The sequence below is a fragment of the Sorex araneus genome, chromosome 1 (genome assembly GCF_027595985.1).
Source record: "Sorex araneus isolate mSorAra2 chromosome 1, mSorAra2.pri, whole genome shotgun sequence".
NCBI classification, from domain to species: domain Eukaryota; kingdom Metazoa; phylum Chordata; class Mammalia; order Eulipotyphla; family Soricidae; genus Sorex; species Sorex araneus.
Window position 1 is genome coordinate 3349518 of NC_073302.1, and position 60948 is coordinate 3410465.

General features: G+C 63.9%; 2 protein-coding genes across 2 annotated transcripts in view; both read right to left on the reverse strand.

Annotated features, from left to right (window-relative positions):
* The window catches only part of HMCN2 (hemicentin 2), an 88708-nt gene extending 86456 nt beyond the window's left edge, over positions 1 to 2252 (reverse strand). The window contains 2 exon segments of the mRNA XM_055124142.1: positions 1662 to 1784; positions 2055 to 2252. Coding sequence (XP_054980117.1) covers positions 1662 to 1784; positions 2055 to 2252 — 321 coding nt within the window.
* A 31081-nt stretch (positions 2253 to 33333) lies between these two features.
* NCS1 (neuronal calcium sensor 1) lies at positions 33334 to 60507 on the reverse strand. The gene is made up of 8 exons (XM_055131241.1): positions 60374 to 60507; positions 44830 to 44854; positions 42738 to 42876; positions 41911 to 41989; positions 41074 to 41162; positions 40896 to 40973; positions 38679 to 38795; positions 33334 to 35739 (listed from the first exon to the last, which is right to left on the reverse strand). The coding sequence occupies exons 1-7, from the start codon at positions 60435 to 60437 to the stop codon at positions 38697 to 38699; spliced, it is 573 nt and encodes a 190-aa protein (XP_054987216.1). The 5' UTR covers positions 60438 to 60507; the 3' UTR covers positions 33334 to 35739; positions 38679 to 38696.
* Between the last annotated feature and the right edge of the window lie 441 nt (positions 60508 to 60948).

Consider the following 60948-nt stretch of genomic DNA (forward strand, 5'->3'; position numbering starts at 1 on the left):
CAGAGCCCCAGGCCTGCTGGGGGGGGGGGCTGGTGAGTGCACGGCCCCCCGGGCGAGCGCCGTGTTTGTTTGGCCCCTCGAGGGCTTCCAGATGCGCCAGGCCCGCAGGACGGCTGTGTCTGTGGCGGCCGGCGGGGAAGGAATGACCCAATCTGGCAGCTCTGTCCAGCCAGATGGCGGCGGCCCGGCCGGTCACGGCCCGATACATCATCCCCCGCGGCTCCCCCCACCGAGACACTTGACGGTCAGGGTGGCTGAGGGGGCCCAGGAGCACCGAGCAGGGAGCAGGAGCCCGCCCTGCCCACTGGGCTTCCTGAGGACCCTGAACTCCCCGGACGGCGGGTGGGGGGCTCCCCTGGGTGACCCGGCTCCAGCGTGGCCCAGAGCTGTCAACTGCAGCGGGGGGTGGGCTGGGGGTGCAGTCAGCGCCCGGCCGGCCCGCCTGGGGTGAGGTCATCCTGGGGCCTGTGCCCACGGGTCCGTGGGAACTGCCCGCCCCGACTCCCCCCCTCCCCGAGCCAAGGTCCCCACGCCTGACGGATGCTCTGGGCACCGCTGGGGGGTCGTGGGGCAGGGAGGGGGTGGGGGCTGCCCAGCCCCTTGGACACTGCGTGGAGCGGGCTGTGAGGGGGACCCAGCAAAGTCCTGGTGAGAAACGGGCACCCGAGAGGGACAGGCGCTGGGCCCCGGCCACCTCTGAGCAGACTGGGACCCCCCGAGGCCAGCCGGAAACGGCCGGTGCCCCCGAGCCCCAGGACTCAGCTCATTGGTGGGACCCGACACAGGTGCTGAGACCCGACACAGGTGCTGAGACCCAGCAGGGGGCGGGGGAGGCAACGGGGGCAGAGCTGGGAGGAGCCCCCCTCCCGGGGACCCCTCAGCTCGGGCAAAGGGCCGGGCTGGGCGTCTGGGACCATCTAAAGGGGCTTCGGGCTGTGGGGGGGAGGGGCGGGGCCCTGCTGGGGAGCCCGGCCAGGGGGTCCCCCTGCATCAGGCACGCACGGACCCCCAGGCCCCCTGGCAGGAAGGGGCACCCTGGGCAGTGGGGGTGCGGCCCCAGGTTCCTGCCTCTGGGGACCTCATCCCCGCCTGCGCCTGCCCTGCCTCCTGGCTTGGCGCCCGCCCTGACAGTTGCTCCGAGCCGGGACCAAGCACCGTCGGCTCCCACCGGCCGCCCCCGAGACCGAGCAGAAACACGACCCCGAGAAGCACAAATGTCACCTGTCCAGGGCCTGGGGCTGGCTGGGCCCCACCCTGGGGCTGACCTCGGCGTGGGGGCCGCACAGCACCCACTGGCCTCTCAACCGTGACACCCGGGCTCCCGGAGCCCACAGCCCTTCGGTGGTAAACTGAGGCACCGAGGTGGAAACAGGAGCGGGGGTGAGAGCAGGTGCCACTCGGGCGGGGGTGTGGGCAGGGGCCCTGTGGCTGGGCACGGACACTGCGAGCGCAGGTGGGGGGCGGGCAGGGCTGCCGGGGGGGGGGCACAGGCCATGCAGCGGTGGAGCACGGGGGGGACCCCAGGCCGGCAGCTCCCTTCAGCCCCCAGGTCTGAGCCATCCCCCTCCAGCCCTGCCTGGCCTGGACAGCGGCAGGAGCAGGGCTCGCCCCACAGTGCTCGCAGCCACCCCAGCAGCACGGCGGGCGGGACGGACGCTCACCTCTGACACCTGCTGCTTGTCCAGGTGGAACACCTGCCCCGAGCTGGTGGCGGCGATGTCCTGGTAGGCCAGGTAGCCGGGGTGCGTGCGGTCCCCGCAGTCACCGGTCAGCACGAACACCACCTGCGGGCACCGGCAGCTCGGCCACGCGCCCCGCACGGGACACGCGCCTGCACGGACGCGTCGGGGAGACCAGCCCGAAGGACCCCCCACCCCGCACCGGCCCAGGGCAGGAGGAAGCGCGTGGACACGGCCAGCTCCTCGCCCCCACGGCCGCAGGGAACCGCGGGGGCGAGCAGAGACGGGCGGAAAGAGGGGCCCGGCCCGGGGTCTGCGCCAGGACGGGCCTCGCCGCGGGGGCCCGGGGAGCCCCCCACCCGGCCGGGGCCTCACCTGCGACTGTTTGCGCTGCAGCAGCTGCAGCAGCTCCCCCGTGCGCTGGTGGTCCTTGGCGCGCGCGTCCGAGAAGACGTAGATGAAGGAGCCAGGGCTGGCCACGCGCACGGCGGCCAGGATGGCGCCCACGCTCATCTCCGGGCAGTCGCCGCCTCCCTGGGGACGGGCCGAGCCTGGAGCTGCCGCGGACCCCATGCCCCCTCCCGCCACGGCCGCAACCCCGCGCGAGGTCCCTCTCGGACCCAGAGCCTCAGCCCGCACTAGGACGGTTTCCGGGGTGGGGCGGCTACCCCCAGCGTGCTCAGGGGTCTCCTGGCAGTGCTCAGGGGCCACACGCAGGCCCCGAGCCTCGTGCAGGGCAGGTGCCTGAAGCCTACTCTGCCCGCCCAGCCCCTCTCACCAGCGCTGCGGCGGGGGCGTCTCACGGGCCCCCCACGAGCGTGCAAAGGCCCTGCTCCTCCCCACGGCCCCTCCCACCCCCGGGGAGCACCTGTGCAGGGCACAGAACGGGCAGGTGGGATCTCGGCTGCAGGAGTCAGACCCGTAACCCGTCCCCTGCCTTCGGGAAGCTGTGGTGGTTTCGGGGTACAGGGGGGTCCGTGTGGAGGCGGGGAGCGGGGAAATCTGACCCAGACCAAGCTTTGGGGCCCACCCGGCGGTCTGAGCTGACCCGTGGCATTCCCCGGAGACCATCCCCGCCACCCTGCCCACCCTCCCCCACGCACCCCTGCACAGGTTTCTCGATTACCCGAGAAAACCACTACAGCGTTGCAGGCTTGGGGGCTCCGGGGGTCCTGAACCAAGCCAGACCCCCACCCGAGCGGGGGTGTCGCTCGGCGGGGAAGGGGGGCTGCGACCCCGCTCACCTGCACGGAGAGCTCCCGCAGGGCGCGCTGGAACACCTCAGGGTCCGCCGTGAGCGTCACGGGGCCGATGTCTGCGGGAGAGAGGAGGGGGCTCTGTCGGGGGGCCCTGGAGCGCGGGGGCCCACGCCGGCCGGGCAGGGGCCTCTGCAAAATGGGGAGCAGCGGTGAGGCAGCCCGGGAGGCCCCCAGGGCCGGAGCACCCAGCCCCCGCCCGCTCCCCACCTAACCCCAGCCCGGCACACAGAAGCCGGTGTGGGGGAGGGGCAGGGACCACCCCCAGCTCAGCTCCTCCCGGGAACCACAGTGTCCCCGCTCTCGCTCTCGTGACAGGGCTCTCGGGGGACCCTCCTCTCCCGCCGCACGCCCCTGCCAATGGGAACAGATCTCTGGACGCCCAAGAGTCAGAGACGCCAACAGCTTATCTGGGACCACACAGCAACAGGAGCAAAACCGCCCGGCAAGTCCGTCCCCGGCTAAGCTCAGGGCGTGAGGACAGTGAAGCGGCAACGCTGGCGAGGGCGGGCCTGGACCGTCCACCCAGGGCCAGTGGCCAGTGCTCCCCTTTTGAAGATAGCAGAAGCTTCTAGAAGGCTACGATGGTGCTCTCCGCTCCTCAGCGCTTGCCCGAGAAAGCCACACCCACGCCCAGGCGCCCCCGTTCCCTCCAGACGGACCCCGAGTCTCCCAGGTCCAGGAGACCGGCCGGATGTCCGTCTCGGAGATGGGCGACTCTGGTATTTCCTACAGTCAAAGGCCGCTCGGCAGGGGAGCAGGCGGGTCCCGAGCACAGGGACTCAGGGACGGGTCTGGGGGCAGCTGCGGGGGCCAGGCGCGGGCGGGCGCACACGCTCCACAGCCGTGCTGCGTGTCAGCACCCGCCAAGCACACAGGCCTGTGCATTCCCAGGGGTGTAGATTCCCTCACCTTAGTGGGGGGAAACACTACTAGCACTGAGTGGAGGCCCACGAGGGGTGGGTGGCAGTCTAGACGGGAAGAATAGAATTCTTGGGGCCGGAGCCATAGCACAGTGGGGAGGGCGTTTGCCTTGCACTCGGCTGACCTGGGTTCGATTCCCAGCATCCCATATGGTCCCCCGAGCACCGCCAGGGGTGATTCCTGAGTGCAGAGCCAGGAGTGACCCCTGTGCATCGCCGGGTGTGACCCAAAAAGAAAGAAAGAAAAAGAATAGAATTCTCTAGGAGATCTGGGGGTGCCAGGGGCCGGGGAGACGGGGTTCACCGTGGGAGTCGGCTCCTCGCTTGGTGTATCTCTGAAATGCCGCAGAGAACACAGCGGTCAGGATGGACGGGGCGTCCGGAGCCGCAGTTCCAGCCCGCAGTGTAGACAGAGCCCCGGGGCCACAGTCCAAGCCGAGCCATGGCGAGCACTTGGGGGGCCGCCGGGGGCTCAGGAATCTAAACTCCCGTCACCCTTGAACATCTCAAAAACTCTCAGACTCAGGCCCGGAGCAGCAGGGCAGCGGGGAGGGCGCTTGCCTTGCACGCGGCCCACCTGGGTTCCATCCCCGGCAGCCCACCGGGTCCCTGGAGCAACACCAGGACTGACCTCTGAGCAGAGCCACCGGACATATCACCAGCTGTGGCCCCAAGACAAAACAAAACAATTAATACATGTATTTTTTTTTAAATTCTCAGACTTGGCACGAGGCAGCAGCCCTGGCCCGATGCTGACGGGGCCTGGGGTTTCTCTGAGCCGCACCCCTGCCCAGCCTCAGTTTCCCCCCTCACCATTGCTCTGAGCGGGGAGCTGGCACCGAGAACTCTGAGCAGCCCGGAGGGTACAGGGCCCCTTCCCGCACGGAGCTCCCCCCCGCCCTGTCTGTGCTCGGCTCCGGGACAGGACACACCCAGGAGCCCCACAGCAAGGCCAGAATGGCCCCCCGAGGGCCGCCGTGCATTGCACTCCGCCCGGCTGTTTCACCATCAGACTGTGTGTGGCCAGAAACTGGGGCCAGGGAGACAGGACAGCGGGGACGTCCTGCACAGCCCGGCTCTCGCCCAGCCTGGGCCCCCAACCTCACCCCGGGGGCTCTGGGTGCCGAACTGGCCGGGTGAAGGGCGAGGAGGGTGAGCACAGCAGAAGCCACTGGAGCAACCCCAAGGGAGCACTCCCATGGGCGCAGCGCCCCGGGGGCATGACTATGGGAGCACGGGCACAGGAGCACCGTCGCGGGAGCACTGCCAGGTAGACTTGCCTTGCACGCATCTGACCCAGGCTCGGTCCCCAGCATCCCAGAGGGTCCCCTGAGCACCTCGAGGAGTGATCCTTGAGTGCAGAGCCTGGAGTAAGCCTGAGCATCACAGGGTGTGGTCCCCAAAACATACATACAGACATGCATACATACATAAATAAGTAAATAAAGAAATAAAAGGCGTCCAGTGATACTGGCATTTGCTGAGCTTCTCTTGCAGGTCTTTTTGTTTTTCTTTTTGGGTCACACCTGGCGATGCTCAGGGGTCACTCCTGGCTCATGCACTCAGGAATCACCCCTGGCGGTACTCAGGGGACCCTATGGGATGCTGGGAATTGAACCCGGGTCAGCCGCGTGCAAGGCAAACGCCCTCCCAGCTGTGCTATTACTCCAGCCCCCTCTCTTGCAGGTCTTGGGGGCTTCCCCGGAAGTGGACGCCCAGAGCCCTTCCCGGCCCTGCAGGCTGAGGGTCTTATCTGCCTTTACAGAGAAGAGAAAAGGAGCAGAAGAGAGGGCAAGTCACGGGCCCGAAGACACGCGGCCAGGGAGTGGCCCTGCGGCCAGCGCCCGTGTGAGCGCTGACCAGCTGCTTCCCGGGCTGTGTGCACAGAAACCGCTGACACAGGGGAAAAAGAGGAAATGCTTCCCCCCGGAGTCATCTCTATTTCTGCATTCGACCTTCACAACGCTTGTGCCGATTCGTACGCGCACAAATACATCCCACATCCAGGCAGCCTGTTTCCAGGCGGCTTTCTACTGAAGGGAAACGGCTATTTTTAACCCGCCCTCCGCGCCGAGACTCTGAGCATCTTTCCAGAAGGGCGGCTGCTCCGTCCAAGAGCTCGACGGCTGCGAAGCATCTTGTGGCCTTCGTGTGAGTCTCAGAGCAGCCCCCCCGCCCCCCACCTGGCCTGCAGCTCTCCGAGCGCCGCTGCTGTAGGGGCACCCCGGCACACAGGCGCTGAGGGGAGGCCGCTTCCCCGGGGCCACGGCCGAGGGCCGGGGGTCAGCTCACAGGGACGCATCTGCCGAGCACGTGTGAGGCCCTGAGTCTCACCCTCCAATGCCACATGCCCCCCCAGTGCCCTGGGGGTCCCTGGACACAGCACAGCTGGGCCTCCCCCATCCTGATCCCTTGGGGGTGCTCCACTGCACCCCAGTGGCTCCGGGCGCTGAACTGGCCGGGGAAGGGTGAGGAGAAGAGTGTTCCCTGGGAAGGTTCTCCATCGGTGGCCACTGGAGCACCCCCAGGGGAGCACTCCCATAGGAGCAGCGCCCTGGGAGCATGACTGCAGGAGCACAGGCACAGAAACACCACCATGGGAGCACTCCCATGTGATTACCACCATGGGATAACTGTCACAGAAGCACTGTCACAAGAGCATGGCCGTGGGAACACTGCAGTGGGAGCACTCCCGTGGGAGCACTTACGCAGGAGTATCACCAAGACGTAGGTCCCACCAGTTCACAGTTGGTAAGATACAAGTTTGGGCTTTGGTCCACCTGGATCAGTTCCCTCTGGTTTTCTCTCTTTTTCTTTTAGTTTGTACTTTCTTTTGTTTTCTTTTCAAAACAGTTTTACCAGATTGATTTGCCGGTGCAACGGTACAGTGGGGAGAGCTTCTACCTTGCACTCAGCCGACACGGGCTTGACCCCCGGCATCCCATACAGTCCCCTGGGCCCCACCAGGAGTGATTCCTGAGTGCAGAGCTGCCAGTCACCCTTGAGCATTGCTGAGGGGGGCCCCCAAACAGAAGCAATCTTACCAGACTGAAGCCCCCTCAGTGGAGAAGAGGGGACGGGTCGGTGTCCTTGGACTCTGCTGCCCACCACCAAGGCTGGGCGGGGGTCCCTGCTGTCTGGGGGATCAGCTGCCCCCTCCCGACTCCCTCACCCGCCCTCAGCAGCAGCCTCAACACGGCAGGCTTGGGACCGTCCTGTGAACAGAACATTCCGGAACATTCCAGGAGCCAGCGGGCGCCCCCTGCACTGAGGAACCCTGGCAGGGACTAGACAGCGGCCCCCTCTGTCCACTGCACAAACCGCCAGGGACTGGGGAGAGGCGAGGGGGTGGGGGCTGCACCCTCGCCCTGCCAGCCCGGCAGAGCAGCGCCGACCCCCCGCCCTCCGCCCCAGCTCCCGCCTCTGAGACACAGGGATCACAACAGCCCCCAACGCCCCCGCCCCCCGCCACTGCCTGCAGGGGCCTCCACTCGGGTCTGAGCTCACAGGCTCTGTGGGCAGGGGGGGGCGGGGGGGAGGGGCCTGCCCTTCTGGCACCACCATCCTGTCCCCGGCACGAAGGGACCTGCCAGTGCAGCTGCCAATGACGGTTGGCAAACGGGGGTGCCCGACGTCCCCACACACAGGAGGAAGGACCTGAGCCCCCCCTCACGGATGAGACACGTGGGGACAGCGTCCCCTCTAGGGCCAGGCACGAGCGCCCACTGACCCCGGGGACACGGCACGTCCCAGCTCCCATTTGATGGAGGCTCAGACCACAGGGGCCGCAGACACCGCCGTGGGCGTGTCTGTGAGCTGCCCCCGCACCGCACCGCCCGCAGCCAGCAGGCCTGGCACCACCGACAGCCAAGCCTGGCCCGGCCAAGACCCTCCAGAAAGGGGTCCAGAACGGGCAGAAGACCCTCAGGGCCAGGGCGCCCTACAGAGGGCGTGGCCAGATGGACACGCGTGTGAATGTGCCGGGGCAGCAGGGACGATGGAGGAAGAGCGCCTGGGATGCAGCCCGAGTCCGCATGCACCCACAACCACAAGCACGCACAAACATGCACACACGCATGCAGTTGTGCACACACATAGGCACATGCGTGATCATCCAAGCAAGGGAGCACACATGCATGCATGTTCATATGTGTTTGCTTGCATCTGTATGACATGCATGTACATGTGTGATCACACGTAACACATACACTTGTGCTTGTGTGCAAGCACATGCATGCACACTTGTGCATGACCACATACATGCACACAACCATGCACACATGTCTAATTTCTTCCTTTCCTTTCTCTCTCCCTCTCTGCCTCCCCTTTCTTTCTCTCTCTCCCTTTCTCTCCCTTTCTCTCTCTCTCTCTCTCTCTCTCTCTCTCTCTCGGTTTTGGGGCCACACCCAGCAATGCTCAGGGGTCATTCCTGGCGGTGCTTGGGAGACCCTGTGGGATATTGGGGATCGAACCCGGGTGGGCTGCATGCAGGCAGGTTCCTCCCCGCTGTGCCGTGGCTGTGCCCCGACTCCTTCCTTCCCTAACAGATCACCCACGTCAGCTCTGAGCCTCAGACGCTACTGACCAGTTCCGTGCTTGGGCAGGATCGGCCCCCACATTGTCGGCCAGAACTTGGGGTGTGGCGTCTTGTTCCCGCCACCCGCTCCCGCCCGCCACGGCCCCGCAGAGCCCGGGAAGGTGAGACCAGAGCCTGTCCCGCCATCCCGTTATCCCACCACAAAGCTTCCCAGCACGAGGGCGCGCTCATGACCCACCATGTGTGGGACAGGCAGGACACTGGGGGCTGCACAAGTCTCCCCATGGAGAGGGGTGCCTCAGACCCTCCCCGGATCCCGCCTCGACCCTGCCAGGCAGGCTGGCCCGGGCTAAAAGCCCCAGCCCTGCTGTCCCGCCAAGGAGCTGACTGTTCTAAGCCCAAGTAAGTCCAGGGGATGCCCTGAAGACAGCCCAAAGCCCAGACCTGGGGTTCCAGAATCAAACAGGCAAGGGGCCTTTCTACAGAGTCACCGCAGGGCGGCGAAGGCCACTCAAAGGTGACACAAGAACATCCTTTGTGTGCAGGAGCCTGAGGCTTCGAGAAGAGCACTGAGTTGGGAGTAGCAAGGAGAGCACTGGCCTTGGAGTAGCGAGAAGAGTACTAATCTGGGAGTAGCGAGAAGAGCACTAAACTGGGAGTACCCCGCACTGCCAGAAGGAAACAAAGGTCGTGCTGGGAGAAGCTTCTACTGGCACAGCCTGATTCTGCATCTTAGAAGAGTGAAGCCCAGGGCCGCCTTTGGGAGGAAGAACGGGTTCCCCACCCCGATCAGTGACGGGAGCACGGGTGTGAACAGCCCCTCTGGGGGGACCCAGCTGCCCCCCAAAGAAGGATTCATGTCCAGAGTAGAGACGGGATCATCGGTGGACACCCAGGAGCAAGACTCGACACACAGGTCAACCCAGGCCAGACAGCCCCTGGCCGAGGGGTCAGCGCCGGCGCTCTGGAATCTTCTTCTGTCCCAGAGGATCCTGCCCTTAGTAAATCAGGAATGAACGCCTCCTCCTCAGGCTGCAGAGACCCTCACACTAGGCGCCAGCATCCCATTAGCGAGCTCTCTCCGGAAAGTTCTAGGCGGTAAATCCCAGCAAACGGGACACTGCCAACAAGTGTTCTGTTTCAGAGGAGAGAGGCTTGTCTTCTGATCTGGACGGGATGACTGTCACTCTAGAAGACTTAATCCCCTCAATTGGTAGTTCAAAAAAAAATAAACATATAAAACAACTCAGTGAGCAAGTTGGAAACCAGATAAATGTATGAAAATGTCCTGCTTTCCCCCAGACACGCAATACTCATTTGCAAAAAATGTGATGGGAATTAAAAAACAATCGCCTGGTCAAAATAGCAACAAAAAACAAAATATTTAGAAAAGAATCTTATAGGGTGGGTTCCGTAAGGAAAAACAACCTATAAATCTTTCCCCAAAGAATCACATCTGTAAATCACAGTGGGAACCAGGCAGGACTCCCAGGGACAAAACCACTTGAATATTCGAATGTGAATCTTCCCCAAGTCAAAACTTAACAGTATTTCAAGACAAGTCACTGTAGGAATTAATTTCTTTTGGAGGGGGAGGTGAGTGACTAAGTTTCCTAGATTTCCAAAAGCTATAAATAATCAAGAATATTTTGAAACAAGGGCCAGAGAGATAATCCAGTTGGCAGAGCTCCGCCTTGCACTCTTCAGATCTGAGTATGCTACGGACCCGATTTGATCCCCGGAAGCACATATGGTTCCCCGAAGCCAGCAGGAGTGATCCCTGAGCACAGAAACAGGAGTAAACACCGTGCTCCCCCCGCCATCAAAAAAACCCTTTGTGTTTGGGTCACGCCCAGTGATGCTCAGGGGCTCCTGCTGGCTCCGAACTCAGGAATCCCTCCTGACAGTGCTTAGGGAGTGTGTGGGATGCCGGGGATCGAACCCAGGCCAGCTCCATGCAAGGCGAGCGCCCTCGTGCTGTCCTGTCTCTCCAGCAACCCAGACTGCCGTTCTTTTGCCTTTAGTCCTACACTCACTTCCAAAGTTACTTAAGCCAGCACTTACTGTTTTCACTCCTTTGGAGACATTCGTTTGGGGCCAGAGAGATAGTCCGGCAGGTAGGGCACTGGCCTTGCTTGTGGCCGGCCCAGGTTTGGTCCCCGGAATCCCACCTGGCTTCTCTGAGAAGTGACGAGAAAGGCATGAGGCTTTGCCGCGCCCCCACCCCCAGCACTGCCCAACCTAACGCTGCCCAGCCAAGCTGCGGGCATCGCAGCCCCACGGGAGCGGACGGGACGGCAGAGGCACCTTCATTAGCCAGGAGAACCAAGGGGACGTGACAAGGCAGCATCATGCCCACTGAGAGGCCAGGGACATTCTGTTTGGGGTCTTTAGTTCGTTGGTGGTGGTAGTTTTTTTTTTTTTTGCCTTTGGGGTCACACCCGGCGATGCTCAGGGGTCACGCCTGTCTCTACACTCAGGAGTCACTCCTGGCAGTGCTCAGGGACCCTATGGGATGCTGAGGATCGAACCCGGGTCAGCCACGTGCAAGTCGAACGCCCTCCCTGCTGGACTATCGCTCTGGCCCTGGTGTTTTTGTTTTATTTTGTTGTTTGTTTTGGAGCCACAACCCGAGGTGCTCAGGGCTCTGTGCTCGGGGGTCACTGCTGGCGATGCTCGGGGGCCTATTTGGGGTGGCAGGGACGGACCCCACGTCAGCTGCCGGCAAGTCAAGTGCCCTCCCTACTGGACTCTCTCTAGACTCTGGTCTTCCGGGGGTCCTGGGAGGAGGCTCACCCAGCAGTGCTCATGGTTTACTCCTGGCTGTGTGCAGGATCACACCTGGTGATCTTCTGGGGACCCTCTGGTGGTGCCGGGGACAGAACCTGGGTGGGCTGCGTGTAAGGCAAGTGCCCGTCTGCTGTGCTGTGTGTGGCCCTGTGAAAGTCATTCCCAGAGCACGGCCCGCCCTCCCGGGGCCCAGAGGCTGGGGGGCCGCTCCCGCGAGAGCTCGAGTAGCATCCGCAGGAGCACCCCACACAACATGAGTTTACTTAACTGTACAGAAAGGCGAGCTGCCACAACAAAGAAACCGTAAGTGTTCTCACCACACGCACAAAATAAAAAGTAGCAACAGAGCTTCCATTTGCTACATTCAAAGGTACGAGCTCAATGCCCAGCCCTTAGCCTGCTGCTATTATGTGTCTTCTGATCCCAGTAAGGCTGGGGGGACATTTTGTCTGTGTGGGAATCAAGCCCAGGTCTTCACACATGTAAGACGCTGGCCTGGTGGACCCCCACCCCCCTAACTGGGGAAGTTTTTAAAGAAAATAGCATGAGAAAAGGGGTTCCCTCTTAGTACACGTTATCAGCCCAACGATGAATAGAGTGTGCTCCAGTATCAGAATTGTCTTTTACAAAAATAATTTCAAAAGAATTGTCTTTAGGGCTGGAGCGACAGCACAGCAGGGAGGGCGTTTGCCTTGCACGCGGCCGACCCGAGTTCGATTCCCAGCATCCCATAGGGTCCCCTGAGCACCGCCAGGAGTCATTCCTGAGTGCAGAGCCAGGAGGAACCCCTGAGCTTTGCGGAGTGTGACCCCAAAAAGCAAAAAAAAAAAAAAGTCTCTAAATGAAGCAAAATGGAAAGTCTAGATTTGTTGTTGTTGTTTGGGGGCCACACCCAGCAGTGCTCGGGGCTCTCCCGGCTCTGCACTCAGGGATCACTCCAGGTGGTGTTCAGGGGACCACATGGGGTCCAGAGGGTTGGAGCTGGGTTGCCCACGCAAGGCAAACACCCTATTCTCTGTACTATCTCTGCACATATATCTGATTTGGGGGCCACACCCCGCAAGAGCTCAGGGCTTACTCCTGGCTGTGCTCAGGGTTTGGGGAACATACGGGGTGCCAGGGATCAAACCCAGGTCAGCCACATTCAAGGAAGGTACCTCACCCACTGTACTATCTCTCCTCCCCCCCCCCCAGTATATTCTTCATAACTTAATCTGACAAAAAGAATCAAAATAAAATTTTTAAAAAAACAATTTTATCATCAACCACCCAGTTCTAGCAGAATTATGCAAAGTGAGTGGTAAACTATGCACCAATTCTTGTTAAATCCTGAGTTAAAGAATTACAGATAAAGTGAAAGAGGAAATGAGTGTAAATACTTAGATGCCTAATTTGGGGATAGAAAATGAAAAACAGCCAGAAAGTGAAAAAATGCAAAGAGGAAAAATCAACAGATATCCAGTAAAAGAGCATTTAACATCTCGGAACATCAGAAAACATAAACAGGGGGCTGGAGCGATAGCACAGCGGGGAGGGCGTTTGCCTTGCACGCGGCCAACCCGGGTTCGATTCCCAGCATCCCATATGGTCCCCTGAGCACTGCCAGGAGTAATTCCTGAGTGCAGAGCCAGGAGTAACTCCTGTGCATCACCGGGTGTGACCCAAAAAGCAAAAAAAAAAAAAAAAAAAAAAGAAAAAGAAAACATGAACAGTACAGAAAGGCGCACTACCATGAGAAATACTAACACAGTCAGTTAGTAACATCCCCATAAAGTCCTCCTATGCCTGACAGAAAACCACTCAAGTCCAGGGTAGGGGTTTTCCTTCGCAGTGCTGAACCAGGGTATCCTTGGCATACCCATATGTTCCCCCAAGACCACCAGGAGAAAAAAAAGAAAGAAAGAATGAGAGAAGAGGGGTTGGAGCGACAGTACAGTGGGTAGGGTGTTTGCCTTCCATGTGGCTGACCTGGGTTCGATCCCCAGCATCCCATATGGTCCCCTGAGCACTACCAGGAGTAATTCCTGAGTGCAGAGCCAGGAGGAACCCCAGTGCATCACCAGATGTGACCCAAAAAGGAGAAAAAAAGAAAGAAAAGAAAAAAAAAGAAAAGAAAGAATGAGAGAAGAAAAGAAGGAAAGAAGGAAGGGAGAGACAGAAAGACAGGAAGGAAGGGAGAAAGAAAGAAAGAAAGAAAGAAAGAAAGAAAGAAAGAAAGAAAGAAAGAAAGAAAGAAAGAAAGAAAGGAAGGAAGGAAGGAAGGAAGGAAGGAAGGAAGGAAGGGAATAAGGAAGGAAGGAAGGAAGGAAGGAAGGAAGGAAGGAAGGAAGGAAGGAAGGAAGAAGGGAGGGAGGGAGGGAGGGAGTGAAACATCGGAAAGATCAGCAAAGGAACCATTTTCCTTTCCTTTTTTTTCTCTTTTGGTTTTGGGGCCACACCCAGCAGTGCTCGGGGCTCAGTTCTGGCCCTGTCCTCAGGGATCCCCCGGGCTCCGGGACCATGTGGGGGGCCGGGAGTGGAGCCCCGCCCACGTGTCAAGGCAAGCGTGTTCCCCACCTCCCGCCCCATCTCCAGTGCTCTCTGAGGGCCGCGTCCCCCACCGCCTGTAGCAGGACGTGACGATTCTCACCCTCGGATCAAGCCAAGCACCGTTTCCCGGTTCCTGGATCAGAGTGGCAAAACGCTTCCCTTCTCCTAACTCCCGGCAGGGACAGAGCCCCCGAAGGCTTCTGCAAGAAGCAGAAACCCGAGGAACATGAGCACTGCAGGAGGGCATGGCCCGCGCACCCAGCAGGGCTGTTACACGCCCGACAACCAACTCATCAGCAGGGCCCCGCTCAGAGGCACCGGGACTTTCGGGATTTACTCCTCACATTTTAGCTGCAGAAACATGGAATGTACTGACATTTGCACCGAAGTGAAGCCATGAGTAACTGTGAAGTTCCTCCTGTGGGAACAACGCCATGCTCTCCATTAAAGAGAAAGAAGGAAACGTTCCAAAGCACACGGTCTTACTTCTCTTCCTCTCCAGTTTCCTCCAGAAGCCTCTCTCCAGTGGTTCCTCCCACCCTACCCCAATTATAATCCCAGCTTTTTTGGGGGGGTGTGAAGTTTGGGGACCACACCAGCAGAGCTTAGGGCTTCCTCCTGGCTCTGAGCTCAGGGGTCCCTCCTGACAGGGCCCGGGGGAGCGTGTGTGGTGCTGGGGACTGAACCAGAGTCGTCCACGGGGCCAGAGAGATGGCACGTCGGGGAGGCACTTGCCTTGCACATGGCTGACCCGGGTTTGATCCCCAGCATCCCATAGGGCCCCCCCCCAAACACCACCAGGACTGATTTCTTTCTTTCTTTCTTTCTTTCTTTCTTTCTTTCTTTCTTTCTTTCTTTCTTTCTTTCTTTCTTTCTTTCTTTTTGTTCCTTCCTTTCTCTCTTTCTTTCTCCTTTCTTTCTCTCTCTCTTTTTCTTTCTTTCTTTCTTTCTTCCTTTCTCTCTCTTTCCTTTCTTTCTTTTTTTCTTTCTTTCTTTCTTTCTTTCTTTCTTTCTTTTCTTTCTTTCTTTCTTTTTCTTTCCCTTTCTCTCTCTTTCTTTCCTCCCTTTCTCTCTCTTTCTTTCCTCCCTTTCTTCTCTTCTTTCTTTCTTTCTTTCTTTCTTTCTTTCTTTCTTTCTTTCTTTCTTTCTTTCTTTCTTTCTTTCCTTCTTTCTTTCTTCCTTTCTGTTTTAGTTTTTCGGGTCACACCCAGCAATCCTCAGGGCTTGCTCTCAGGAATCACTCCTGGTGGTGCTGGGGGACCCTAAGGGATGCCGGAGATTGAACCCAGGTCGACTGCGTGCAAGGCAAACGCCCTCATTGCTGGACTATTGCTCTGACCCCCGGGAGCGATTTCCAAGCGCAGAGCAGAGAATAACCCTTGAGTATCCCGCCAGGTGTGACCCCCCAAAGCATAAATGGAAGAGTCTGGGTGCAAGGCAAATGCCTTCCCTGCTGTGCCGTATCTCGAGGCCGACACTCGCTGCTTCTCCAACGCCTCTTCCACGAAGCACATTCCATGGGCTGCGTCCAAAGACAGAGGCAAATCTAAACCACACTGCGGGCTGCCGCGAGCCAGCGACACTCCGGCCCTTAGAAGGCAACGGGCAGGGGCTGGAGCGATAGCGCGGCGGGGAGGGCGTCGGCCTCGCATGCACCGACGGGGGTTCGATTCCGGGCATCCCATAGGGTCCCCTGAGCACCGCCAGGAGTAATTCCCGAGTGCAGAGTCAGGAGGAAGCCCTGAGCAACATGGGTGTGACCCCAAAGCAAAAAAATAGAGAAGGAAATGGGTTGAAGGCAGTGCGGGGCCCAGAGCCCCCCGCCCCCCGCTGACCCTCCAGTCAGCCCCAAACTGCCCCCCTCCAGCCCGGGGTACCCGCCACCTGCCCGGCGCTGCCTTCAAAACCCACCCCAAGTCCTTGTGTCCGAGGCTGCTGTGTGCTGGGAGAGATTCCCGTGCCCGCGCCACAGCGGGCACCGGCCTGGGACACAGTCTCCCCTCCACCTGGCGGGGCCCCAGCAGGGGTGGGGGCCCCCTGGACACTGCGTCTCGCTGCCTCCTGGCCCTGCCTCAGCGGCCAAGCACGCCGGAGACAAATCCAGGATGAATCAGAAATGACGTCAAACTGGCCTCGAGGACGCGGCGGGGATGGGGGCGGGGGGCTCGGAGCCTCAGTTTCTCCAGTTGCGAGAGAAGGGGGTGGATTTTGCACCCGCAAAGCTCCATGGGTAGCCCCCCACCCCCACCCCGAGACCCAGGCATGGAGAGGAGAGCTGGAGGAGAGGGGACTTCGGAAACCCCCCACACGCCCTCACACCCCACTTTTTCTTTTCTTTGTGTTCTTGGGCTACACCCGGCGATGCTCAGGGGGTCCTCCTGGCTCTGCACTCAGGGATCACTCCTAGCTGGGCTGCGGGGACCCTATGGGATGGCGGGGATCGAACCCAGGTCGGCCACATGTACGGCAAGCGCCCTCCCGGCTGTGTTCGCTTCAGCCCCGACCCTACGCCTTCACCCAAGCCCGAGGGAGCACCGACTCTCAGCTGCCTGGAGTGAGGCTGTGAGTGAGGAAGACATTTTTTTCTAAGAGCTTACGAGGTCACGCAACTCTGGGTCATCGTGAGCTTCTGAACTTTCCAGAAGGACCGGGCAAAATCTCTGCCATTTTTTTTTCTTTTTGTGGGGGGAGAGAGAGTGTGCGGGTGGGCCACACCCAGCGGTGCTCAGGGGCTTCTCCTGGCTCTGCACTCAGGGATCATTCAGGGGACCATAGGGGGTGCCAGGATCGAACCCGGGTCTACTGTGTGCGAGTTAAGCCCCTTAGCCTCTGTCCTGTCTCTGGCCCTTGTTTTATTTTTTGACTTAATAAAACTCTCCGTCTAGATCGAGATGGAGGGGAAAGAGATACACCCAACAGAGCCCTAAATTCGGACCGAGGATCTGGGGGGAGGGGAGGAACTGGGGGATTCTCTGTGCTTTTCCTCTTGCTTTGGGGCGAGCCCCTTTTCACTTAAATCTGTTGGGAAAGGAAAGAATATTCCCGATACCCCAAAATGAGGAAGCTGCTGCTGGCTGAAACATACCCTCTCATGGACCCCCCAGCCCCGCGCCTTAGGGAAGGGTGGGGGCGGGGGACTGGGAGGCGAGGGGTAAAGTGGGGGCTCCCTAAGATGCTGGTTTCTCGAGGGAGGGACAAGAGGTGCGGACAAGGGCCTTTGGGGCGCCCTGGCCTGGGAACCCCGCGCCGGGAGCGAATTCTAGGAATTTACAAACAGCCAGAGCTGCAGCGCGGCTCGGCCCAGGGTCCGGCCAGTTTCCCAGGCCCATCCCCCCCTTCGGCAGCCGGGAAGCGCGAGGCGGCCCGGGCGCGGCGGGGGCGCGGGGCGCTACCTGGGTCGTGGAAGGGCACCAGCGCGTAGTTGGCGACGGCGCGGCCGCGGGCGCGCAGCGTGCGCTCCAGGATGCCCGACGCGCCGTCGATCACCTGCCGCAGGTCGTCCCACATAGAGCCGGTGACGTCGAAGACGAAGGCCAGGGTGGCGCCCCCCGTGGGGGGCGGCGGCGCGGCGGTGGGCGCGCGGGCCAGCGCGGCGGCCACCGCCACGAGCAGCGGCAGGAGCGCCATGGCCCGGGCGCGGTGCGGGAGCGCGGGCGCCTGCAGCCGGTGCGCGCGGGACGGGGGCTCGCCGCGGGGTCCCCCTGCCGGGAGCCCGAGGCGGGGCCTGGCGCGCCCCCCCGCAGGGTCACGGGCCCGCCCCCTCCGCTCCCCCCGCCGTGACTCAAACTTTCCCGGCCCCGCCGCTCAGACCCGAGGTTAGGGGAGGACGCGGCGCGGACGGCAGGAGGAGCGGGAGCCGCGGCCAAGGCGGCGAGGGACGAGGATGGGGACGGGATCCGCGCGCCGCCGGCACCTGCGCCTCCGCCCGCCCGACGGGCACGCCCGCTGCGGGGGCGGGGAGGGTGGGGGCCACGCGCCGGCGCTCGGGGCCGCCTCCACCCAGCCCGCTAAAACACACGCGCGGACACGCCCACGCACACCCACGCACAGCGTGCACGCGCATGCACACGCACGCACTCGCGCCCTGCACCATGCACACGCACACGCACGCACGCCATGCATGCATGCACACGCACACACTCACGCCATGCACGCATACACATGCACACGCATACATCATGCACACGCACACACACCATGCACAGATGCACACGCACGCACTCAAGTCATGCACGCATACAGCATGCACATGCACACACACCCTGCACACATGCACACACGCACACACTCAAGCCATGCACGCATGCGCATGCACACACATACAACATGCCAGGCACGCAGGCTATGCACACATGCACACGCACGCACACACGCCATGCACACGCACACACTCACGCCATGCATGCACGCACATGTGCGCATCCACACCATGTACACACCATGCACGCATGCGCAGTCACTCAAGCACATTCACAAGCACATGCACGCAGGAAGCTGAGTTTCCACTAATAGTGATTGTCATTGCCATAATCCAGCGCCTACCCTGGGCTTTGGACGTAGTTATTAATTCGCTCTGCGTGGGCTGGACCCGAGAGGGCGGAGCAAGCAGTAAGCCCATCTCACAGATGAGCACACTGAGGTCCCCAGAAGGTCTCCTTTGCCCAGAGCCACTCAGCTCTCAAGTGGTGGGGACAGGGTCTTGGGCTAGACCCAGAATAGCCCCTCTGTGCCTTGCCACCCACTGCGCCCCCTCGCCCCCCGTGTTTAAAGAACACCCGAAGTGACTTGGGAGGGGCGGGGGTGGGAGACGTTCTCTGCACAACTCCGGCTCTCTTTAGTGGTCCCCTTGGTAACCTCTCACCTCCTCTGACCCCACCTATGGGCCCTCGGTCCCCTGTCACCCCTGCCCTGTCCCCGCCCTTTCCAAACTCAGTCAATGTACCTGACCACTGAGGTCCAGCTTCTGTAGGTGCACGTGGTCTGGGGAGCCACGAGAGTGAAGGCGCCCGAACCCACCCTCTGAGCAGACCGCACTCCCAGGCCGGGGTGGGCGGCCCCAACCCAACACGAGGGGGCTCAGGGTCTGTGCTGGGGGAGGGGCCTTCCTCTCTCCACCCGCGGAGGCTGAGTCGGCCTCCCTGGCCTTGAGCCCAGGGCTCCTTCCTCTCACTCCGTCTCCCGAGTCCCTGGAGCGTGGCCTCCCACCGGACTGAGCCCGGAAGCCGGGTGGGGTGACCTCCAGGGAGCCGAGGTCCCGGGTGTCCGGCCCCGCTAAACCCCCTGCGCGTCTGGGTTTGACCTTCGTGGCGGGTGCTGGGGACTGAGCCCAGGTCCCGGGCCTGCGGGCGAGGCCTGGCCCCTGCACCTCATCTTCCACCTGCGCTGCTGCTCGCCCCGTCTTTAAATCTCCTCGGGGCTGCGACTGAGGCCAGCGGGGCCCGGCCAGCCTGGAGGAGCAGCGGCCGCTGCAGCTGTGCAGAAGCAACGGCCGGGAGCCAGGCCCTGCTCGCGGAGGGCAGCCGCGGCAGGCAGGCACGAGGGACGTGGCGGAGGCCCCCCGGGCCCTGTCGGCCCCGGCTGCACACGCAGCACGCCGGGCAGGGGGCCGGCTCGCGGCTAGGCACCGTGGCCAGCGTGTGCCGCGCCAGGCCTGTGCTCGCCGCCCTGGGGAGTCCAGAGACGTAAACAATCATTCTAACTCAATGAGATAAGCGCTAACGGAGGAGCCACCACGAGTTCAGGGAGCTCAGAGGAAGGAGTGGAGCAGCCTGAGGGGTCAGGGGAGGCCACGGGGCCTCCGCAGCCGGAGGGGAAGGGCATGGCGGAGCAGGAACAGCGTTTGCAAAGTCGGGGCGCACAGAGGCGGTGCCTGTGTGTGGGAGTGAGTGTGTGTGCATGCATGGTATGCATGCTTGTGTGTGCACACACGCATAGCATGCATGTGTGTGTGCATACATACATGGCATGCGTGCATGTGTGTATGTGCATGGTATGCATGTGTGCGCGTACATGCATGTGTGCATGTGTGTGAGTGCATGTATGTGTGCGCATGTGTGCAAGAGCATGCATGTTGTATGCGTGTGTGTATGTGTGTGTGTGGCAAGCACTACACTTCCCAGAGGCGCTGGCAAGAGAGAGTGATGAGGGCCTGGAAGAGCCTTCGTTGTCTCCTCGAGATGGGGGCGAGCAGGGGTGGCGGTGGTCCGGCAGCCCTGGGGGACGGCAGCCAGGGTTGGCCCTGAAACGTGCATTTCCAGGAAGGGGCCGTCGGCCACCGCTGTTCAGGGGGTGGTCACACGAGGAGCAGGGCGGGGCTCCAGGCGAGGAGACTCATGACCGGGGGCCTGACGTAGCCTCTACCTTGAAGGAGACCCTCCTGCTCTCTGCTCCTCGGCTCCCCAGCTTAGGCTGAGGCTGAGGGGGGCTACCAAGATGTCTCCGGTGATCCTTGGGGTCTCGTCCTACTGGAATCACCCCCAGAAGCTAGCGCCTGCCCCCTCGGCCGTGGGAAGGAGCCGGAGCAGCATCCTGCATCCTCCAGAGGGTGCGGCCCGGGCCGGGTATCCCAAGAATAACAGAATCATGGTTGCCGGGGCAACAGGGGCCCAGATGAGCCTCGTGGCCGCATCAGCCAGTGTCCACCCCCCCTCCCAGCTTGCCTCTCCAGGCCGCCTGGGAGCCTGCATTTTTGAGCTCGCGATAATGCACACTTCCCCCCCGTTTCCAGAAGCCTCAGTCTCGGCGGAATTCTATTTCCTAACAGTGCACACACAGGCTGGCCGCGCACGGCGCCTGCGGCGGGGGGGGGGGGGAAGGGAGCCGCTGCGTGGGGGTCTTCTCTCCGCCCTGACGTGGGAATCCAGCCCGTGCAGGCGCAGGGGGTCCGAGAGCAGCTGAGGGGCGAGGGCACACCCCAAGGCGCCGGACACTTGGCCTGTGTGAAGTGAGCCCAAATAAAGGCCACGGCCTCTGTCCCCCTCCCTGCGCTGAGTGAGGGAACCCAGGCTAGGGGGGCCAGCCTGGGCCGGCCTTTCCCCGGCTCCGGGGCCCGGGCTTTCTTGGACACACTGAGGCAGTTTGCACAGGCTTCCCGGCCCGCAGAACCTCGGGAACAACCGTGCAGCTCCGGTGACGGTGAGGAGTCGTCTCCTGCCCACACACTGCAGCCGACTCGGGGCCGGAGTGAAATCCAGGCGGCGAGGCAGGTGGAAATTGAGGGGTCACAGCCCCCCCGGAGCCTGGCCTCTGTCCTCCGGTCCCCCCCGGGGGCCAGCCCTAACAGGGAGCTGAAGAGTCTGACAAACACGCGGGGCAGATGGAGCTACTGAGGGCTGAAGGCGGGGCCGTTCCCAGGCCAGGCACTTGAATGATTTACGGCCGGTCCCGCCGGGTCCCGAGCCAGCCTCCGGATCACGTGGGCCGTCAGGAATGGCCTGAGACCATCCCAAGAAATACTTCAGCCGCTCCAGGGACACGGATGGTTGCCCATCCTCATGTTTTCAAGAACAAACAAGCGGATGACCTAAACCCCGTCAACAGCTCGGGCTGAGCCGTGCCCCACCCCCGCCCCCCCTGACGGGGCCCCTGAGCACGGAACCCTCCGACTCTGGGGTGGAGGGGAGCCTGCCTCATCAGCCGGGGGCCTTGCGCACTGTTCCCGTTTGTCCCGTGTCGGCCTGATATCATCTTCATCTCGTTCGTCATCGGTGGCCAGAGAAACGCCCAGGATGAGCGGAGGTTGACGGTCGCTTCCTTTCGCTCTCTCGCCCGCTCTCTCACCATCAAGATTTCTCTCCATGGCCTCGTGTGGCCAGGAACCTCTCGGCCCCCGTGGCCAGGAACCCCGGCTTCCCCCCGACACTCGGGTTCAGGTGAAAACTCCCATCCAAGGAGAAGAAGCAAGTCGGCCAGCCATGGTGTGTGTGTGTGTGTGTGTGTGTGTGTGTGTGTGTGTGAACAGGATTGTGCAGTCATTTGATACAGTTCTGGTCATTGGGAAGCCAAGGAAGGTGTGTTGAAGTGTCCCCAGGAAAGGTACAAATAAAGAAGAAGGTCACAGAACTGACACTTCCTGAAGTGGCCATAGAGAGGAATGTCACAGGAGGGCCGAGGGACAGGCCACCAGGGCTAGGCAGAGCAAGGAGAAAGAGAAACGGTGGGCCAGAGTGACCACACAGCGGGAAGACGCTTGCCTCGCATGCAGCCAACCCGGCTTCAGCCCCCGGCATCCTCTCGGGTGTCCCCAGCCTGCCAGGAGTGACCCCTGGGTGCAGTCAGGAGTCAGCCCTCAGCGCCTGGTGGTAGCTGCCCCCAAACCCAAACTGAACCCCGAAGGTGCTGACTTTCTCCGGGGCAGAGTGGCGAAAGGAAGGTCTCTGGGGAGGTCCAGGGGACAACAGTGAACGTGGATCCCTGCCCCGGGCTGGCCACCGAATCTAACCAGAGGGTTCACTGGTGAAAGGACGAGCATGATCAATATTCTAGAAACAGGTGCTCCGGGGTGGAAGCTCCCCCCCCCCCCGCACACACACGGGGGGGGTGTCCACGCAGGCCCCGCAACCCTGCAGCTCAGGACGCCTCTGAAGCTAGCCCTGGGCAACACTGCGTTTTCTTCCCTCTTACGCCAACTGTGGCGCCTTCTCTGCTCGGGGTCCAAAGCGCTTTCTGAGATGGACGGCACCACGCCGGGAGCCGCTGACCAGCCCCCCCAGCTCACCCTGAGTCCCCGGAGGCTGATTCTAGGGGTGGTGGAAGTCACACCTGGTGGTGCTCAGGGGCACTCCTGGCTCTGTGCTCAGGGATCAAGCGTCGTGGCGCTGAGGGCCCTGTGCGGTGCTGGGGAACAAACTGGGTGGGCCACGTGTACCGGAAGCTCCCGTCTCACCCTCGGCATCTCTCCAGCCCCCTTTGGGAATATTTGGCCTTTTTTTTTTTTTTAACTACAGCTTCACTTATGTCTCAGGTCCTCTCCTAGCTGTCCCCACCCCTTTGGTGGGTAATGTAGAGTCAACTCTGTGTGTGTGTGTGTGTGTGTGTGTGTGTGTGTGTGTGTGTGTGTAGATGGGGATTCTCGGGCCACACCCAGTGATTCTCAGGGCTTACTCCTGACTCTGCCCCAGGAGTCCGTCCTAGAGGCACTCAGGGGCCATGTGTGGTGCCAGGGATCAAACCCAGGTCGCTGGCACGCAAAACGAGGGCCACCCCTGCCCTGTTATCACTGGCCCATCAATCCTTGTGTGTGTGTTTTCACATTTTATTAATTTTTTTTATTGAGTGACCGTGAGATAGTTACAAATCTGTTCATGATCTGATTTCAGTCATACAAAGTTCCGACACCTGTCCCCCCACCAGTGTCCATTTCCCCCTTCTAAAGACCCCAGTTTTCCTCCTGCCCTTTCCCCCCCACTCTGGGCACTATGGCTTGCAATACAGACACTGAGAGGTCCTCATGTTGGTTCCTTTACCTCCTCTCAGCACGCAGTTCTTATCTGGAGTGGTCATTTCCAACTCTCATTGCCATAGTGGTCCCTCCTCTATCCCAGCTGCCCTCCCCCCAGCACCTGAGGCAGCTCCCAACCATGGACCAACCCTCCGGGCCCTGTTTCACTCTCCTTGGGTGTTGGTCTCATTCTATGTTTGCTTGTTTGTTTGTTTGTTTTTTGCTTTTTGGGTCACACCCAGCAATGCTCAGGGGTTACTCCTGGCTCTGCACTCAGGAATTACCCCTGGCAGTGCTCAGGGGACCATATGGGATGCTGGGAATTGAACCTGGATCGACTGCATGCAAGGTAAACACCCTACCCGCTGTGCTATCGCTCCAGCCCCTTTTTATTTTTATTTATATCCCACAAATGAGTGCTATTCTTCTCTGTCTTCTCTCTCCTTCTGACTCATTTCACTCAGCATGATACTCTCCATGTCCATCCATTTAAGAATTGATAAAAAAAAATTCTTTAAAAAAATTTTAATTGAGGGCACTGGAGTGATAGCATGGCAGGGAAGGCATTTGCCTTGCATGCGGCCGACTCGGGTTCGATTCACAGCATCCCATATGGTCCCCTGAGCACCGCCAAGGGTAATTCCTGAATGCAGAGCTAGGAGTAACCCCTGTGCATCACCAGGTGTGACCAAAAAAAATTTTAATTGGGGCTGGAGCTATAGTACAGTGGGTAGGGCATTTCATGAGGACGACCTGGGTTCAATTCCCAGCATCCCATATGGTTCCTTGAGCACCGCCAGGAGTAATTCCTGAGTGCAGAGCCAGGAGTAAGCCCTGTGCATCGCCGGGTGTGACCCAAAAAGGAAAAAAATCTAAATTAAGAATTGATTGAAAAATGAAGTTGTGAGATTCACTTATAAATCAATTCTTAATTTTTTTGAGAAGCGTCTATCCCATCACAGAGGCTGAACCAGATGAGACTGCCACCAGCAGTGGAAAAGGCTTCCTTTCCCTCACACTCCCCGGACTGGGCTGTTTGTGTGTGTCATTGAAAGTGCGATCTACAAGGCCCCCCCGCCTGTCCCACTCTGCTCCCCGCCTGGGGCCTTCACACCCCCCATTTGCACCACTTCCTGTGTTGAGTGGTCCAATGAAGGGACTTGGCCGAGAGACGGCGCTTGGCTGGGACACCGCGTCCTTTATCCTTTCCCGCCAGGATGTGAGCGTGAGCTGTTTGACAGCCTGGTTCTCGTCTTCCAGAAGACTCTGGACGCCTGTCTCGGAGGGGATGGCAGAGAGGAGCCTCGCCAAGAACAATGGCTGCAGAGCACTTGAAGAAAGATTCCTGGTCAGGAAGAGCCATCAGGGACAGGGATGCTGGCCATGGTCAGGTTTGGAACCCCAGAGCCGCAGAAGCTGGTGGCAGTGGGTGGCAGAGGTAACAAGACTGCCAGGTTCTCTGCCTCGGGTCCAGAGACTCAGAGACTCGCGGTCCTATTTATCTCTGGTGAGCGACTGGCGTGACCCAGCTCGCTGTGAGCACCCGGCAGCGCAGCTTGGATCGGCAAATGTGAGCTTCCATCACTTTTTTTGCTTTTTGCCTTTTGGGTCACACCCGGCGATGCACAGGGGTTACTCCTGGCTCTGCACTCAGGAATCACTCCCGGCGGTGCTCCGGGGACCGTATGGGATGCTGGGAATCGAACCTGGGTCGGCCGCGTGCAAGGCAAACGCCCTCCCCGTTGTACTATGCCTCCAGCCCCGCTTCCATTACATTTAAACTACGATTAAAAAGGCCGTTGCCTCCCTGGGAATGAATTCCAGCATCCACACGGGCACACGTCACGTGGCCATGGAGTCCCTCCCTCTAGCTACGGTGATTGGTCGAGAAGCAGACATGTGATCCACGGAGAGCCAATCAACGGCCTTCCCTGGGATAGTTCTACCGGAGCGTGCGACTTGGGTACCACGGCCTCCTCTTGGCCTGTCCCCGTCTCCCGGGAGGGAGAAGGCTGCTGCACGGACAGGCGAGGGAGCGGGGAAAAGAGGAAAGCCAGACATCCGTGCTCCCCACAGACTCTATGTGAGCTGACAAGTTCCCTTGTCTTGTACCGGTTCATCTGGGTCAGGTTTCTGCCATTTGTAACAAAGTTTCTAAATATTGAAAGTGGGAAAATGTGGTTTGAGTCAGCGGCTGCACCTAGGAGCCTGTCTTTCTCTTCACTTCGGCAGTTAATTGACTTATGGGGAATATCCCGGAGCACTGGGAAGCCGCTGGCAGAATAAGCCACTCTGCCCTGTATTGGCTACATGAGCTGATCTGGCATCCAGCAGCACCCCCGGGGGCTGGTATAACAAGAGAATGTTCTCCTGGGCGGTGGGAGCCCCTTCCTTCCCTCTTACAGCTAAGGGGATTGGAGGAACCGAGGGGAAGGACATATGGTCCCTGAAGCAACACCAGGGGTCGCTCCTGAGCACTGAGCCAGGAGTAGCCCCTGAGAACCCCCAGGTATGACCTACCCCAACCCACCCCCCAGAAAAAGAATTGAAAAATATAAGGGGGGGCGGTGACTGCTCCTGTCTCTGCTTGGGGTCCATACAGCGTGGGGACTGAGCCCTGGGTCTCAGGAAAGGATCGGCAGTATACAATCCCAGAACTTCAGCTCAGAGTGTTCTCGAGCATTCTTGGAAATTCCCCATGGGCCATTGGGAGCACTGGTGCCTCCGGGAACAGGAATAAGGAAACTTCCCTTCAGCCCCTAGTGGGAAGCCCAAGCCAGGGCACCGAACATCACTGCTGGGTCTTTTCTTTTGTCCGGCTTGTTTTTGTTTGGGGGCAACACCCAGGAGTGCTCAGGGGTGACTCCTGGTGGTGCTGGGGATCAAACCCAGGTCGGCTGAGGACAAGGCAAACGCCCTACCTGCTGTCCTATCACTCTAGCCCTGAGAGCTGGGTCTTTGCCAGGCTTTCATGCCCAGCCCTGGAAGATGTAAGAGACATAAGAAACAGGAGATGGGGTGGGGGTGCGGGGGTGGGAAAGTGTCTGCCATAGAGGCAGGCTGCGGGGGGTGGAGCCACGGGAAAGGAGACATTGGTGGCAGGAAATGCACGCTGGTGAAGGAACAGGTGTCAGACATTATATGACTGAAACAATCATGAACAACTTTGTAAATGTGTATCTCACAGTGATTTAATAAAAATAAAATAAAATAGGGGCTGGAGAGATAGTACAGCAGGGAGGGTGCTTGCCTTGCATGCGGCCAAGCGGGCTTTGATTCCCAGCTTCCAGATGGTCCCCAAACACCGCCAGGAGTGGTCCTTGAACACGGAGCCAGGACTAAGCCCTGAGCATCACCAGCTGTGGCTCCAAAAACAAAAAGAAATGAAATAACAAGAAGGAAACAGGGGCTTGAGTACAGCCAGGTGTTGCCCCTCCCAAACAAACAAACAAACAAAAATACCACTGGCTGAGATTTCTTGTGAACAAAGATGCAAAAATCCTCAACAGGATGCTGGCAAGTCCGTATCTCTGTATCAGGACTGGAGCAAGATCCAGCAGGCAGGACACGGCCTTGCATGCAGCTAACCTGGGCTCAATCCCCCGGCACTCCATAGGGTCCCCCAGTCCCTACCAGGAGTGATCCCTGAGCACTGAGCCAGGAGTAATTCCTATATATCACTGGGTGTGGCCCCAAACCAAAATAAGTATATAAACAGAATAGTATACCAAGACTGCGTATGAATTTTCCCAGAAATGCCAGACCAGGTCAGTGTTCATGAAACCACCACATAGAGAGACAAGAGGGAAAATCTGGGCTGGGGAGAAGGGTCAAAGGCCGATTGCACATGCTTTGCATGCAGGGGCCCTGGGTTCCATCCCTGGCACCGCGGGACCCCCACACCCCAGCCAGGACCAGCCCAAAGCACCCCGCTGAGAAAAGGAAAAAGAACAGGAGAGATAGTGTAGTGAGGAGGGTGTTTGCCTTGCACACAGCCAACCTGGGTTCAATCCCCGGCACCCCACATGGCCTACCCAAGCCCATCAGAAGTGATCCCTGAGCACAAAGCCCTGAGCACAGCCAGGTGTGGCCCAATAACTCCCCCCACCCCAAAAAAGAACCTCATCTTATTATTGAAGTAGTTAAGACAGAAAAAAAAGACTCTAAAATAGCCATTCAGGAAAAAAAGAAAACTCTCAGAATGAGGGGGAATTGGTTTCACCTGACAAGGGCGTCTACAGGGCCAGAGAGATTGCTCAGTGGGTAGGGCCTTGCCTAGCACGGGGCTGACCCAGCTTCGATCCCTGGCATCCCTTGTGGCTCCCGCCCCCACGCCTGAGCTCACCAGAGTGATTCCTAAGTCCAGAACAAGGAGGAAGCCCTGGGCACCGCTGGTATGACCCAGAAACAAAAACAAAACCCAGAAAAAGGGCATCTACAAAGAATAACAGCAGCATCATGCTTAGGGGGGGACAGAATTCTCCTCTCCTAAGACTGAGGTCAAGGACTGAGGCCCCACACTTTCTGTTGGATGTCCTTTTTGAAATTTTTGGTTTGGGGGCCCCACTGGCTGTGCTCAAGGATCACTCCTGACAGTGCCTGGGGGACCGTACGGGGGGCCATGCACCGACCCCGAGTCAGCCACGTGCAAGGTAAGTGCCTTACTCACTGGACTATTCCTCAGCCCCTGGGAGTCCCTTTTCTCTGCCGGGAGGGGGGTGTTGAGCTACCCCTAAAGGTGCCCTGGGGCTCTTCCGGGCTCTGGATCACTCCTGGCCATGTTCGGGGGATCCTCTTTGGGGCCTGGAATGGAAGGACATTAACCCCCGTGGTCTCTCTCCAGCCCCGACATCCCATTCAGTGCAGTAGGGCAAAAAGTGAAAGCGAAGAAATAAAGCCGTCCCTGCTTTCAGATGACACGGCAACACAGAGGAGGTCAAAGAACCTCCACCCCCAAATCTCAGCACTAATACGTGAGCCTCCGAGGAGCAGAGCCAATTTTATACATTAATTCATCTGATGTATAAAATCCATCCTTTTCCTCGGCTCCAGGCAAGAGGACCACTAAGGAACAATACCGCTTTCCAACAGCGCCCCCACACGGGCCAGCTGGGTATAGCACCAACAGAACATCCGCGAGGCTCATGCCAAAAGCAGGGAGCAGCTGCCGAAAGGAGCCTGAGTGGGAAGGCGCGCCGTGTTTATGGAGGGAGAGGCGCAGACCTGTAAAGATGTCAGCTCCCCGCCCGCGTCTGAGGGGCCCCAGCGAGCCCAGGACAAGCCCCAGCTGGCCTTCAGACATGAGCAAACCCACGCTAAATGCATAGTGACTGGGGGCTGAGCCAGAGCACAGCCGGGAGGGCACTCACCTTGCATGCAGCTGACCGAATTTGATCCTCGGCATCCCATAGGGTCCCCCGAGCCCCACCGGGAGTGATCCCTGAGTGCAGAGCCAGGAGTCAGCCCTGAGCATCGCCAGGTAGGGCCCAAAATTTAAAATAATAATAATAATAATAATATGTACAGTGAGAAGCCAAGGAATTGGAAAAAGCAGATAATTTTGAGAAAGGAGAGGGAGGGATAGGGCTGGAGCGAAAGCACAGTGGGTAGGGTGTTTTGCCTTGCATGCAGTTGACCCGGGTTCGATTCCCAGAATCCCATATGGTCCCCTGAGCCAGGGGTAATTCCTGAGTGCATGAGCCAGGAGTGACCCCTGTGCATAGCCAAGTGTGATCCAACAAGCAAAAAAATAAAAAAAGAAAGAGACGGAGGGAAGAATCTCACTGTTTAGCTTTTTTAAAGTGCCTGAGCTAGGGCCAGAGCAATAGCACAGCAGGGAGGGCGCTTGCCTTGCACATGGCTGACCTGAGTTCGATCCCTGGCATTCCATAGGGTCCCTTGAGCACTGCCAGGAGTGGTTCCTGAATGCAAAGGCAGGAGTTACCCCTGAGTATTGCCAGATGTGACACCCCCCTCCAAAAAAAAGCGTGCTGTGGAGCTAGCACAGTGTTTAAGGTGCTTATACTGCAAGCTGCCAACCTGGCACCCCATAAGAGATTACTCCCCGGGGCTTGCTCTGGCGTGATCTCTGAGCACACAGCCTGGGGTCAGCCCCGAGCACAGCTGGGTGTGGCCCCAGAACCAAAAAATCGATTAATTAAATATAGGAGATATTCATGACCTGGCGGCAGACCGTGCATTCTCAGGCAACCCCCAAAAAACCCACTCCCTAAGACCACCCACCCACAAATTGCAGTTAAAATGCAAGAGGAGAAAAGAGACAGAGCCTGGGAGCCAGTGCGGCCACTAGGGGGCGCGCTTCACGGCGCCCCGCGGGGGTCCAGGCCCAGCGTCCCGCGGAGCCCCCGCGGCACTGTCGGGTGCATCCCTGGGGCAACGCAGGGCGGAGCAGCAGGCGCTGGATGCCGGCGGGTGGGCACGGCTCGGGGCACCCCCTCAAAAGCTAACGAGAGAGAAAGAAAAAGACGATACAGACAAGACTCAGGCGGAGTGTGAGAAGCTGGGGGGAGTCCCGCAGCCCGCGACGGACCCGCACCCAGAGCGTCCCCGGGAGTCTCCAGGGGCGGCCGGAGAGGGCCCCGCGCCCAGGGTACCCGGAGGACCCCGCGCTCGGGAGGGGCTCGCTGCAGGGGACAGAGGCCTCCTTGCAGGCTGCTGCTAAACTCTCGCGCGGCGGGAGCGCTAGTGGCCGGCCGGGGTTCGACCCCCCAGCACCCTGCAGGGTCCCCTGACCCTCCGGGGGTGATCCCTGAGCACCGCCACGCATGACCCCCACTCGCCCCCCAAATTCATGAGTGGAATAAAAACAAGATATGCTGACTGTGGGAAACGCAAAAGACAAAACAGAGACAGGAGGGAAACGGGAAATATCTTCCCTGTGGGGGCGGCAGCGGGGGAGGGCGGGGCGGGGCTGCAGACCCCCGCCAGCTGAGCCTGGGGCTCCCCGCCAAGGGGCCCCCAGCACCCTGGCCTCCCCATGGGGCGGCCCCCCGGGCGACAGCTCCCTCACGCGGGAGCTCAGCTCTCCACCCATGAGCCCGAGGGGGGCCGCATTCATTCCAAGCCCCTTGCGCGGAGCAGGCGTGACGTCAGCCTGGGACTGGAGCTCTGGCATCTGTTTGTTCAAGTCCCTTCATGTGAGTAACCTGCTGTCACCTGCTGTCACACGGCACCCCGTGCCCTAGGGGGAGCCCCAAAGGTGATTGTCTGCAGCCCTGCTCACAGAGTCTGCGGGGTGAGGAACCCTGGCCTCAAGTCCCTGCTCTCCCCCCGCACGAGCTGTGTGACCTCAGGCAAGTCACCAAACCTCTCTGGGCCTGATTTCTGCTTCTGAAGACTGGGGTGAAGTCAGCAACTCCCTCGTAGGGGTCAGAAAGCAGCTCACGGGGATACGGGTGCAGAGTCGAAAATGAGGAGCTGTGAGGGCAGGGACACCCCCTGGGCCAGCCAGTGCTCCTGAGTCTCAGGCCTTTGCAAGGTGAGGCCCACAGTGGGCCCCTCGTCCCGCCCTGCACCAGACACCCCCCCCGCCAGCCCCCCATTTCCATACAGCCACCGCCCTCATTCCACCTCACCCTCCAGTCCCAGCCCCCGGCTGCCCCCAGCCTGCCCACGCCCTCCCTCGGGACAGCCCCAGCACCCCTCCCATCCCAGCTGGGCAGGGTGTGCCCCGGAACCCTCAGCTCCCCGCGCCCCAGGCATCTGGGGGTGTCCAGGGCTGCTGGCCTCTGCCTGGACCTTGATCTAACAGAAGCCCTGGCCAAGGACAGTTAGACCAGGGCATGCGTGTGAACCCTGCCTTGGGGGGGGCACTGCTGACACACAGGCGGTCATGTGTGAGCCCTACCTCCAGGGGGCGCTGCTGACACGCGGGCGCTCATGTGTGAACCTGCCTCCAGGGGACGCTGCTGACACACGGGCGGTCATGTGTGAACCCTACCTCCAGGGGGCGCTGCTGACATGCGGGCGGTCATGTGTGAGCCCTACCTCCAGGGGGCGCTGCTGACAACGTGGACGCTCATGTGTGAACCTGCCTCCAGGGGGCGCTGCTGACAACGTGGACGCCCATGTGTGATCCTGCCTGCAGGGGCCGCTCTGACACGCGGGCGCTCATGTGTGAACCTGCCTGCAGGGGGCGCTCTGACACGCGGGAGCTCGTGCGTGAGCCCTGCCTGCAGGGGGCGCTGCTGGTGAGCGGCGGGAGACGCCGGGGACCCACCCCCGTCTGGCCGTTTCCAGGCACCGTCCGTCCGCACCCCCAAAGGGAAGGTGGACGCCCGGGAAGAAGGCAGGGGGGAGGCGGCCCCAGCCGGACGGGACCCCCACCCCCTGCGCTTCTAAGCCCGGCGCTGCCCCCCGCGGGGCTCGGGCGGGGACAGGCTTGGGGACCGACCCTCCAGCGCTCAGATGCGGGGCTGGGACTCGGACCCAGCGGGAAATGCATGTGGGGGAGGGGAGGGCTGGGGGGGGTGTCACGGCTCTGCGCAGGCGCCCTGGGGGGCTCCCGGGGAATCCTGGGCCCCTCCAGCGGCCGCAAACACCCCAGCGAGGACTGGCGACCCTCACCCGGCCCGAGACGCTGAGTCCGACGCCCCCGTGCCCCACCCCAGACTCTGCGCAGCCGGAAGCGGGAGTGCTTGTGACCTTAGACCCCGCGGAGACAGCCCCCCCAGGCTGGACAGGCCCACACTGACCACGAGGAACGCCCAGGGCCGTTCACCAGCCGGAGGGCGCTGGACCCCCGGACAGATTCCAGGGCGGGGCTGGGGGCTGGGCTGGGGGTGCCCTGTGAGAGCGGCTCCCGCGGAGGCTGGGGGTCCCCCAACGCTCGGGCAGAATTTGACCCAAGATCCCGCTGGGCACCTGCCCTCCGCCCCCATTCCCTGCACGGGGTTCGAGACGGAGGGCCCCGGTGGCCGTGCAGGGGGCTCCTCTGCCCCCCACCCCCGTCCGGGGCAGCTACAGCCCCCACGCGGAAGCCCTCCGGGGAGTGGGCGTGGGTGTCCTCTCTTCTACAGGGCCCGTCCAGCGTGACCCCGAGTTGGGGCGGCAGGTCTGTCTGTCCCCCCCAGCAGCAGTGCCCCAGGCCCCGTCCGTCACAGGTGGAAACGCCCCCCCCGCCCCCAGCCCCAGCAGGAAGTCGCGGCTCCTCGCGCAGACCCGGGGTCCAGACGGAGGGAGGCGCGGTGGGCGCCCACATCCCCCCGTGGGTCCCAGGTGCGTGCCGAGGGCTCATACCTACGGTCCAGCGGAGAGCAGGAAGCCCTGGACGCGTCATGGGCGTGTGTGTGTGTGTGACCCCAGGTGGAGAGAGGATCGGCCTGGACGCCCGGGGAGGGGGAGGGTCCTGCCCACAGGTCCAGCCAGAGTCCAGGGCCGAGAGCCCCCGGGCTCCCGAGCGAGGGTGACCAGCATCATGGGCTCAGCCCCCAGCTTGCTGAAAACGCCCGGTCTCAGCCCCAGCCCCCAGCTCAGGAGCGGGATAGCCTGCCCCCCCAACAGGACTCGAGCCCCCCTGAGGCCCCCCAACAGGACTCAAGGCCCCCCTGAGCCCCGCGTCCAGCCGCCGCCCCCCCCCCCCCCCCCCCGCTTCTTAAACGCTTCCCCACTGACGACCCTTTCTCACGCGTCTCTAGGCTATGGCTTGGTTAGGGGGCGTCTGCTGGCGCTGCTGGGGGCTTCCTGCTGGCTGCTCTCGGGCCCACTCCCGGCGGTGCCCCAAGGACCCCGTGGGGTGCCGGGGACGGGACCCCGCCAGCTGCGTGCCTGGCATCGCCGTCCCCAGTGACCCTTTCCCCTGGGCGCCGTGAGCCGGGCGGGCACTGCCAGGAGCAATTCAGACGCCCAGTGCGCCGCGTCTGCTGCTCCCGTTCAGGAACCTTCCAGGCGACACCCACCTTCCGCGGGGACACCCCAGGCGGGGCCACCCCAGGCGGGACCCCGATGCCCGAGTCCAGCGGCCGCGCTCCCGACCAGAGCCGTCCCCGCGTTTCTCCCGGGGGGGCCCCGGGAGAGGAAGCAGTTGGGAACAGCGGTGCAGGGGTGATCCCGGAGCGGGGTGCTCCCACCCAGGGTGCTCCTCCCCGCCCGCAGCATCCCGGGGGGCACCAGCCGGACAGAGCGGGGGCGGGAGACGAGCGGAAACAGACGAGGCGACAGGTGCACAGGGGGCGGCCTGGGCCGAAGCGTGTTTAATTGGCGACAGGGAGCACGTACAGGAGCACGGCGGGGCCTGCCACCCGCCGGGGCGCGCGGCCGCGGGGGGCCCGTGGCAAGCAGAAGCGTTTCCGTCCGGGCTTGCACCCGGCCCCGAGACCCCCACAGTGCAGCCCCCCGAGGGCGGGGCCGGCGCGTGCGCGAGCAGGAGCAGCGTGCCCGGAGCCCGGGGCGGCTTGGGGGCGCGGGCCCCTCCCGGGGGTCGCTGCGGGGCGGGCCGGGGGGCTGCGCCCCGCCCGAGACAGAAGAGGAACAGCTGTTTATTCAACAAAAGCCTTTTATTCATTCAAAAATCAACCAGTGGGTTTATTCCGCAGATAAAAAAAGGGGAGGGGGCCAGGCTTCCCGTCGCGGCGCCCTGACTCCGAACAACTGGCTGTCTCTGAAAAGGGGCGTCCGGGGACCCCCGGCCGCCGCTCCCCCTCCGGGGGCGCCCCACGCCCCGCGGCGGCTCAGCCCGCGGCCTCCCCGACCGCCCCTTCCCACGGCGGCGCCCAGAAGCAACGGGCCCGGGCCCGGGGGCGCCTGGGACCCGGGAGCCGGTGGTCGAGCTGCGAAGCGTTTCCGGGGGGCGGGGCCGACGTGTGCGCGGGCGGGGCGGGGCGGGGCGCTGCGGAGACCCGCGTCCCGGGAAACAGCAGCATCTTGGGGGCGGGCCTGGAGGGGGGAACCGTGCGGGGGGCCGGGGGTGCCCAGGGATGGGGCAGGGGGTGCCTGAGGCCTGGGTGCAAACCTCGGGACGGGCTGGGGGCACCTCTGGGTGCCTGGGGGCGCTGTTGGCACCCTCCGTCCCAGCCCCCCTCCCAGGCCCGGCGCAATCTGAGAAGCCGAGGGTGCGGGGACCCCCACTCTCCTGCCCGGGCGGCGGAGCAGAAAGGGGACCCCGAGCTTCAAACTACCCAGGAGAAAAGGGCCCCGGGGGGCCTCGGGGGCCGGGGGGCACCAGGAGCCTGGGGGCTGAGCAGATGTGAGCGGGGATGCATCGGGCCGCGGGGATGCCTCTCCGGGAACCCGGCAGAGACCCAGGCCCACGAAGCGCCCCCTCCGGAGGGGCCCCAAAGAGGCCAGAGCCCGGGGAGGGGATGGGAGGCCCCCCAGGAAGGAGGGGCCGCACTGACCCCACCCCCACCCGGCAGCCCCCCACTGCTGTGCCCCTGAACACGGCCCAAGCAGCAGGGGCTCAGAGAGACCCTTCAGAAACCCCCAAGACCCTTCCCCACCCAGGGCGGGGGTCACGGGTCCCAGGGGCCTCGCGGCCTGGCCCTAAAGGGGCTCTGGGAGCCAGAAGCTTCCAACAGGGTGGGGTGGGCTCCCTCCTGGCACACAAGCGAAAAGGGTAGAGGAAAAGGGTAGAGGGCACTGGGGGCCTGGCGGGCCAGAGGCAGGGAAGCCTAGTGGGGAGAGCAGAGACCCCCTTTCCAGGGCCCCCAGGCGGGGGAACAGCGGTTCTGGCCCAGACTGGCCTGTGTCCCCTCAGTACCCGCCTCGCCACCCCCGGGCCCTGGCACACACCAAAGCGAGAGCCAAGAGCGCCCCCCACACCGGCCCTGCTCCCGCCTAGAGCTACTTGGGACAGGGGGTCTCGGGCAGGGAGAAAAGGGCCCCAAAAGGAGGCATCGGGCCGCGGGGGGACAGGGAAGGGGGCGCTGCTGCGCCCCCTCTGAATGCCCAGCACAGTATCTGGAAATAAAAGAAAGAGTATTTGGCTTTGTGGCCTCCGGAACCAGGGCGGGGGCACGGGCGTAAACGGGTCGGGTCCCGGACAGCGACACGGGACCCCCAATAAATAAACACCATCGCGGGGGCGGGGGGAGAGGGGCGTCCGCTCCCGCCAAGGACGCGGCCCGGCCTCACGCACGCGCGCGCACATCCCAGCCGCGGAGGCCGCGGGGGTCCCGGGAACCGGGTCAGCCCCCCCCCGACGGCCCCCACGGTCCCGGCACCCCCCGACGGCCCCACGGCTCCCAGCACCCCCCCCACGGCCCCTGACGGTCTAGCACCCCCCGATGGTCCCCGACGGCCCCACGGGCGCAGCCACAGCGCACACCCGCGCTCGCGGCCCGCCCGGGGTCTCCGGAGCAGAGGGTGGGGTGTGCGAGCATGCGGCCCCCAGGTGGGCTAGAAATCAAACACAAGAAAACGCGTAGGGGGGCGGGCGGGCGGGCGTCCTGGCTCTCCGCGCGGGGGTGGCGACTGGGCCCGCGGTTTCAGGCAGCGGGGGGGCGGGGCGGGCGGGGCGCAGGGTCCCCCCGCAGGGCGGCGGTGCCAAGACGGGCTGGTGGAACGGAGGTGGGTGGTGGCGGGCTGCGGTGGCCTCATGGCACGGGAGGAGGTGAGAGGTCCTGGGCATCTGGAAGACACAGAGGGGGCGGGGAGGTCAGGGGTTGGCGACGCGGGTACTGGGGCGGAGGGAAACTCGGTAAGAATCAATAGAACTCTCGGGGCGGGAGCGACACAGTGGGTAGGGCGTTTGCCTTGCACACGACCGACCCGGGTCGACTCCCAGCATCCCATAGGGTCCCTCAAGCACCACCTGGAGTAATTCCTGAGTGCAGAGCCAAGAGGAACCCCTGAGCATCGCCGAGTGTGACCCAAAAACAAACAAAAAGATTCCCCTCTTCCCAAAATAAACTGCAGACTCAGCCCTGAGTTGTTGGTTTTTGTTTTTTTTTTTTTTTGCTTTTTGGGTCACACCCCACGATGCACAGGGGTTACTCCTGGCTCTGCACTCAGGAATTACTCCTGGCGGTGCTCAGGGGACCCTATGGGATGCTGGGAATCGAACCTGGGTTGGCCGCGTGCAAGGCAAACGCCCTCCCCGCTGTGCTATTGCTCCAGCCCCTGAGCCCTGGTTTGATACAAATTCCATGTGCGTTGCACGCAGCTGACCCGGGTTTGATTCCCAGCATCCAATATGGTCCCCTGAGCACTGCCAGGGGTAATTCCTGAGTTCAGAGCCAGGAATAACCTCTGTGCATTGCCGGGTGTGACCCCAAAAAGCAAAAAGCAAAAAAAAAAAACAAACCAAATTCCATGTGCAATGTGTGATTCTAAATGCTGGCAAAGGCTGGGGAGATGGGGAGGGACCCCATGGCCGGGCAGGCCTTGGGAGCACGAGACCCAGGGTCAATCCCTAGCACCAGAAAAATAAAGACAAGGAAATTGGGGGGGTCACACCCAGCGATGCTCAGGGGTTCCTCCTGGCTCTGCACTCAGGAGTCACTCCTGGCGGTGCTTGGGGGACCCTATGGGGTGCTGGGGATTGAACCCGGTCAGCCGAGTGCAAGGCAAACGCCCTCCCCGCTGTGCTAGCGCTCTGGCCCCAAGACAAGGAAATTTATAGAGAAAAGCGAAGGGCTCAAAATAGACCCCATATCCTTGGCCAAGAAGGAAAGGAATGCGCCTCCAAGATCAGGCCTTGGGAAACGGGCGTCTTGAGTTTGCGGCTCCCCTCCTGGAAACGTCCTCAAGGGGGAACCCCAGGACGGGGACAGGCAGCGTCCAGGGTGACCGGGACGAGCGAGTGACCCGGGAACTGGGCCCCCAGCCACACCATGGGATGACCCCTGGCAGCTGGTGGTCACCCCAGCGACCCGGGATGGAAAGTGGGTCTTTTTAAAAAATTATTTACTTTTTATTCTCTGGTGCTTGGGTTACGCCTGGCTCTGCGCTCGGGTGTTAATCCTGGCGGGCTCTGGGGTGCCCGGGGTTGAACCCGAGCCGGCCGCGTGCAAGGAGAAGGGTCCTTCCCAGTCTGCTACTGCTCCGGCCCTGGCGGAACGTGGACCTGCAGGCCTTTGGGTACTTAGCGCGGGGCTCCCCTGCCCAGGCTCCCCATCTGCTCCCCGCAGCCGTGGAATGTGGGACGCGGTGAGCGTTAGGATAACAGCGCATCCCGCGGGGGAATATTAAAACACACCACCTGGAGCGGGACACGGGCCGGCAGCAGGGGTGCGGCCGCGCACACCCTGCTGGGTCCCGGCGTACGGGTGTGGGCCGGCCCGATGGCAGCTCGCAGGTCCCCAGGGAGACTGACCGCTCAGGCCCGCACACCAAACAGATCCCAAATGGCTACAAACCACCCACGGGCGTGCCCAGGCCTCCTGAGCACTGACTGGGAGGCAAGAAGAAAATGAAAAAAAAAAAATCAAGGACGGCCGGGAGAGATGCGATTAACGGCCGGCCCAGAGGGAAGAGGCCAGCGGGCGCCAAGGCGTGCAGTGCCACGGGCCCCTCTCCAGCACCAGGGGGCGGGGGAACCCCCGTGGACCACCCAGCTGTGACCTTGTCACTCACCCCCACTCCTCCCGGGCACTGCCCAGAGGGAGGCAGGAAGGGAGGAGGGAGGGAGGATGAAGGAAGGGCAGAGGGTGAGGGGAGACACCTGTGCAGGCGCAGGGCTGCAGGAGAACTACACACACACACACACACACACACGCACACGCGTGCACACACCCGCACATCCTCATACACACATATACACACGCACATACACACATGCATGCACACATACACGCTTGAAAACACATGCACATAACACACACATACATGCATGCACACATATAAGCACACATACACAAACACATGTACACACGCACACATACGTGCATACAACACATGCACACACATGCATGCACACACATACATGCATACATACACAGACATAACACATACACATACACAAAATACACACATGCACACACACGCACATAACACATGCACACATGCATACACACATACATGCATACACACATAACACACATACACACAAACACACACGCACACAGGCATTTAACCCGGGAGATGTCTGTTCATGCCAACTCCCAGGCTCCCTCTGGCTCTAGGGAAGGACAGGGCAGGGCCGAGCAGAGGCGTGCAGGGGAGGGGCGGGTCTGGGGAGACGGGTCAGCAGGGAGGGTGCTGCCTTGCATGTGGCTGAACCAGGTTCGACCCCCAGCACCTCAGAGGGTCCCCTGGCCCCGCCAGGAGTGATCCCTGAGTGCAGAGCAGTGCCAGGTGTGGCCCCTACAGCCAAGAGCAAACAAGAACGAGACAGGCCGAGCGCCTGCTCTGTGGGCAGGGGGCCCAGGTCAGACCCCGCACCGGAGTCTCCCGAGCACTGAGCCCGGAGTAGCTCCCAGGCCACCGGGGATGGCCCAAAATGAAACGAAACAAAAAAGGCAAGAATGGGGAGACTCTGGGAGCCCTGCCTCCTGTCCCCTAGACCGTCCCCCGTGACCCCAGGGCCCAGGCAAGCCCCCACCCCCCGCCCGCCCGGCCTCGACTCACCCCAGCAGGTGCCCTGGCCTATACCAGCCCGTCGTAGAGCGACAGGGCCTGCACGATGGACGGGTCGGCCTTGGAGCCTTCCTGGAACTCCTGCAGCGTCAGCTTCCCGTCGGCGTTCTGCAGGCAGAGAGGGCGGCTGAGTGGGCGGCCGGGGGCCCACCAGCCCCCAGACACGGCCCGGCCACTCCCTGGGCTGGGCATCAGCCCTGGGCGCTTCCTCACGGGGTGACCTTGGCCACAGACCGGCTTCCTGGGTGCGTCTGGGCCTGTAGCCGCAGCGCTCCCTCCCTCCCTCCCTCCCTCCCTCTGCTGCGGTCATTAGGTCATTAATCTGCTATTAATTCCCGTGAGTGGTGCTGGGTCCCCAGGCTGAGCGGCTGAGCGTCTCCATCTCCAGCCTCTCCATCTCCGGCCTCTCCATCTCCGAGGAATTTCCACCACCTCGGGGGGAGCGGCTGCAGGGGCCCCAGGAGATGGGGGAGCCCGGGGGCTCCCAGGACCCCTTCACGGCCCCTGGAGGCGGGTGGCTGGAGCTTCCCCGAAGCAAAGGCCCTGGAGACAGCCCCCCAACACCTCCTGACCCAGAGGCAGGCCCAGAGCTCGGCTGGGCGGCGTCACCTGCACCCGGGAGGGGGCGCCGGGCTCCTGGCACCCCGAAACAGCCCTCTGAGGATGGCGCTCTCCCCTCCGCCCTCCGAACCCTTCAGGGCGCCCGACTCTGGGAATCAAAGAGACCGGCCTCCTCCTGGGCACGCAACAGGCCCCCACGGACCAGCCTGAAGTTCCACTCATGCGCAGCCTTTTTGGCTTTGGGGACACACCTGACAGTGCTCAGGGCTGACTCCTGGTTCAGTGCTCAGAGAGCACTCCTGGTGGTACTCTGGGAATCATATGGGGTGCTGGGGATCGAACCCAGGCCGGCTGTGTGCCAGGCGAGCCCCCTCCCCACTGTCCTCTCTAGCCAATCACCCTCTAGTTCTCAGGCCGGGCTAACCTGCCCAGGGTCACACCAGGGTTGGCCCCGAGGGAAGCAGAGTCCCGGGCCCCGGTGCTCCCTCTCCAGCCCTCTGCGACGCCTTGCAACTCCCTGGAGCCGGGGCCAGAGGTCGGACAGCATGCCCGCGGCCCGCCTGGCCCCCGCCTGGCCCCCGGACACGCACGGGAGGGCCCGTCACACACGCGTCACCAGGCCGCCAGCGGCCTTTCTGGGGCAGGGACCCGACGTGCCCGGGGGGCGCCCTGCGGGCAGAACGGGCCCCTGAACACCGGGTGCGACCCCAAGCACAGACCAGGGAGAGCCCCCGGCACAGTGCGGTACGGCCCAAGGCAAAAGATACACGTTTATCGAGGCCGGAGAGAGAGCGGCGGGGAGGGAGCTTGCCTGGCACACGTCAGCACCCAGGGGTGCCCGAGCCCCAGCAGGAGCCATCCCCGAGCACAGCCAGGATGGAGCCCTGAGCGTCACCTTACCCCCAACACCAGAACGAAACCAGAATCACTGTGAGATCACCTAGAAGCACTTTCCAGAACGCCAAAGGGGCCCGCGGCAGGACGAGGAACAGACGCGGCAGAGCAAAGGCGCCCACGGGCTCCCGCTCAGCCGCGCGGGACACAACTCACGCCCAGTGTGGTGCTGTGTGTCTGTACAAGCACAAAAGTGTGAGAGACTGTGTACATGCCTGTGCATGTGTGTGCACGGATGCACGTGTGAGAGACCATGTACGAGCCTGTGCCTGTGTGTATGCATACGAGTGCGAGAGACCATGCATGTGTCTGTGCTGTGTGTGCATGCATATGGATGAGAGGTAGTTTGTATGCCTTGCATATATGTATGCACGCATGATTGTGTGCACATGTGTAGTTGTGTATACATGCGTGCATGCATGTTTGATTATGCACTTGTCCCAATGCACATGCGTGTGGCTGTGTATGTCCATGCACACATGTGCATGCACGTGACTTCTGTGCATCCTGCACACATGCACGTGTACTTGATTGTGTACATGTGTGCGCACCATGTGTGTATATGTGTAACAAAGTGCATGTGCCTATGAACACACACGTGTTCACGTCATATGTGTGGGGCCAGATGCACAATGTGTAAATGTGTATATGCATGCATGTGTACTCATGTACATGTGTGAGTATACGTGAACACCTGTGCTGAGTGTACCAGCCCAGGCCTGTCCAGGGAGGCTGCAGCCGCCCCAGCCTCACCTTGTCCATCATGGCGAAGATCCGGTCCACCCTCTTCTCGGGGGTGTTTTCCTCCTCAGGGAGCTCCACGGTGTTCCCCTGCGGGACACACAGGTGGGCGGGTGCCCCGGCCCCCCGCCCCGCCCCCCAAGGCAGACAGACACGGGCAGGGACGCGCAGGGCCCGGCCGGCAGCTCACCACCATCTGGTAAATGGCATCCACGATGTCCAGCATCTCGTTCCTCGTGATGTAGCCGTCGTTGTCCAGGTCGTAGAGCTTGAAGGCCCCTGGAACCCACAGCCCAGTGACCCCGGCCGGCCAGGACATCCCCCGTCTCCCCACCCCCCCACTCGGCCCCGGGCGAGGCGCACAGCACAGAGCCAGAGCTACCCACTCGGGGTGCGGGGCGTGAAGAGGGTGAGGGCTGGGCTCTGCGGGCTGCTGCCCCTCCCGCCCAGGGCCCTGCCTCTGCACTCTCACGCCCGCTCCCCTGCAGTCACAGAGAGTCAAACCGATGGGGTGGGGGCCGCCTGGGGAGCCGTGCAGGAATGAGCCGCCCCCCCCCCCCCCCCGCCTCCAAAGGAACAAAGGCAGAGCAGGGACAGAAGCTGCCGCCCAGCCCAGCCCAGCCCAGCGGCCCCAGGCCTCCCCGCTGACCCCTTTCAAGTCCCTGTTCCCCGTTTCAGCCCGCCCCGAGCCTGCCCCTGCCCCCTCCCCCACCAGGCGCAGCTGCTCCCGCCTACACCCCCTCCCCACCGCCCCCACTGTCTCCGCCGAGGCTCTGACTCCCGCTGCGGCTCTGACTCCCCCTCCGTGTTCCCGGATCTGCGGGGACAGAGGGTCAGGCCTGGCCACCGGGTCCCAGCACGGGGGACTCGTATCCAGGGTGGACAGCGGGAGGCGGTGCCAATAAACACCCCCATCTCTCGGCACAGCCGCACCCTTCCCAGACCCGCAGACAGCCTGCCCCCCGCCCCCCACGGCCTCTCGGGACCCCAGGCCTGGTCAGCGCCATCCTCCGGGGCCGGGACTCACACCGCAGCTTCTCGTCCAGTGTCCCCCGCGAGGTCACCGACAGTGCCTGGATGAACTCGGAGAATTCGATCCGCCCATCCTGCGGGGACGGGGCTCTCGGTCAGCCTGGGGTCACCCAGCACGCAGGGACACAGCGGGGGGGCACTTAGGGGCTGCAGGGGGGGTCGGGAGGGACAGGGAGGAGGGGCGGGACGAGGAGAGCCGGGTGTGCCCGACTCAGAGCCCAGCACCCTCTCGGAAAGCACCACCCCCACCCCACCCTGGAAACCTGCTCCTTGGAGTGGACGGGCAGAAAGTGCCCCCAGCTCCCCCTGCGGGCGTGCAGGGACATCCGCGCTGTGACCGACGCATCCCAGCAGTCTGGGGACCAGGAGGGAACAGGCACATGTGGACATGGATGCGTGGCACTGAGAGCACGCATGTCTGCACTGCCTGTGGCGTGTGCTGGAAGCATGTGTCTGTGTACACGCATGTTCATGTGGACATTGAGACATGTCTGCACCGCTTGTGGCGTGTGTGCTGCAGCACGTGTCTGTGTACACACGTGTTCATGTGGACACTGAGACACATGTGTTCATGTGGACACAGACACACGTGTCTGCATTGCCTGTGGCGTGTGCTGCAGCACGTGTCTGTGTACACGTGTTCACATGGACACTGAGACATGTGTGTCTGTACTGCCTGTGGCGTGTGCTGGAGCACGTGTCTGAGCTCCCTGCCGTGTGCATGTGAGTGCATGATGTTCCTGTGTCTGCATGCGGGGCCTTTCCCCTCGCAGCTGTGCCCGCCAGGCTGTGGGCGGGGGGGGGGGGGGGAGCCCCACTCGCCTTGTTCTCGTCGAAGACGTTGAACACGAAGGTGGCGAACTTGGTGGGGTCCCCGAAGGGGAAGAACTGCTTGTAGATCTTCTGGAAGCCCGCGGCGTCCAGCTGCCCGCTCGGACAGTCCTTGATGAAGCCTTTGTACCTGGCGGGGGGGACAGGGACAGAGACGCCAAGTCCCCCTCGCGGGAGCACCCCCGGCCCTGAGGGCCCCCCTCGCTCCGCCTGGCCCTCGCGGTGCGACCTCAGCCAGGTGACTGCACCTCTCTGGGCCCCGGCTGGAGCCCGTACACCCCGCCCCCACACCCCCTCCCAGCGGCTGCAGCTCCCCTCCCCCGGCACTGTGCTTCAGGCCCCTGCTGGCTCTGAGGGGAGTCCAGGGCCCGAGGGGGAGCCCCAGGGCTGAGCGAGCAGCCCCGTGTGGGGGCCCAGTTCAGCCGTCCACACGGCAGGGCGCCCCGGCGGCCCCCCAGCTGTGAGGCCCCACGGAGCACAGCACGCCGACTCGGACCCAGGAACGGCCGCAGCTCGCCAAGTCCCGCGCGGGAACTGGGTCCCCGGGAAGAGCGGGATGAGAGACGCTGGGTCCCCCCCCACGCGTGGTTCCTCTAGGGGGGCCCAGCCGTGTTTGGGGGGACTCCATGCTGGCAGGCGTGTGCTGAGCCCGAGGGCGCCGTCCCTGCCGGGGGGCCCAGGCCCACTCAGCTGTGCTCAGGGCCACGGGGCCACCCAAGGGCACCCACAGCACCCACGGGGGGGGGCAGAGCCCCGCTCTGAAAGGGCTTGATTTGGGGCCACAGGCTCCCGGCTCTGCACTCGGGGGTCACCCAGGGGTGCCGGGGATCGGACCCGAGCTGGCCCCGTGTGCGGCCGCGCCCTCCCCACTCTGCCCTCGCTCCGGCCCCCCAATCCCGAGCCCGAGGGGAGGCGACACTCAGGAGAGCCCACAACGTGGCCAGGGCAGGGGCCGGGGCAGAGGATGAGGCGGTGAGGGGCCCAGCAGAGGAGGGCGGGGCAAAGGTCAGGGGTCAGCTGAGCAGGGTCACATGCCCCTAGCTCAGGTGCAAGGAGGGTTGAAGCCGAGGCTGGAGGACAAGGTCCTCGCTGGCTGCCCCGAGTGGGGCAGTCCTGGCAGGCTTCCCGGAGGCGGCTCCAGGGAGCCCGACCCAGAAACGCAGAGTGGGAAGTGTCAGGGGATGAGGGCAGGCGCGAGGGCCGGGGAAGGAGGCCGCAGGGACCGAGAACGCGGCCGCCTGTTTCTGGAGCGGAAAACGAGGTCGGCGCCAGGTCAGGCTCTGGGGGACAGGGAGCCGGTCCCCCATGGCTGCCCCCCACAGCCGGGGGCCGCGGCCAGGACGCGGGGGCGGGGACCCCACCGCCGTCCTCCAGAGGGAGGCTGAGGCCCAGGGTCAGACGGAGGGGTGAGCCCTCGGGCCCGGCTCTCTCTTTTTTTTTTCCCTTTTGGGTCACACCCGGCAATGCTCAGGGCTGACTCCTGACTCTGTGCTCAGGAATTACCCCTGGCGGTGCTTGGGGGACCATATGGGATGCCGGGAATCGAACCCGGGTCGGCCGCGTACAAGGCAAACGCCCTCCCCGCTGTGCTATCGCTGCAGCCCCTTTCTCTTTTCTGATCTTTGGGCCACCCCTGGCCGTGCCGAGGAGTATTCCTGCCTCAGCTCGGGGGTCCGTCCTGGCCGGGCTGGGGGGCCCTGCCTGGGGGGATGGAGCCCCCGAGTTCCCGTCTCCCGCAGGCTTTCTTCCTGATCCACTTCCTGGCTCGCTGCCACCCCAGCTGGTCCCGGTGGGGGGTCACCCACCCGTCAGAGACACCCCAGGGCCCTCACTCTGCACCTGGCCCAGGACAGCAGCTTCAGAAACTTCACAGCAGCCAGTGTAGACGGCTCCGTGCCCGCGCCCAAGACACCCCACGACCTGCCCGCCAGGAGGAAGGGCGCCGGGCCTCGCAAGGCCAACTCCCGAGGTCGCGGCTTCTGGCAAAAGCCGGCCTGGGGCTCCCTAACGGGGCAGGAGCCCACCCGCGGCCCCGGCGCCCGCCCCCAGACCCCCACCCCCAGTTAGGGGACCCGCTACTCACCACTGCTGCACCTCCTTCTCCGTGACTGCAAGAGAAAAGAGAAAAGGCAGATCTCAGCGCAGGGCCGGGGTGGGGGACAGACGCGGGGACGGGGCAGACACGGGGACAGGGACATGAAGGGACGGGGTCTGGAGCATATGGACCAGGGTCCTGGGGGCGGATGGACTGGGGTCCTGGGGGAATGGACAAAGGTCCTGGGGCGGACAGACGCTGGTCCACCCCAGCAAGGCCAGCACCGGGCCACCCTCTCGCGCGGGGGTGGGGTCCCGGGCGGGGCAGGCCGGGGTGGCGCCCCCCCACTCGCGCCCCCCCGCCGCCCCGGGCTGAGTCACGGGCAGCCCCTCGCGGTGCCAGGCAACCAGGCAGTGTTTTTCCGAGAAGCGCTGAAGCGGCGCGGCTGGCACCGCACCAGCTCCGCCCCCCACCCGCGCGGTCCCCGCGCCCCCCGGGCGCCCTCGCGGGGCAGCGCGACGCCCCCCCCCCAGCACTCCCGCGTCAGTGCCCCCTCCCCCGCAGCGCTCCCCAACCCTGCAACGCCCCCTCCAAAGGCCCCCCCGCCCCGCACCCCCATCCCCCAGAGAGCCCCCCGCCTCCCCTCCTAGCGCCCACCATCCCCCCTCCCCGGCATCGCCCCCCCCCCGCCCCCCAGGAGTCTGCCGCGAGAGCCCCCGTCGGGCACCAGCCCACGAGCCCGTCTGCAACGTCAATCAAACCGGGGAGGGCGGGCCGGAGCGAGGAGTCAGCCAATGAGCGCACGGGGCGGGGGAGGGGCGGGCAGGGGTGGTGGGCAGCGGCCCGTGGGCACTGGAGGGAAGCGGGTCCGCCCCGTCCGGCCCCACCGGGGAGCACAAACCACGGGGGCCGGGGGCGCCGGGATGGGCTGACGGAAGCGGCCACTTTTCAGCTCAGCAGGCAGCCAGACCCCCGTGCCCAGGAAGGAAGAGCGGCGCCCCCTCCCCAGGGCCCGAGCCGGACGGGGCGGTGGGCGGCAGCGGGCCCAGGATCGCGCTCCGGGGGGCCGACAGGCCGCGGGGCTCCAGCACTTGGCTGGGCACCCCCACTCTGGGCCCCGACAGCTTCTCCAGGCTTCTAGAAGCTCAGGGAGCACCCCCCTCACACATACACACACATACATACACACATGTATACATACACACATACACACACGCACACATGTATATACACATATATGCACACACATGTATACATACACATGCATACACGTGTATATACACATACACACATACATGCACATATACACATGTGTACAAACATACATATACACATACATAGACATACAAATACACATACACACATACATGTATGTACACATACGCATATACATGCACACATATGCACATGTGCATAAACACACATACACACATACATAGACACACACAAATACACATACACACACATTACATATACAAATACACACACACACCCTGGAGAAGCTTCCAGACACCTGCAGTGGGTTCCCTGGGTTCCCGGGAAGGTGGCGGGACAGGCCCTGCGCACCCCACGGGAGAGCAGGCCTCGGGGGTCGGCCCCAGGATGAAGCCCCCAGCAGCCTGGGGCTCCTGCCCGGTAACCAGTCATGGGGGGCGGGGGGTGGCATTCACAGCACAGTCGGCTCCACGGAAGGTAAATGGAGGCAGGGAAGGTTTCAGAAATAAGGGGAAAGTGCCGAGGTCCCCCCAGTGGAACCCGCGGGGGGCCTGGGCGGGGCCCGGGGTATCTGGGCGGGGCATGGGCGGGGCCCGGGGCATCTGGGCGGGGCCTGCGCAGGCCCTACAGAGCAAGGACAGAGCATGGGGGGGCAGCTGCCTGCGGGGTTAGCGGGACCCGCCCACACGCGGGACCCCCTCCTCTCTGCCCCGTGCAGGCTGGGCCAGCCCCTCCCGTGTCCCGTGTGCCTTTCCGACCCAGCTGGGGCGCCCCCACTTTTTGTTTGGGCCACACCCCGCGGTGCTCAGTGCTCAGGAGTCACTCCTGGCAGCCTTCCGGGGCCCTGGGGGTGCCTGGTCGGCGCAAGGCCAGATCCCCAGTCTGCCTCTCCCTCCCCCTCTGGGGAAAGTGCTTGGCTGCTTCCCGTTAGCTCCCACACCAGAGAGCAGGAGGGGTGCTACCCCCCTCCCGGGCCACGGTGGGGAAAGGACCATGGTAGAGTGACCGGAACCAGGCCCCGGGTCAGCCCAGAGATGCAGGTCACGGCAGACAAATCTCTGGGCCTCGGTTTGCCTGTCTGTGAAATGGGACCAGAGCCAGCTCCGGACCATGGGAGGGGCATGGGCTCTGCCGGACCCCGTGAGTGACCTGGCAACACCTTCTCTCACTTGCACACCAAGTCCCGGGGTAACAGTTGGGTCCGGCCCCTGGAGACAGAGCTGGGGCCCAGGCTCACGGCCTCAGGCAAACGCGTGCCTTCTAGGAGCTGGACCGACAGCACAGCGGGGAGGGTGCTTGCCTTACACGCGGCTGACCCGGGTCGAAGCCCGGCATCCCGTGGGGCTCCCCAAGCCCGGCCAGGAGAGACTCCTGGTCTGCACTCAGGTGTGGCCTGAAACGTGCCTCGGAGGCCTGAGGCCAGGCCCCGCGGAGGCTGTGGCCTGAGCAGGCTGGGGGTGGGGGGGCGCGCCGCCCAGACCCAGGGCCCGATGCCGCGGCGGGACACGCGGACAATAGCGCAGACCTGGCCGCCGGCGAGCGTGGCCTGTGACCGTGGCGGCCTGGAGCACTGTGTGGTAGGGCAGTGCTCACCGCCATGGGGGGTCCTGGTAATGAGCCCACTGGGTCCCCAGCACCACACGGTTCCCTGGGCACCGAGCCGGGTGAGCACTGTGGGGGGACCCCAAATGTGGAGGGAACGGGCTCCGGGAGCACTGTGGGATGAGCAACTCCCTGGGGTAGAAGCCCAGTGGGAAGGATTCACGCGGGGGCAACAGGCTGCCCACACGCCCACCCAGCCTGCCGGGGGCCCGGGGCTCTGACTCCCTGACAGCGGCCCTGGGACACGGCGGCCCCAGCCCCCGAGCGAGGCGCCCGCGCCACAGTCCCCCTTCCCTGCCCTGGCAGCCCCTCCCGAGCCCGGGGCAGGGGAGGGGCGGTGGGCAGGGCCCGGCCTGCACAGCCTCGCCCAGGGACCCCAGGCCCTCCTGCCCTCTGCAGACTGCCCAGGCGGCCTGAGCCCCCAGGGCCCACACAGGGTCACCCACTGGCCTGGCTCTTCTAGCGCCTTCCCTCACCGATAGCCCACAGCCTGCACCCTGCACTCTCCTCCCTGCACCCCTGCACTCTCCTCCAGGAACCCGGCACTCTCCTCCCTGCACCCTGCACCCCTGCACTCTCCTCCCTGCACCCTGCACTCTCCTCCCTACACCCCTGCACTCTCCTCCCTACACCCCTGCACTCTCCTCCCTGCACCCCTGCACTCTCCTCCCTGCACCCCTGCACTCTCCTCCATGAACCCTGAACTCTCCTCCCTACACCCCTGCACTCTCCTCCCTACACCCCTGCAGTCTCCTCCCTGCACCCTGCACTCTCCTCCCTGCACCCCTGCACTCTCCTCCCTGCACCCGGCACTCTCCTCCCTGCACCCGGCAGTCTCCTCCCTGCACCCTGCACTCTCCTCCCTGCACCCCTGTACTCTCCTCCCTGCACCCCTGCAGTCTCCTCCCTGAACTGGGCACTCTCCTCCCTGCACCCTGCACTCTCCCCCCTGCACCCTGCACTCTCCTCCCTCCCCCCTCCTCCCTACACCCCTCACTCCTCCCTTTCCCTCTTCCCTGCACCCCTCTCCCCTGCAACTCCCAGCAGGGGCAGCCCCAGGGCTCAGGAGTCCCTGGGCGCTGTGTGCAGAGGCCTTGGCACTTGGCTCTGAGCCCGGCCCCTGCCCCAGTCAGGCGGTGCTGAGGGCCCGGGCAGACCCAGGGACGACGGAGCACGGGCAGGGTGGGAGGAGCCGGGCGCAGGGTGACACTGGTGTCCGGGGGCACAGCACCAGGCTCAAGCCGCAGAGACGTGGCCGGGGCAGTAGGGCAGCGGGGAGGGCGTTTACCTCACATGCGGGTGACCCAGGTTCATCCCTGGTACCCACAGGGTGCTCCGAGCCCCTCAGGAGTGACCCCTGAGTGCAGAGCTGGGAGTCAGCCCTGAGCACTGCCGGGTGTGGTCCAAAAGCCAAAGAATAAAAAAAATAAAACACAGGCAGCTAAGACAGACACTTGCGGGTGCAGGGGGCGAGCTCCCCAAAGGCCCCACAGGGAGAGACCCCCCCAGCGCAGGTCTATTTCCCAGCTGGGCCCTCTGGATCTAGCTGAACTCTAGAATACTCTAGAACACTCCTCAACATTCCAGAACATTCCAGAACCTGGCAGCATGGTACCAAGCTGGTGTGGTGCTCTTGGCTGAGAGGGGTCCCTACCAGGTCCCTTTACCGTGAAGACCCCGAGGTCTCCGAGGGACACGGGCTGGGAGACCCCATCACAGCGACAGTGACTGAAGTGGGGCCTGGGTCCATCTGAAGGCGGGACCCCAGAGGCAGCCTGGAGGGGACCCCTGAGCGGGGCGCAGGCCTCGGCGGGTGCCTGCCCTGGGACGGGCCGTGACCGTACAGCAGCACTCAGGAGCACCGAGCCGGGAGGGCGTTTGCCCGACACACGGCAGACCCAGGTCCGATCCCCGGCGCCCCAGAGGGTCCCCCGAGCACCGCCAGGAGTGACCCCTGAGTGCGCCCTGAGCACTGCCAACGTGGCCCCCCCAAACCAAAACACAAACCAACAAAACCACCCAAGGGGCGCGAGAGACAGAGTGGGAGGCACCGGCCCTCACGCAACCGACCCGGGTTCGATCCCCGGCACCATGTGGTTCCCTGAGCACCGAGCCAGGAGGGACCCCTAAACTCCACCGGACCCCCCAAACATACAAACGTGGGGTCCGAGAGACGGTCTGGGCTGGGCCCAGCCCCAGCCCCTCGCGGTCCCCGAGCCCCTCTGAGGGGGCCCAGGAAAGGAAGGAACGAAACGGCCACGCGTGGAGCAGACGCGGGCCGGGCGGGTGACCTTCCTCCGGGCCTGCCGGAGCCCAAAACTGGGGCGACGGGTCAAAACTGGGGCGACGGGTCTTGCCTGGAGCCTCCGACTCCCAGGCGGCCCCGCCCCGCCCCACGCTCCAGATTAGCGGCCCCGCGCGAGGGGGACCCCACCCTGCCACTCCCCTGGGGTCGCAGGCGGCTCAGGCCTCTCTCCTCGCGGGAAACGGGGGCCGCGCGGCGACAGTTTGTGTGTGCCAACCCGGGTGGGCGGGCGCCGTGCGGGCGTCAGGGGGCGGCTTGGCAGGTGCCCACGGCGACATTTGCTTTCTACAACTCGGCTATTTTGGGCTAATAAACGGGCTGGGTCCAGGCTGACAGCCCATGTCTTCCCCGTCCGTCTGTCCGTCTGTCTCTCTCTCACACACACACACACACACACACACACACACACACACACACACACACACACACACACACAGAGCCTCGGAATCTTCCAGAAGACAGAACCTCCCCCGAGACCCAGGGAGAGGGCGACCTGGAAGGGGGCCCTCGGGGGCCCCCATGGAGAAATGTTCAAACGTTTCCCGCCAAGTGCCCAGAAATTCAGGCTGGCCTCGTGGCGCCCACATTTCCCAGGTACTGGACAAGGCCCTGAGGGACCTGCCCAAGGGGCGGGTCTTCTGGACCCGACACCTATGGGGGCAGTGGGGAGGGCTCCTGACTTGCCTGAGGCTGACCCTGGTTCCATCCCTGGCATCCCACAGTGTCCCCCAAGCACTGTCAGGTATAGCCCTGAGCACAGAGCCAGGAGTGACCCCTGAGCACAGAGCCAGGAGTGACCCCTGAGCACAGAGCCAGGAGTGAGCCCTGAGCACAGAGCTAGGAGTCAGCCCTGAGCACAGAGCCAGGAGTGAGCCCTGAGCAGAGCCAGGAGAGCGCCCTGAGCACAGAGCCAGGAGTCCACCCTGAGCACTGCCAGGTGTGGCCCCAAAGAATGACAACAGAGCGGAGGGTGCGGCCAGCCCCAGCAGGGACGGTCAGTGTCGGCGTCCCAGACGGCTCTGTGCCACGGCCCCCGTCTCCGGTGCCTCCTGCAAGAGGGGGGCACCCCCCCTGAGTGCCCGGGGTGGCTACGGGGTCACCCCGCTACCAGGCCCCTCTACTGGGCTGAGCTCACGCATGCACGTCCCCACCCCTGCATGTCCCAGGGGGCCTGGCCCTGGACTGTGCCCCCGAAGTACCCCCACCCCCGCAGGGAAAAGACACCCTAAACCCGACTCTGGGCCTTCCCAGTGGCCCCTCCCTCAGTGCCCCAAATCAGCAAACACAGACGCAGGTTCAAGTCCAGCCGCGCCAGGGGCAGCCGCGGGATGGAGTCTCACCTCCTCCAGGAAGCCTGCCAGCATGCCCCCGGCCCGGGCAGACCCACAGCACCGTGGTCTGACCGGGCTCGGCCTGGCCTGCTCTCTGGCCCCGCCCACCCCCAGACAGAGAACAGCCGGTGGGCTTCCTTCGGTCCATATCCCGAGACCCCAAAAAGTGGAAGCAGGGAGTGGGGGCTGCGTTTGGTGGGGTGGCTGGGGGGGTCCGGCCCTGCGCCCCAGGCTGGTGAGAGGTAGCGGCTCCCCGCGCCGCGGTGTCGCGTGTCTATTTTGACAGCTGCTGTGAGTTTTAATTCCGTGTGTGCCCAGTAGCCGGGCACAGAGCCTCGGGGCCAGGGGGCAGCAGAGAGGGGGTGAGGGGGGCAGCAGGGAGGGAGTGAGTGGGGCCAGCAGGGAGGGGGTGAGGGGGGCCAGCAGGGAGGGGGTGAGGGGGCAGCAGGGAGGGGGTGAGGGGGGCCAGCAGGGAGGGGGTGAGGGGGCAGCAGGGAGGGGGCAAGGGGGGGCAGCAGGGAGGCAGTGAGGGCCAGCAGGGAGGGGGTGAGGGGGGCAGCAGGGAGGCAGGGAGGCCCAGCAGGGAGACAGTGAGGGGGGCAGCAGGGAGGCGGTGAGGGGGGCAGCAGGGAGGCAGGGAGGCCCAGCAGGGAGACAGTGAGGGGGGCAGCAGGGAGGTGGTGAGGGGGGCAGCAGGGAGGCAGGGAGGCCCAGCAGGGAGACAGTGAGGGGGTCAGCAGGGAGGGGGTGAGGGGGTCAGCAGGGAGGGGGTGAGGGCCCGGCAGGGAGGCGGCACGGGCCAGAGCAGCGGCCCTAGCCCCGAGCACCCAGGGCCAGCCGGAGCAGCAGGGGGCCGGGCTTCGTCCCCACCCGGTGCCAAGAATAGCCGCCCCCGGCCTGGCACCGGAATGTCGCCCCGCAGAGGGCAGAGGCCGGCGGCCAGTGGACCCCGGGCCAGCCCCAGCCGAGAGCCCCAGCCCGGCCGGCCCAGCAGGAACCGTCCTTCCGGGCGCATCTGTCCTGCCCCCCCCAGGGCACCCGCCGGCCCGGACTGTGCCAGCACCTCGGGGTGGCGCCTCGCAGCACCCGGTGACCCGCGTGGCGTCTGCGGACAGGAGAGTCGGGGCCTGCCCCTTCCGGGCAGGGAGGAGGCCGGCGGGTCCCCGAGTCCCTGCTGGACCCCAGGGTCCTGTGTCCCGGGTCCCGCCCAGAGAGGGTGGGCGCGGGCGGGAGCGGCGGTGGCGGCCTGTGCCCGGAACCCCTCCCGGCCAGGACACCAGCGCTGTTGCCAGGCGGCACCCAGGGCAGCCCTGGCTCTGGGAGAGAAGCGGGTGCTGCCCCCCAAGGCCAGAGCCGGGAGGGCAGGGGGGAGGGGGGAGGGGGGCCGAGGGAGCCGCTGCCTCCTGAGAAGCGACAAAGCCAAGTGCTATTTCTGCTGTGGGTTAAACATTCCTCAAAGCCGCATTCCTCTCCCTCCCTCCCCGCCGCCCTCCCCTCCTCCCCCCTCCTCCCCCCTCCTCCCTTCCCTTCTTCCTCCCCTCCTCCCTTCCCTTCTTCCTCCCCTCCTCCCTTCCCTTCTTCCTCCCCTCCTCCCTTCCCTTCTTCTTCCCCTCCTCCCCTCTCCTCCCTCCTCCTCCTCCCTCCTCTCCCTCCTCGTCCCCCACTGTGGCAGGGCTGGCAGCTTCCTGGGGCCAGGGAGGGGGAGCAACACAGCTGCCCTTCCCGGGCACACAGCGGGCACCTCCCCAGTGCGTGGGGGGAAGCACTGAGAACAGGGGACCGACGGGGAAACTGAGGCACTGAGCGGGGCAGCCAAAGCCACAGCAGACCCTAGACCCCCAGGGGACCCAGCCCCGCCCCACAGCAGACCCTGGACCCCCAGGTGACCCAGCCCCGCCCCCAGCAGCGGGGTGGGGGCGGGGGGCAGGCCTGTGCCCCAGATGGGGGGGCCTTTCTCGTCTCACCCGCACAGCGGGCACCCTGGGGCCCCCCAGCCGCATCGGGACAGCTCCTGCCACAGGCCCCAGTGCTCGAGGGGCACCCGCCCCTCGGCTGCTCCCTGAGCAGTGCCCACTGTGCCCCCCTGGGGGCCGCCCAGGAGCTCGAGGCTGGAGGCACACAGGTGCCGCCCAGCCCAGCGAGGCCTTGGCCGTACCGGGACCCACTGGGCCTCCCCCCCATGCCCGCCTGCTGAGCCGCCTCCTTGTTACTGCCCCTGCCTGCCCGGCCCACCCACACACGGCACTCCCCACACACCCACACACCCACCCACACACACACACACACACACACACACATGCACCCACACGCCAGGCCCCATGCACACACACGCCAGCCCATGCACACACACACACATGCACCCACACGCCAGGCCCCATGCACACACACACGCACATATGCGCCCAGCCCTGCCATGCATACACACACGCATGCACACACACACTAGGTCCCATACACGCACACACACACACACACACACACACACACACTCGAGGCCCCACGCACACGCACACGCACGCACATTCCCTAACCTGCCCCTCACTGGCACACAGGCTCACCCACTCCTGACCCTCACAGCGACGCCGGTGTTCACACGGGAACCGGCGCCTGCACCCGGCACCCACCCGCCGCCCACCCACGCCCAGCACCCCCTTCCCTGCCACAGCTCCACCCACCCGGAGCCTTCCCCACCACCCAGCCATGGCCCCCAGCCGCGCTGTGAGCTGGGTGGGGGCCTCCTCCAGCGGCCCCCCCACCTCAGTCTCCTCGTTTCAGAAGCAGCAGGGCTGGGAGGGGCCGCGGGGCCCACGCCTGTCCCAGGCCCGCTAGGAGGCCCGAGCAGGGCCTTCGACTCGGTCCTCTCTCCTTGTTTTGTTTTGGTGGTGGTGGTGGCAGGGTGTGTGTGTGTGTGTGTGTGTGTGTGTGCTGTTATTTGTATGTCCTCAGGGCTTACTCCTGACCGCGTGCAAGGCAGGGGTCTTAACCCGGCAAGTCCAGGCTCGGGGGTCCCTGTTCCAGGAGATCCTCACCCTGGAATCTTGCCCTCTGCTGATCTTCTTGTTGGGCAGAAAGGGAAACCGAGTCAGTGAGAGACCTGACAGCTTCAGAGTCCAGTGTCCTGGGGCCAGAGCGATGCTACAGCAGGCCGGGCACTTTCCAGCCCGGGTTCGATCCCCGGCATCCCATAGGGTCCCCTGAGCCCCCCCAGAGCGATCCCTGAGTGCTGAGCTAGGAGGAAGCTCTGGACACAGCCGGTCCCAGACAAGAGTCACGTCCACTGTCCTGCCACGGGGGCTGGGGCTGAAGGCCCGGCCAGTCCCCCTCCCAGTCTCTGGCCCTCCAAGGCTGCGTCCACACAGGCCTCCCTCCCCCGCCAGGCGAGCGGGCTGCAGGACAAACGACCACATCACCCGCTCCTGACCCCCACGCTGACTGGCACCCGTCAGTGAGAACTCGGTCCCGGGCCCGCGTCCCCCAGAGCTCAGCGAGGTCCATCCTCACCGGGGTCGTGTGGCCAGCAGGTGGCAAGTGACCACGAGCCATTCCCTAGGCTGCAGGCTGCCCTCGGCCCCAGAGAACCCCCACAGGGTCTGCCCCAGGAACGCTGCTCCCTGTCCAGAGACGACCCCAGCAGAGGCCCCGCCCAGGGCCAGCACCCCGCACTCAAGCCCTCACACGGAACTGCCCGGTCCCCAGCCTTGTGTCACCGAGAGGCCCTGGGCCCCCTTGGGCATCACTCAGGTGTGTTCCGCCCCCACCCCAACACCCCGGGCTGGAGATCAACTGCCTTGAGGCTCTGGTCTCGCATGCACCGGATCCTGGTTCCAACCCCGCACCACGCAGGGTTCCCCCAAGCACTGATCAGGGCTGATCCCTGAACCAGATCCAGTGGCCCCTAGACACCCCCAGGCTTGGTGCCAAGAAGAAACATTTAGGACAAGATGAACCATATGAGAATAAATTTCCATAACAAGACACCCCCATCCCCATCCAAGTCCGCTAAGGGAGCCGTAGTCACAGGCCCCGCCCATGGGAGGAGCAGCCGCCACAGGCCCCGCCCACGGACGGGACAGCAATCAAGCCCCCGCCCATGGGCAGAGCTGTGGTCTCAGGCCCCGCCCATGAGAGGAGGAGCAATTAAGTCTCGCCCATGGGTGGAGCTGCAGTCACAGGCCCCGCCCATGGGAGGAGCCAGTAGTAACAGGCCCCACCCCGTGGGAGGAGTCAGCAGTCACAGCCCGTCCCCCTGCCCTGTGGGAGGAGCCAGCATGCCCGTGTTCTGCGCGGAGGAGGAGTCAGCAGTTGCAGGCCCCGCCTCGTCGGCCCCAGGACCAGTTGCTGGAACCAGGCCCGGCCTTTCTGTGGAGCCACTGAGGACGGTGAGAACAGACAGTCCCCCCGTGCTGGGGCAGGAGAAGGCCCGCTCACCTGGGCGGACGCCCCTGCCACGGATTCCTAGCCTGCGGCTGTGCCGCCTCCGGGCGGGCCAGGGACTGGTCTTCAAATAGGAATCTGGCTTCGTGACCTTGGTTTGTGGGCTCACACCTGGCCGCGCTCAGGGTCCTGCATGCACTGTCTCCCCCTCCCCGAAGCCCCGCTGCTCACACACGGTGGGTGCTCCAAAGCTGGGAGGGGGAGGGGCGGGACCACACACCCTGCCCTCACTTCACAATGGAGCCACCGGGCCGCTGTACCGAGTCCTCGGGCGAAAGTCACCCAGATGGGCCCTCCCGGAGCCCACGGAGACCCCTCGCATCCCCAGGGCTCCCGGCTTTGCTGCAGACCAGGACGCTCTTGGGGGCTCCCGGGGGGTCTCTGCCACTCCCCCCTGCCCCCAACCTCTGGCCAGGATCACAGCCTGGCCCAGAGAGCAGCTCCTGCGTGATGCCAGGACCCCTGGGGCAGAAGCCAGGGGAGGCAAAGGGGCAGAACCACGAGGAGGGGGCCCTGACCTATGGTGCCCAGGCTGCAGCCCCCACCCCCCACGGTGCTCCAGCCCCCAGGGCTGCCCTCGGCAATACTGCAGGGGGGAAAGAGAGGCTGGGGCCCTGCGCCTGCTCCCCACAGGGTCTGGCTGCCTTACAGCCCTGCCCAGGACTGGTGCAAGGCCCGGGGGCAGCGTGGGCAGCAGAGAGGGGCAGACGCTGGGCTCAGAGCAGAGACAGGCGCTTGCCCAAGGTCAGCGGGGGCGGATACATCTCACATCTCCGTTCCTTCCCAACAAACAACAAAGTTTCCTTCCAGGCACCCGCCTGCCTGGGGCTGCGGCTTCCACTTCTCCCGCGGCCGCCAGGCCACGGGCCATGGCCAGGAGGCAGCACACAGGATAGGGGACATAGGACATGGGTGCACATACAAAGTGAGCATGTACACTACACCCAGCACACACGATGTATGCGCAGAGGGTGCGTGTACCTCGGGCGCATGTACCCGGGATGCGAGTACAATAGGATTGTGTACCCAGGATGCACATGCACAGGGTATGTGTGAACAGGATGCACTAGGGCTGGAGCGGTAGCACAGCGGGGAAGGCGTCTGCCTTGCACTCGGTCAACCTGCATCCGATTCCCAGCATCCCATATAGGGCCCCCTGAGCACCGCCAGGAGTAATTCCTGAGTGCAGGGCCAGGAGGAACCTCTGTGCATCATCGGGTGTGACCCAAAAGGAAAAAAAAAAAAAAACAACAACCAGGATACATTACATCAGATGCATGTACAAGGACACATGTACTCAGGATGCATGTGTATCAGATGCATACATAGGATGCGTGTCCACAGGGTGCGTGTACCCAGGAGGTATGTCCACAGGGTGCGTGTGCCCAGGAGGTATGTCCACAGGGTGCATGCCCACAAAGTGTGTGTCCGCAGGCTGTGTGTCCACGGGGTGCGTGTAATCAAGCTGAACGTCCACAGGGTGTGTGAACCCAGGATGCACGTACACATGATGCACAGAGGGTGCACATAATCAAGATGACCGTCCACAGATGCGTGTACCCAAGATGCATGTACCTAGGATGCATGTGCCCAGGATGCATGTTCACAGGATGCGTGTCCACAGGGTGCGTGTCCACAGGATGCAGCACACAGGGGGCATGTGTTCACAGGATTCTGAGGAATCCCAGCTCCCCCCCCTCCAGAGCAAGGTTATCCTTCTAATCAGGGCCCCCTACACCCCACCCTCTCGGAGCACAAAGGGTGCCAGACACCGCTCGCCCCGTGGCACTGCCCTGCAGAGTTCGGGGGTTGCTGCTGAGATGCCTGCTGTGCCCTCCCCAGCTCCCCGTGGCCCCAGGCCCTGGGTGGAGGACCCCTTCTCAGCTCTGGCTGCCTTACCCCCACCACACTGCTTAGCTTGGGGCATCAGGACAGGCCAGAGACCCAAGGTTGGCGTCAAGGTCAAGACAGGTCTGCAGTGACGGCGGGCACCCAGGAGGAGGCGAGCCCCTGAGTCTGGACAGAGGGACCAGGGAAGGGAGCACCACAGGTGAGGCTCGGGGTGCCCGCGTCCCGGGGGGCTGGTGCCTCGGCACCACTGACTGTCTTCAGCCACAGTGGACAGGGGCTCCCCGCTCTGTCCCTGTTCTCTCTCCGCCCAGCAGGGTGGACCTGGAGGGGGGGGAGGCGGTCTCATGACTAACACGTCTAGTGCAGGACGGGCGGGGGAGGGGCAGCTACTGCGGGTGAAGCCAGAACCTGCAAAGGAGCTGGGTGATGCTGGGAGCTGCTCCTGGCTCAGTGCTCACAGGTCTCACTCTTGAAGTGCTCTGGGACCCTGTTGTGCTAGCAGTGACTGTAATACCCCCTCCCTCCCCTCTCCTCACAGTCAGGCAGGCACTGTGGGCAGCACCCCCATTTTGCAGACAGTAAAATTGAGGCTCAGAAGTTCGTGCCCAGGCACAGAAGGCTAAAAAGAGGCTCTCACACTGCAACAAAGTGGGTCCAAGTCTCAGAAGCGCGAACCCTAACCCTGCGTGGGGAACTCTGCACCCCACCCCGGCTGAGACCCCCGCAGCCCCCGGATATGATCAGAGCCCCGAGGGGCGGCAATGTCAGCGCTTCCCGGGCACACAGGGGCCGTCACACGAAGCCCAACACGGGGGTTTGTGGCCAGATGGATGCAGGGCGGAGGCACGGTGCGTCCACTCGTGCGGACTCGGGGCCTTGACCCCAGAACCTGGAGCTGCTCGGACACGAGAGACGCGAGACCAGGGCCACGGGGAGGCAGATTCCCGGCCGGACCCGCGGGGGGGGCAAGCCGGGACCCAGCAGCGACGTGCCGGTGGGGAGACCTCCCTCGGCGCCCCCGCCCCCAACGCGGACGGGACACAGGGGCGGTCACGGGAAGCCGTGGGGGGGCCGGACAGACGGTACAGAGGGGAGGGCGCTTGCCGCCCACACGACTCCGTCCTCGGCACCCTGCGAGGCCCCTGAGCCCCCGGGAGTGGGCCCCGAGCCCCCGCAAGTGTGGTGCACCCCACCCCCGTGAGCAGAGACTTGATAAACAGGCACCCACCCCCCCCCCCGGAGCTGGCAAGGGCCGGGGAGACGGGGAAAGGAACCCGCTATCCGCTCGCGGGGCCCTTGCAGAGAGCCCGGGCAGGCAGGAGGCCCACGCTCGGCCTGGGGGTCCCCGCCCCCCCCCGCCCACAGACCTCCCAGAGGGGGGAGCACCCCTGACACCCCAGGCCGGCAGCAGTTGGCAGCGGGAACTAACAAGCTGCAATTCTCTGCTCTTAGGATCTTCACTTGGGGGTGTCTTTTGTGGGGGGGTCACTCCTGGCTCTGCACTCAGGAGTGAGTCCTGGCAGTGCTCTGGGGATGCCGGGGATCGAACCCAGGCCGGCCTCATGCAGGGCAAGCGCCCTCCCGCCGGACTCTCTCTCTCCGGCCCTCTGCAGCACCCGCCCTGAGGGGCTCCCAGGGGTGCAGCTCTGGAGCCTGAGGGTCTGGGGAGACCCTTGCCGGGGGTGAGGGGGGGTCTGCAGCGCCTCAGTCTCCAGCCCCGGCAACGGGGAGAAACGCGGCAGGCTGGGGCCGCTGCAGCACTGGGCGCTAACGGTCAGAAACTCCACCGGCCTTACCGGCCACAGTAGCTGGCGGGGGGTGGGGTGGGGTGGGGGGGGCTCGCCTGATCCACAGAGGGGACCCCGCAGGGCGGCCCAGAGACCTGAGAGTCTCATGATGCCACGCCGGCTCTGGAGGCGCCCAGCACCTGGGAAGCGGGTCAGGACCCAGGGCTGGAGCAGAGGTGCCCGGTGGGTGAGCCCCGGACCATGGGTGGGTGGGTGGGGTCCAGAGCAACCCACCGGCGCCCACCACACCAGCTCAGAGTGGCAATCGGCTGCCTCCAGCAGGGGCGGGGGGGGGGGGCTGGACCCTGCGGGCTTCCAGGGACGGGCTCTGCCAGGGGCCAGTGACCCTCCCCCACCGCAGATGGGAGGGCCGCCTTCTCTGCCCCCCAAACCGCCTTCTCTGCCCCCCAAACCGCCTTCTCTGCCCCCCCAAACCGCCTTCTCTGCCACCAAACCAGTGTGGTCAGAGCCCAGTGCCATTAACCCCTGTCGTGCCAGCTGGAGGGTGGGGGCGCAGGGGGCAGGAAGCGCTCTCTGGGCATGAAGGCCAGGGGGGACTGGAAGCTGGAAGTCGCGGAGGGGGGCGACCCCGGGGAGGGACCCAGGGGAGTCGGAGCCGGTGGCCCGCAGTGCCCGCGACGGGGGAAGCCGCGGCTCCCGGCCTGGGCGGGCGAGAGAAAGGCGGGCGGGGGTCCGCGCCGAGACGCCGGCCCGGAATGCTGCAGCCTGGGACCTTCACAGCGGTCACCGCGGCCACGGCGCCCTGACAAGCCTCCGCACCCCCCCCTCCCCACGACACACACACACGCGCGCGCGCGCGATCCGGGCCAAGGAGGGGGCGACAGGCCAAGCTCGCAGCGACAGCGTGATGCGTGAATCACCGCCCGCCGCGCGCCCGCGCCCGCCCGGCCCTGCGCAGGCAGCGCCCCCCGCCCGGGCCTCGCGCCCCCAGCCCGGCCCGGCCCCGCGGGCGGCGGGGGGCGCGGGGGGCGCGGGGGGCGCGGGGGGCGCGCGGCGGGCCCCGGCGCGGGGGGGGGCCGGAACAAAGGCCGGCGGCGGCCACTCACAGTACGTCTTCCTGGTCAGCTCCTCCACAACTTCGGGCTTCAACTTGCTGTTGGACTTGCCCATGGTGGGCGCCGCGGCCCCGCGCCCGGGCCGGACCCCGTCGGGGCGCGCGGCGGGCGGGGCGGGGCGCGGCGGGGCCGGCGGGCCGCGCCTTTGTCTGCCCGGGCCGGCGGGCGCGGGGCGGGCGGTGCGGCGCGGTCGTCCCTGGTTACTGGGGCCGCGGCGCGCGCTCGCGGCTGCGCCCTCCCGCCGCGCCCCGCCTCCCGCCCGCACCGGGGCCGGCCCGAGCCGCCACTCAGCGCCGGCGCCGCCCCCGCCCCGCACCCGCCCTGCGGCCCGCGCCCTCGCGCGCACACACGCACACGCGCACACGCGGGCAGACACCTACGGACACGCACGCACGGGCAGACACACAAACGCGCTCGCGCGCGCGCACACACGCAGGCACACTCGTACACAGACACACATGCGGGAGCGCACACGCGCGCGGGCACACGCTTGTAGACACGTACACAGACACGCACACACGTGCGCACACACACACATGCCAACACACTCAAACACAGACACATGC

Coding starts and splice junctions, on each gene's coding strand:
- NCS1 (XM_055131241.1), bottom strand. CDS start 60,437: ATGGGCAAGTCCAACAGCAAGTTGAAGCCCGAAGTTGTGGAGGAGCTG. Junction 44,855..60,373: donor GCTGACCAGGAAGACGTACT/GTGAGTGGCCGC, acceptor TTTCTCTTGCAG/TCACGGAGAAGGAGGTGCAG. Junction 41,990..42,737: donor ACGTCTTCGACGAGAACAAG/GCGAGTGGGGCT, acceptor CCGTCCCCGCAG/GATGGGCGGATCGAATTCTC.